At 45.3% G+C, this 71,596-nt stretch overlaps 3 protein-coding genes and 1 long non-coding RNA gene across 4 annotated transcripts; 3 read left to right on the forward strand and 1 right to left on the reverse strand.

The window, feature by feature from the left end:
* Positions 1-4,451: 4,451 nt before the first annotated feature.
* LOC309617425 lies at positions 4,452-10,227 on the reverse strand. The gene is made up of 2 exons (XR_014237999.1): positions 7,028-10,227; positions 4,452-6,108 (listed from the first exon to the last, which is right to left on the reverse strand). It is a non-coding gene; the product is annotated as an uncharacterized lncRNA (long non-coding RNA).
* Positions 10,228-10,411: 184 nt separating this feature from the next.
* On the forward strand, positions 10,412-17,687 carry CD177 (CD177 molecule; the record flags this gene model as incomplete). The annotated part of the gene is made up of 10 exons (XM_082370197.1): positions 10,412-10,526; positions 10,601-10,741; positions 10,985-11,167; positions 11,918-12,037; positions 12,200-12,316; positions 15,825-15,965; positions 16,684-16,869; positions 17,006-17,140; positions 17,407-17,591; positions 17,670-17,687. Exons 1-10 carry the CDS (start codon positions 10,481-10,483, stop codon positions 17,685-17,687), a joined length of 1,272 nt encoding a protein of 423 aa, XP_082226323.1. The 5' UTR covers positions 10,412-10,480.
* Positions 17,688-33,418: 15,731 nt separating this feature from the next.
* TEX101 (testis expressed 101) lies at positions 33,419-37,705 on the forward strand. Its single transcript, XM_082369706.1, has 4 exons — positions 33,419-34,369; positions 34,512-34,697; positions 36,131-36,259; positions 36,420-37,705. The coding sequence occupies exons 1-4, from the start codon at positions 34,114-34,116 to the stop codon at positions 36,638-36,640; spliced, it is 792 nt and encodes a 263-aa protein (XP_082225832.1). The 5' UTR covers positions 33,419-34,113; the 3' UTR covers positions 36,641-37,705.
* Positions 37,706-46,533: 8,828 nt separating this feature from the next.
* On the forward strand, positions 46,534-59,406 carry LOC309617677 (seminal plasma protein pB1-like). The gene is made up of 2 exons (XM_082370198.1): positions 46,534-51,362; positions 52,729-59,406. The coding sequence occupies exons 1-2, from the start codon at positions 51,269-51,271 to the stop codon at positions 52,995-52,997; spliced, it is 363 nt and encodes a 120-aa protein (XP_082226324.1). The 5' UTR covers positions 46,534-51,268; the 3' UTR covers positions 52,998-59,406.
* The last annotated feature ends 12,190 nt before the right edge of the window (positions 59,407-71,596 follow it).

Consider the following 71,596-nt stretch of genomic DNA (forward strand, 5'->3'; position numbering starts at 1 on the left):
GGATACAATGAGAAATCTACCATCTGCAGCCCAGTAGAGGGCCCTCACCAGAACCTGATCACACAAGCACCCTGATCTGGGACTTCCAGCCTCCAAAACTGTGAGAAATAGTTCTGTTCTTTTTTTTTTTTAATCCATGAAGGTTTTTATTTATTTATTTTTATGGCTGTGTTGGGTCTTTGTTTCTGTGCAAGGGCTTTCTCTAGTTGTGGCAAGTGGGGGCCACTCTTCATCGCGGTGCGCGGGCCTCTCACTATCGTGGCCTCTCTTGTTGCGGAGCACAGGCTCCAGACGCGCAGGCTCAGTAATTGTGGCTCACGGGCCTAGTCGCTCCGCCGCATGTGGGATCTTCCCAGACCAGGGCTCGAACCCGTGTCCCCTGCATTGGCAGGCAGATTCTCAACCACTGCGCCACCAGGGAAGCCCCAATAATTCTCTTCTTGATAAGCCATGATATTTTGTTATAGCAGCTCAAACTGACAGTGACACCTGGCCACCAACACCAAGGGCATTGTGACCTGAACTGCACATCACATACTGGATGCAGTCAAGCTACCGAACCATGATGTTGGGCACGCTCAGCAGCGTCCACCATCTGTGGAAAAGGTGTGTTTGAGATCAGGCTCAAGCAGGAATGGAGGGCACAGGTGGACACGCCAGCAAGTGGCTCAGGCACCCATGGCACCCACTCCTCCTGCCTCTTCCCCCACCCACACCTATGAGCTCATGGGGATTCCCTGTGATCTATTTACAGAGGACAGAAAGCACAGACTAGGTGTATGCACAGATCTGGAGCGTGGGCTGGCACCAGGCAGAAGTGGGTAGCTGCTGTGTTAGCACTCGCACATGTGGTCCTGAAAGAGTGATGTAAGGAAATCCTTCAGGGGGCAAAACTTCAGGGGTCCACTTTGTGGGCGGGAGAGAGGTCCTCAAGTCCACTTCTGCATGGACCCCTGGTGAGCCATTTGGTCAAGGACTTGGTAAGAATAAAAGCATCAAATGAAGACACGGAGGATATGTGGATGGTCCTCTGGGGATGGGCACAGAGGGTGAAGATGTTCATGTCCCACACGAATGCCCACCAGAACCCATGCCCTGAGCAGGAGGTTCTTGGTACCCAGTGAGCCGTGTCAGGCGGCTTCTCTCGCATCAGTGCTTGCACACTGGGCCCATGTGCAAAGTGGCTATGTGGGTGGTGGAGGCTCTGATTTTGGATAGACAGCAGCGAGTGATCTTGACACAGGATCTTATTTCCCTGCCCAGAAATTGAACTTGAGTAGCCTGGATGAAAACCAGGAATCCTAGCCCCTAGTCCACCGGGGGGGGCTAGAGACTAGAAGTGAAGTTGCCCTGGCTCTTGCCCTGTGGTAACAAGAATGTTTCAAGGAGGCAAAAACTTCAAAAACAGGTACAAAGTTTGTTATTAGCAACACAGCACAACATGTGGGAGAGCACACAGAGAAACAGTTTATTTATATAAGACAGAAGCTAGGCAGAAATACACACCAGGAGAGAAAGGGTGTGGGCAGACCACAGTAAAAAGGCTGTTAAATCATTTATAGAGGGCAGTTCTTCTGCATCTTTGTTCTCCTCTAGCCAATTATCTCGCTTCTTTTCCCACATCTGACCTGCCCTAGGACCCTTCCCAATAGGCGTGCACATCTTTTTGCCGAGATGGATTCCAGCACAGAGGCTAATGAGAGGTTTGACAACACTTATTTATGGGGTGACGCCCCCTCCCTTTTTGACCCTGAGGAGGCTTCCTGCGCATGTGCAGACAGGGAAGGTTTTCCTGACCTCAGGAGTGATAGATGTGGTCATCTTATCTCTTTACTCCAGCAGAGCTCAGCTCCTGCCACTAACTTTGTCGTTGAAGTGTGTAGGGAAAACAAAGCTCAAATTTACTCCTCTCGACAAACTCTAGCTGCTGTGTCCAGGGCCCATCTACCTCATACCTCAGCTCCCCACAGAGACAACAAATGGGTTAACTCTCCCCAAGGTGACCTGGCTGTTGACTGTACTCAGTGCCCAAACCAACAGAGGCAGAGGCCAACTCTAAGCCTGTTATGGCGTCTTTCTACAGCAGGACTACCCAGGACACACCCCACCCTCGAGGGGACTGAGCTTCCCCCCCACAGGGATAAATACACACTGTGGGTTCTGATTTGCCTTCCTCGGACTCAATGCTTCTGTCAGCCCTGCCATTTGGGAACTTAGAGGATGTCTGTTCTATTGCTACAGTATCCCATGAAGTATTGCTTCCAGCTAGAGGACATATTTTAAGGCAAAGGAAGTGAGGCAATTAACTCCCATCCATGGAGCTCACTGATCTTCCAGGTGCCCCACTACACAGAGACAGCTGACCTATCGGAAGGGTGGAATGGCCGTGATGGTTGATGAGGGCACCGGGTGAGAGAAGGTACCCTGCCGCCCAACAGGAGATGCTGTATGTCTTGAACCGGTGGCCAGTCCATCGTGTCACCTCCCCCAGAGCCAGAATGCAGGGGTCCATGAATCAGGGGAGGATAAGGGAGTGTCCCCTCCCACTAGTACACCTAACAACCCGCTTAAGGAATTTTTGCTCCTGGTCTCTGTGACCTCGGGCTTGGTGTGGGTGAGGAACCCCATCAGAGCTTTAATCAACTGGAAGCCAGGACTGCCCCCTTGCCGTTTTGTGCTCCTTGTGCTGCTGAAACAACAGGCAGAGACGAGGGCCACTCTGCTGATGGCCAGAGGGAACCTGACCACCGGAGGGAGGCTGGGTTGCTGGATCAAGGAGGACCATGTTTGGAAGCCAGGGGATGCGTTGGGGGTAATATCTCCTTGGCCGGTGGCCCTGTTCAGCAGAAAGTGGCCAAGAGCCAATAAAGACAAGACCATTGAACACTAACTTCCCTTAAGAATGAAGATTTGTGTCACACCAGTTGCCCAGAGGAGGTGTTGGCAGGTGGTAAGAGAACACAGAATGGATGGTAGGAGAGGGCAGCTCTGATCACCACCAGCTACACAGTTAGGACCTTCTCATCTTCGTCATAGGCTGTTTTTCCCCATCTTCCTCTCACTGTAGTACATGAAGAACTGGTTGTCTAATGCTGTGGGTGTGTGACCCATTGTCATTAGCACAATATGGTTCTATGATTAAGTAACGGATGGGAATTGTGTCTTCTGTATTGAGCACTCTGATTTTCATCTGGACAAAGGAAAGGGGTGACTGCTGGACACTTTCTGTTTCCTTCTTCAAATTCACTCTCTCCCTTTCTCCCCCTGCCCTGTGCTGTGGGGACTGTCAGTGGGATCTCTTGCCTTCCAGCTGGCTTCAGTCAATGGGGAGACCCAACAGGAGACCAGAGGGAGGACATTGAGTGAGGTTGGGGTATTAATTCCCCAGCTCCCTCCCTGTAGTGTTGCTGTGGGCTGGATGGATTTTTCAGCCTGAAGTTGGAGTTCCTGTCAAGTAGCCCTCTCCAGAGAGGATACTCTCTATGTCTCTGTCTTGCACCTCCTCAGTGTTCCAGTACAGAAACCCAGTGGTATCAGCAGCAGGAAACTGCTGTCACCCTTGTGTCTCCACAACAGTCACACACCCTTGCCAATTATCTCATTTTCAATCTCTTCTCAAGTTGTGCAGGTGGAATGAGTCCCCTTTTGTGCTGGGGCCCTGACTGCTAGGTAGAATCCATATTGGTGTAGTGTACCTTCACCTCCCAGGTCGTGGTGATGGGCAAATACCTTTGACTGCAGCACCCTGAAGGCTCTGCTACCATTGGAGCTGGAATGGAGATGTGCACCCGACCAGTGAAGGACAGCCTTCAGATGGTGACTCTCTCTCTGGTTTCTTTACCTTCGCCTGTGCCAAACCTCTGGGTGTCCTGCCCTATACCTTACATAGAGAAATCCTGTCATTGTGGGAAAAGATGGTGTCTTTATCATCAGACACATATGACCACTCCCTAAAAGTTTCTCCTACAGGGTGAGTTTAGCTGCTCCTCAGTCCTCTCATATAGTTAGTTATGACCTCGTAACTGGGACGCTGACCTAGATGGAAGGACCAGGGAAGACTTTCCTGAAGACAGACATCTAATGGAGAATGACCCAGACAGAGTTAACCTAGAGCTCACAAAGGGGCAGAAATGCATTCCAGGCAGAGGACACAGCATGTGCAAAGGCCAGGGGGTAGGAAAGTTGAGTGAAGTAAATGAGTTCAACTGACTCATTTGGGTGATTAAATGAGCTAAGACGCCTGAAGTGCCCAGTATACAGTGAGTGCCATATAAAGGCCAACAGTTATAATTATTGCACACCAGTGGGCACACATCCAGCGTCTACCTATTTGGAAGTAGCAGTAATAGAGGAACAATATTCTCTCCTCCTGACTACACAGGCAATCCATAACATCAAGCCTCGATTACAGCTCTACTGAGGTATAATGCACAGGCAAGAAACCACACGTATTTAAGGTACACAGTTTAATGAGTTCTGATGTGCATACACACTCCATAAGGTCATCACCACAGTTGAGACGGTGAACGTATCCATTCCACCCAAAAGTTTCCACATGAGCCTTTGTAATCCCTCCCTCTGCACTCGGCCCCACCCCCACAGTACCCAGGCAACCATTTACCTTCTTTCACTTACAGTAGATTAGTTTGCACTTTCTAGAATTTATATAAATGGAATGTTATCGTATGTTCTCTTTTTTCATCTGGCTTCTTGCATTCAGTATAATTTTTTTATTGAGATGAAATTCACATAACATAAAATAAACCATCTTAAAGTGAACAATTCCGTGGCATTTAATGCAGTCGCAATGTTGTATGACCACCACCTCTATCTAGTTCTAAAACATTTTCATCACTTCCAAATAAAACTCTGTACCCATTAAGAGGTTGCTCTCCATTCCCCCATCCCCCAACCCCTGGAAACCACCAATTATGTCTCTATGGATTTACTTATTCTGAATATTTCATATAAATGAATCATACAATATGTGACTTTTTGTGTCTGGCTTCTTCCACTCCTAGGTATATACTCAAAAAAATTGAAAGCTCTTACTCAAACAAATACATGTACACATGTTATAGCAGCACTATTCACAATAGCCAAAACGTGGAAATGGCCCAAATGTCTATCAATGGGTCAATGGATAAACAAATTCTGGTATAAACATACATTGGAATATTATTCAATCACAAAAAAGAATGATGTACGGATACATGCTACAACATGGATGAACCTCATAAATACGCTAGGCAGAATCATTTTGAAGTTCATATTCAAATTTTTGCATGTATCAATAGCTCATTCCTATTTATGGCTGAGTAATATTTCATGGTGTGGTTATATCACAGTTTGGTTGCATTGTTTCCCAGTTTGGGGCTATTACAAATAACGCTACTATTAACATTCATATGTCTTCATGTGTCTTTATTTGGACATATGCCTCATATGCCTTTATTTCTGGGAAAGCTATTGCAAAACATCTATTTAACAAAGGACTTGCAACTAGAATATACAAAGTGCTTACAACTCAATAAGAAGACAATAAAAAAATGGGCAAAATATTTGAACAGGCACTTCACCAACGAAGATACACGGATGGTGAATAAGCACATGGAAAGATGCTCGATAGCATTAGTCACTAGAAGAATACAAAATAAAACTACAATGAAAAAAATACAATGAGATACCACCACGGAACTCTTAGAATGGCTAAAAGGGAAAAGATTGACTATACCAAGTATTGGCAAGTATGTGGAGAAACTGGAACCTCTCACACACTGCTGGTGGGGAATGTAAAATGGCACAACCCCTCTGGAAAACAGTCTGGCAGTTTCTTAAAACCTTAAGCATATGCCTACCATGTGACTCAACAATTCCATTTCTATATTACTTCAATTAAAGTGAGGTCAAGTGGAATTATCTTGAAAGATTTTGGCCTGACAACTGATGTTATTGATGAAGGTGAGTGCATTCTCAGCTCAAACCACTGTGGGTGTACGTTGCTTGGTGGCTTCTAGGAAAGACGGCTTTCTCCACAGTGCTGTAAACGCTAAGATGTTAGTCCTGCCGCTGCAGTGTTGGACTTTTATCCTTCCCTGTTTCTTCTTCCTGTATGGTGAAAAGATTGAAAACCATGCCTCATTTTACTTAGGAGGAGATTGAAGGCAAGAAAGAGGAAGTAAATTGTTCAGATCAGAGTGAAACAATGTCTGGTCTAGAATCTCAGCCTCTTTACTAAAAGCTCACAATTTCCAGGTATTACAGCTCCCCTTCTCCTTACACACTAGGAATATTTTTTTTCCAAAACGGAACTCCAAGTCAAAGGACTTGGAAGGTTTAGTGTGAGATTGACTTCCAAAGGATTAATCTATCCACCGTGCCTCCAGCGCTGGAGGATATTGACCGGAGTCAATGCCAGTAGTTGTATTCGATTTTTACTTGTTTTTGTTCCTTTGGTGAGTACAGAAAGGTCGATAGAGATATTTAAGTGTAACTTTTCATCACACGCTCCGGATCCCCTCCTCTTTATAACATAAGGTCCTATACTGTAATCTGAATGTGAACTGTTTTGCCATACGAGTAATTTTTCTTTGCTGGAGAAAACTGGGTGCTTGGCAGATGAGACTGGAAATGTATCATTCAGATGACTCGACCGTGTTCGGGGAGCTTTGGTGCAGCGGGACAGAGTGCACGTTGCTGGGAAGGCTTGGGCTCCCGGATGCTGCCACCATTTCCTGACTCTGTGACTCAAGGGCTCATTCTCCCTTGTCAGGGCTGTTTCCCACTTCATGAGGTGGGTTAATAGCATCAGCTCTGAGGGATGAGCCACCTGAGTGGAAGGGCTTTGCATAATGGGAAGCGCAGGGCAGGTGGAGAAGCTCGACCCAAGTGTAATCTGTGTCGAAAAGGGAGGATTCTCTGGAAGTGGTGTGTACAAGGAAATAAAAGGGTCTTATTGGTGGAGACTGGGATGTTCACATGGTCACTTATTAATTAGCCAATAACGCGACAAACTGACATTACGAACCTCTGGATGTGACGCACTAGAAAAGACGCAACATCACCCAGGTAGAATATTGTCATCAACAACTAAAATGACTCTCATCCTGCAGAAACAGACAAACCCAGGTTGTAGAGACCCAGAGGCGATGTACTTGTTCCTCCCAGCATTCAGGGTGTCTCGGGGCAAAGAAAGTGTCTTTGTTGGAAATAAACATGGAAGAAGCCCCACGCAAGCGCTAGAGGGTCTGCTTTGTCCTCTATAGGTAAATATCGCAGCACATTCTGGCATGACCCAGGCTTCTCATACCTGCTGAACCCATTGGCCAGTTCTGAAGGAGAAAGCAGAATGAGTCGGCCAAAGTGTGGACTGAGGGGCCCAGAACTGATTTTAGCTCAGCCAGAGCCTGAAACAGAGGTCTTGGCAAGCTCCTTTCCCTCTTTTAGTTTCTGGATCCTTTTCTACAAGAGGCACAAGGAATAGTTGCAATTGTCGCTCCTAACAGGGAGAGGAAAGGAATGGGAAGGGAAGGGAAGGAAAAGGAAGGGTAGGGAAAAGAAAAGAACCAGTACTGGTAATGCTACAAGTGGATGTCTTGGAGCACTTAGCACAAGAAGAATCTCTGTCTCAGGTTCTTCTTCTAGGACATCCATCCCAAGGAAAGCACTTCCTGGCTGTGTGTATTAAAAATTCTAGTAGTTGAAACAGATATATTATCAAACTAAATTTCTGTGGTTTAACATAATAGATGTTTATTTCTCATTTGTATCACATTTACTTAATGGAGTATTTGAGGAAGGAGGTGGCACTCCTGCTTTGTAACCACTCAGGTTCAAAAGTGACACCAGTCATTTCTGCCCACGTTCCATTGGTGGGAACTAGTCACATGGTTCACTTAGAGGCAAGGGAGGCTGGGAAATGTAATTCCTGGCTAGGCAGTTGCCACTTAGTAACATCTTTACACCCTGAAGGGAGCATGGATCTTTGGTGGGCAGTTATCTCTGCCACATTGTGTGACCTTGGGCAAGTTATTTAACTCCTTTGGGGCTCAGTTTCTTTAACTATAAAATCAAGCTATTAATAGAATCTCCCTCAGGGTATGAGTCATGAGTCTATGAGTTGAAACAAAAAGTGCTTGGACTAGGGTTGGAACAGAGTAAAGGCTCCTAATATTAACTATTTTTATCATTTGTTGAGAACCTACTTTGGGTTATATACAGACATTAATCTTCACCACAACCCATGAGGTGCAGGTAATCATTACAACTACTTTACAGAAGAGGAAAGTTCAGAGAGGGGAAGTAAATGACCCAAGGCTACACAATCAGGGAGCAACGGAATCCGGTCTGGTAGCAAACAGTTTTACACACCAAGGACTGTCAGACCTTTTGCTAAACAGCCCCACATCCAGACTTTGCATTAGTCACTTGAAATACACCGGACTCCCAGAAAGATTGCCTTAATAACCCGACTTAGCCCTACATTGCTGGGCCGCTGCCAGCCTTTCCTCCCTCATCTTCTATCACTCTCCCTCTTACCCACCATAGTCTAGCCATTTGCTTTCTTTCTAACCTTCATATAAGCCAAGCTTGATGCCACCTCAGGGCCTTTGTACCTGCTTTTACCTCTGCCTGGAATGCTCTTCCTGCCTGTCTTTCCACGGCAAGCTTTTTCTTTTCATTCTGCTTTCAGCTCAAATGTCACCTCCTCAGGGAGGCCCTCCCTGATCCCAGCTCAGTCACTCACTTTCACATCACCTGGTTTTCACTCTCTGCCCAGCACCCAGCACCATTTGTGGGTTTTTTTTGGTGCTCATGTATTTGTTTAGTGTCTGTCTCTCTCACTAGACTGTGAGTTCAACAAAAGCCATGGCTTCATTCTTATTGGTCTTCCTGATTCCCCAGAAATTAGGACAGTACCAGACACAGACTCCAGCCTGGTAAATATTTGTTGACTAAAATCAGACATTTAATTGACGGCCTAGGATCTTATGTGCTTCTTTGCCCACCCTTCCTTCTCTTCTTCCAGGGACATTGCTTCAGGCCACACACAACTCCAGAGGGCGCCATTCACACAGCAACAATGTGGATCACTGGGGAGGGAGTGATGTTTCTTTAGTGCACAACCTATACAAATGTGGTGATGGCACTGTTGCATCCTTCCTCCCTCCCTCCCTCCCTCCTCTCCCTCCTTTCCTTCCGTCCTTCAATAAATATTTATTGAGCACCTATGCTATTCCATGTTAGTAGTGGAGACACAGTGGGAGATGAGAGGAACGTGCCTCTGTCCATGGAGCAAATTTTAAACTTGCAAATGCGAAGAAAAATACAATGTATAAAGATGTTGAAATAAACATATAATTGCAAGTTTCATGTTCATTTCTCTTTGTCCTCTACTATTGTTCTCACTCTTTTTCTCCCTTTCCCCTCTCTTTCTCACACACCCACATCTGGCCTCTGCAGCCACCGACAGACACCCCTGATTCTTCCCTGTCTCCCTCCTACCCAGCATGCTAGAGCTGGTTTGTGCAGGTTTGCAAAAGCCGATTGTTAAATATTTAGGAATTTTGCGAGCTGGTTGTTAAATGATTGGTAGCTTAAAATCAGACATGGTAGGAGTATTTACACCATAGAAATAGGCCGATGTTACGAAGCAGGGTTTGTTGATGCTGTTTTTCTGAAAAGCTGGTCTTCTAGCACACCACTGTTCCATCTATTTCTGGCAAAGACACTGTGCTTTGCCCAGGAATATCCGAATTCTTTGACAGAGAGTCAGTCTCTACCCCTCCCCGCACCCCACCATTCCTCAGCTCCCTCCTGGGTGGCGGGGAGATGGAGATTCCAGGGCCTGTGTTGTGCTGGGAGGGGAGAGAACAGTAGAAGAAGAGAAAGCATGAGGGAAGTAAGTGAAAAAGAGAATAAGAAGGACGGCAGTATACAAAGGAAAGAGAAAGAAAAGGGAAGTGGGAGGGGGGCAGAGGTTAGGATAGGGAGAGCGTAAGGACCAGCCAAGACTCACCTCACAGTGTCTTCACAGGCACTTGGGCCATTTCCTCACTTGGGGCCAGAAGGTGGCCAAGTTGCTATAAGGTGAGGAAACGGCCTTCACAAACTGCCCTGAAACAGGATGTGCGTGGGGACCCACACAGCTGGGCTCTGGAGGAAAGAGGGCTGGGGATCTGGACCAGTGAGGTCTAGGAGCCAGGATGCCTCAATCTCTAACTGTGGAGGGGCTGGGGGCCCAGACTCCTGGGTCTGGGGAAAGAGGGAGGACCCAGACTCCCCCTCGACCTCACTCACCAACCCTCCAGCCCCCACCCTTCCCCACCCCTGCTGCCTTTAAGGTGTTGAGACTCAGAGGGAGGCCCAGGCCCCATTTAGCAAGTCCCTGCCCTCCCCACCCCTTTCCTGGACTGCCTTGAGTGAGGCGAGATATAAAAAGGAGGAAAGAGCAGGAGGGAGGGTTCCGGCTGCCCTGATCATGAGCCCTGCCCTGCTGCTGGCCCTCCTGGGCATCACCGTGCCCCGTGAGTGAGGACCCCAGACGGGAGGGGAGTCCCCTGGAGGATGCGCTAAGACTGATTGGCTCTTCCCATCTCAGGAGTGCAGGCCCTGACCTGCTACGGGGGGACACTGGTGTCCGTGAGGAGTGCATCAGAACTTCCCCTCCAGTGGACGACTAGCCAGGAGCACTGTGAGGATGGCTGGAGCTGCCAGGAGGTTCTGATGCTGATGGAGAACGGTAAGGAGGGCCCGTGGGCCCCCGCCTGCCTCCCACCCTCCCCTGTGCAGAGACGCTCCCAGCGCCCCCGGTCCTACCGGCATTCTGTGTACAAACTCGAAAGCCTGCTCCCCCCAGGACCAGGAGCTGTCCCCTCCTCAGCTGCCCAGGGGGCCTCCTCTGCAGCCTCTCACCCCAGAGCACGAGGCACATCCGCCCCCTGGTCATGACCTCACCCCGGCCTGTCTCTCTCTCTCGGTCCAGGACCCCACGTGTACGTGGTGCTCATCAAGGGCTGCACCCAGGCGGCCGATCACGAGGCCCTCGTCACCCAGCACAGGGCAGGCCCCGGCCTGTCCATCGCCTCCTACACCCGGGTGTGCCGGGAGAACCTGTGCAACCATCTCTCCACCAGCCTCCCTCTCTGGGCCCCGCCCCTACCCACAGGTGCCGGAGGGAGAGGAGGAGGGTGGTTGGGAGGAGGGAAGCCACGGGGCTGAGGGGCTGGGGTGAGCACACAGGGGATGCTCCTTTAGAATCCCTCCCTGCCCACCTTCCCCAGCACCCCCTCCCCGAGCACAGCTTCTTCCAACAGTCCTGGAGCAGAAAACTGGACCGATTTTCCCACGTTCGACCACCCACCTCCGGCTCTGGCTCTGGCCCTGACCTGGCGCCGGCTCCTTCTTTCCATCCCATTGGATTTGGTTCACGCGTGTTCTAGTGAGGGTTCTGGCATCTCCTCCTCCTAAGTGAAATTGGCCTGTGACTTCCCACTGTCTTTTTCTGTCTGAGACCATAAATCGGGTTTGGGGCTGTGTTTTGCGTTTCTCTACTCTTTGGCATCTTTTGTGGACACGGGCGTCTTGTCTTCTTGGGCTGTTTAGTGGAACTTGTGGATGAAGCCACTGGGTCCTCCCCGGGCACCCCTCCCCGACTTGTACCACCTCCTGTGCTCAGTCCCGGGCGCTCCTTCCCAGATCTCATGTTCCCTCCCCACCTTGCTCTCTCTCTAGCTCATGTTCCAAATGCCCTGCACCCCAGGCCTTCATGAGAAGAACTCGAGGAGGGCACATTTGGGGGAGACTAGGGAATTGATTCTTGGGGACCAGCAAAATGGGGGAGGGGGTGGAGGGAAGGCACGTGGTCTGAATTCAGAGCCCTCTCAGTCCTCCCTCCATTTCCCTGTCATCTCCCCAGCCCTGGGGTCTGTGCGGTGTCCAGTCTGCTTGTCTGCCGAAAGCTGTGGGTCTGCAGCAGAGCTGACCTGTCCCGCCGAGAGCTCACACTGCTACAGTGGGGTCCTCCTGCTCAGTGCTGGTGAGCCGGACCAAGATCTGAGTCTCTGGGGAGGAAAGGGAGCTGAGGTCTGGGACCCGGAGGAGGGTGGGCCTGGCTTCCCAGAGCTGCGCCTCCCCCCATGAGGGTTGGATGGTCCCAGCAGCAGTGTCTCTCTCTCTCCCCTTCTCTCACTTTCCACAGGGAGCCTCACCACCCATCTAAAAGTCCAGGGGTGCATGTCCCAAGCAGGCTGCAACCTGCTTAATGGGACTCAGGAAATCGGGCCCATCAATCTGCGGGAGACCTGTGATCCTAAAGGTGAGTGTCATACCCACAAGACCAAACGCCCTGTGCCGCGGCCTCGGGGCATGATGACCCTGTGAAAGGCGGACATCCAAACACATCCCACCAAAGCCAGCATCACGTCATTCAGATATTTATTACTCACTCAGGCAGGTGTGACGTCAGGGATTCTCCCAGTAGGCGCTTCAGGTGAGGGTGCCAGTAAGATGTCCAGCTCAAGGGGAGACAGAGGGTGCGTGGTCCAGGGGACATTCCTATAGGACAGGAATCCACTGGTGGGTGTTTTAAACGATGCTGGGCCTGGCCAAGTTAGGGCAGCCTGCAGGTGGCAGAGGAGCAGGGCAGCAGGGAGGAAGGTCAGAGGGGCAGGGAGGGTGGGCTGCCTCATGTGCCACTCTATCCATTGGCTGCAGAAGTGAGTGCAGGGGTGCCTGCTGGTTTCCTTGCTGGGAGTGACTGGCTGCTTCCAATTCTACTTCTCCACACCCCTGATCTTGGGTAACCCTGGGTCTTCCACTTCCCCTTGACCACCCTTCACCCATCCCCCACCCATGGTACTGGAGCACCCCAGCAGACATGCTGCAGAGAAAAAAGATCAGGGAGGATATCAAGGGTGCTTCCGGTGTGACAGGGGAAGTAAGAGCCAAACGGGGACACGGAGAGGGTCCCCACTTCCCCATGGTAACCCAGCCAAACTGGGACACCGGTGGATGAGAGTGGCCTAGAGTGTCTTGATGTGAAGCACCTGCCATGGCGAGGTGGGGAGTGGGGTGAGGAGGGGAGAGGGGCGAAGAGGGGAGTGGGGTCTTAGGAAAGTGGGAGAAGGGTCTTCCCTGTCCGAGCTTCAGGGAGAGAGTTGAGTGAGTTCAGCAAACGTTCCTCTTGCTTGGATCTCTGGCTGGACGGGGAGCCTTGAGGACAGGGCCTAGATGTCACTGACACCAGGCTTCCGGCCTCGGGCAGCACAAGGGCTGGCTGAGGATGGGCACCCAGGATGCGTTTGCTGACGTGAGTTTGTACAGGATTCCAAGGGCTCCTGTGGAGACCCCAGAGGACTCAGACCCTGGCCCTGCCCTAAAGGGCTTCCAGGACCGGGAAGGGAGACATCGCAGACACAGATGGTCACAGGGCTGTCATGGAAGTGGGTCTGGGGGGCCTCAGAGGAGGATGATACTAATGTCCTGGGAGGGGCGAATCAGGGAGGGCTTCACAGAGGAAGTGACCTACGAGCCGGGTCTTAAAGATGAGCTGCAGTTTATTCACAGAAGAGGAAAAGGACACGAACAGGCAGAGGAAACAGCATGGACAAAGGCTTGGAGGTGGGGGCAGCCCGCTGGTTTCAAGAGGGGTCCCTCGGCTCTGCCTGAGGAGGGGCTCATCGAGAGGATGGGGTGCAGCTGGGGGTGGTGGGCGATCACAAGTTTTCCAGGTGGACAAGGTGAGTGTGGGCCATGAAGGGAGAGCCGTCCCAAGCAGAAGGAACAGCGGGTGCCAGGCCAAGGAGGCAGCAAATGCCCTGCTGTGTCTTGGGGACGGATATTGTTGGGGGAGCCGAGAGGTAGGCGGGGGGTCCTGGTGGTGGGTCAGGTGTCTGCCCAGCCAGACTGAGGGGCTGGCCTTTCTGCTGAGGGTAGGGGAGCTGTGGAAGGGTGTTGAGCAGAGAAGGACAGTCTGAATCTTTCCTTTTCATTAATGCTGGTTTACTCATCGGGCCTTCATCTCTGGGACTAGGTAACATTCATAATCCAGAAGGCGTTTCCGAAACAGATCAGATGCATGCCACACACACCACGCACCATAACGCACACAACACACAATACACGCGGGAGACACAAACACACACACTGTGCCAAGTACACACCACACGTCACATACCGCACACAGGCCTCCTTAAACCTCACACGTCCCGCACACACCACAGACTTCACACACTACACATAGCACATGCCACGCCCAGCACACAGACCGCATATCACATGCCACGGACAGCACACAGACCGCATATCACATGCCACGCCCAGCACACAGACCGCATATCACATGCCACGCCCAGCACACAGACCGCATATCACATGCCACGGACAGCACACAGACCGCATATCACATGCCACGGACAGCACACAGACCGCATATCACATGCCACGCCCAGCACACAGACCGCATATCACATGCCACGCCCAGCACACAGACCGCATATCACATGCCACGGACAGCACACAGACCGCATATCACATGCCACGCCCAGCACACAGACCGCATATCACATGCCACGGACAGCACACAGACCGCATATCACATGCCACGCCCAGCACACAGACCGCATATCACATGCCACGCCCAGCACACAGACCGCATATCACATGCCACGCCCAGCACACAGACCGCATATCACATGCCACGGACAGCACACAGACCGCATATCACATGCCACGCCCAGCACACAGACCGCATATCACATGCCACGCCCAGCACACAGACCGCATATCACATGCCACGCCCAGCACACAGACCGCATATCACATGCCACGGACAGCACACAGACCGCATATCACATGCCACGGACAGCACACACAAAACACAGGTACACGGGACACACCACGCCACACCCATGCAACAAACATACACCACGTACCTCACCAACACACTGTATCACTGTACACACACGCCACACACCACACACCATACACATTTCACACATTCGCATACTACCCCACACACCCCACATACCCACTACACATCCACACACATCCCACATATGCACGCTCCCAAACCACACACGTCACATAAAACACAGCCATTAGGCCACAAATGGATATCCCTAATATATGTCCATATTCTGTTGGCTTTCAGCATCAGAGCCAGATATTGGGCGGTGCATTTGCCTTCCCTGGTTAAGTTCAGTTCGGTAGTTTAGCAAATATCTATTGAGCATCGGCAAGGCCAGGCATGAGAAGATGGGGTACAGCAAGATGTCAGGGAGTAAGTGGAGGTGCGGAGCGGGGGCCGGGGTGCCAGGAGGAAATGAGGCAATCCAGGTGAGGCAAGCTCGTTGGGAGGCTTAAACGGGTTAATCCGTGGAAACTAGTCATGGCAGTCGGGCACCTCAGTAAGTGTTCAGTGCACACGAAGCATTTGAGTATTTTTGTTTGGAACACAGGGTTTCTCAGTTAAAAGAAATATGTGGTGTCAGGCTACCCTCCTCATTTTCCAGATAAGGAGCCCGAGGCCCAGAGAGGGAAGTAGAGATTGGCTCAGGCTAAGGAAGAGCCATCCATCTCTCTCACACCCAAAGGGAGGAACAGCTGTCCCCAAGGGGGGTTGGGAAAAGTCCCTGCGATGTTCCAGCAAAACAGGGTAAAAAATGGGGGTGGGGCTCGGACTTCCTGTGTCCCTTCTAATCTGAGGTCGAGGGACCCAGTGGCTAGGTGGCTTGGAGGGTGAGTCAAGAATGTGATCATCTTCCCAAGCGCAGGACCAGGCAGGTCCCTGAATCACACAGACCCTGGTAATTCTTTCTCCGCAGCTATTCTGACCTGTCATCGGGGGAACATGTTTCGGACTTCTCAAGACCTGACTCAGAAACCTGTCACATGGTCCGCGAATAGGGAGCAGCTGTGTAATCTTGGGGAGGTGTGTCAGGAGACGCTTCTGCTCATAGATGTAGGTGTGTGGGCTGCGCAAGACGGCAAGACCGCCGCACGGGGTCCTGCGTCTCCCTGCCCTGGATTCTGTGCCCTGAACTTCCTGCCAGGTTCCCCTCATGCTTGCAGTTCTAAACCCAATTCTCCCTCTTTCTGCGCCTTGGTTTCCCCTTCTGAAAACTGGGGGCGAGGTGATGGCAATAATAGTACCTACCCTGCTGGGTAGTTGCTAGGCTGTATCCGGTACTCCAGGCAAAGGGCTGAGAGAGCTGGCACAGAGTAACCTCAGTGACTTCACTCAAGGTCTAATGAGCTGCCCGTTGTGTGCCAGGCACTATTTTAGGTGCTGTAGATCCCATCGCATCTGCCTTCTTGCAACTTTACGTGCCAGTGGGGAAGCAGAAAAAAAAAAAAAGAGTAAGAGATGCGTATGAAGATAAGAGCTATGGAAAGAAATCCAGCAGGGAAAGGAGATCGGGAGAGTGATGTAAAGGTTGTAATTTGCTCTCTGGGGATGCTCTAGTGAGAAGGTGACATTTGAGCAAGAACTGAGAGGTGGCAGAGCTGGAGGAGGACCCAGGCTCTGGCCCCAGTCTTCCCCGCGCCCTCACCAGGACCTGTGCCCCTGTCATCAGAGGACCCACATCCCCCCTCTGCCTGCTGTGTACCGAGGAACCCCTGGCTCTGCCGCCCTCGGAGTCTCCCCTCCCTCCACCCAGCTTTCACTCTGTCACCCCTCAGGAATCAGATCACTCCTGATGGGGAGCAAAGGCTGCAGCAAGGCCAGGACACAGGATTCCCAGGCTATCTCCATACACTCGGGGCCCCCCGGAGTGTTCGTCGCCTCCTTTGCCCGGTTCTGCTCTTCCGACAAGTGCAACTCGGCTACCAGCAGCAGCGTCCTGTTGGACTCCCTCCCTCATCCAGGTGTGGGACCCCGGTGGGCTGGGTGGGACCAGGGGTAGGGAGAGATGGGGCCCCAGAGATACACCCTGGGGCTCAAGGAGGGTGGCTACAGCTAAGAGCAGAGCTGTGTGCCCCCAACCTTCTCTCTGCTCCCCAGCTCCCCCTGCCCCGGGAGACCTGCAATGTCCCACCTGTCTGTCCATCTTTGGATCCTGCACACAAAACTCTGATATTGTGAGGTGTCCTAAGGGCACCAGTCATTGCTACAAGGGTCACATTGCTCTCAGGGGAGGTGAGTGCTGAAGGTCAGGTCCCAAGGATGAAGGGGCTGGGGGCCTGAATTCACTGGTCCTGAGGTGGGAGGCTGCTTGAGATCCTGGCTTATGCATTTGAGGGTGGACAGGGCTGGGGACCCAGATTTTCTAGGTCGGAGGGAGGAGGGGACTGAGAGCCTGGTCTCTTGGTCTGAGGGCGGAGGGGAGGGTCTAGGATTCCTAGGGTTTAGGAATTTAAGCTGAGGAAATCTGAGCCCTCTCTGACTCGATCTTCACTCTCCAGGTGGGCTGACCTCCCCAGTGAACATCCAGGGCTGCTTGGCCCAACCTTCCAGCTCCTTGTTGAACGGTACCAAGAATATTGGGGTCTTTTCCGTGATTGAAGACCATGATAAAGCTATAGTAATTGAGGACCATGATAAAGCTATAGTGCCCAATGGAGCTGCCCCTGCCCCCGACCTGGCTTGGGTGGGAGGGCTGGGACTATCCCTAGCCCTTTGGTGTGGGGCGCCCTCCCTGCTGATTCCATTTCCCCATGATTCTTAGCCCCTGCTGACCCCCTAGCCCCAACCCTCCCTCTGACCTCATAACTAAACAGCCTTGGACACTGAATTATTTCCCAGTCCTCTACACGAGTTATCACCCACACACACCCCCCGCCCCCACATACTGTATGACCTGACGACAGGGCCTCGGAGCAGCTGAGCTTGCCCTGCGGGAGGGTGGACATTCAGGCAGTGGCCCCGTGTGTGCGATAATAAAGACATTGTCCTTTCCCCCAAATGCTGGGGTTTCTCTACGTGAGGGGAGGGTAGGACTCCCAGAGATCTGGCATGAGGGAGGAGAGGAATCCGGATTCACCATCTCAGACTGTCCTTTACTGATCTGGTCCGCATCCCCATTGGACCCCAATGGGTGGCAGCAGAGCCTTCAGGTTGCTGCAAGCAAAAGTATTTGGGCATCACCATGACTTGGGAGGTGAAGGTGCACCGGGACCAATGAGGCTTCTATCCCAGTAGCCAGGGCCTCAGCACCAACAGCGGGCTCACCCCACTTGAATAACTTAAGGGTTTGTGTGAAGCAGAGAAACAAGAGGGTTTGCACAGTTTCCTGAGGCTGATATCATTGGGGCTGTTATCATCCTAGGCCTGAAACACTGAGGAGAAGTCATTACCATTACTAGAATCTGGAGGGGGTGGTGTTTAGAGAACGCTGCCTGACAGGATCTCTGATCCCAGGCTGAAAACCCATCCAGCCCACAGCGACACTACAGGGAGGGAGCTGGGGAATTAATACCCCAACCTCACTCAATGTCCTCCCTCTGGTCTCCTGTTGGGTCTCCCCATTGACTGAACCCAGCTGGAAGGCAAGAGATCCCATTGACGGTCCCCACAGCACAGGGCAGGGGGAGAAAGGGAGAGAGTGAATTTGAAGAAGGAAACAGAAAGTGTCCAGCAGTCACCCTTTTCCTTTGTCCGGATGAAAATCAGAGTGCTCAATACAGAAGACACAATTCCCACCCGTTACTTAATCATAGAACCATATTGTGCTAATGACAATGGGTCACACACCCACAGCATTAGACAACCAGTTCTTCATGTACCACAGTGAGAGGAAGATGGGGAAAAACAGCCTATGACGAAGATGAAAAGGTCCTGACTGTGTAGCTGGTGGTGATCAGAGCTGCCCTCTCCTACCATCCATTCTGTGTTCTCTTACCACCTGCCAACACCTCCTCTGGACAACTGGTGTGACACAAATCTTCATTCTTTTTTTTTTTTTTTTCAAATCTTCATTCTTAAGGGAAGTAAGTGTTCAATGGTCTTGTCTTTATTGGCTCTTGGCCACTTTCTGCTGAACAGGGCCACTGGCCAAGGAGATATTACCCCCAACGCATCCCCTGGCTTCCAAACATGGTCCTCCTTGATCCAGCAACCCAGCCTCCCTCTGGTGGTCAGGTTCCCTCTGGCCATCAGCAGAGTGGCCCTAGTCTCTGCTTGTTGTTTCAGCAGCACGAGGAGCACAGAATGGCAAGGGGGCAGTCCTGGCTTCCAGTTGATTAGAGCTCTGATGGGGTCCCTCACCCACACCAAGCCCGAGGTCACAGAGACCAGGAGCAAAAATTCCTTAAGCGGGTTGTTAGGTGTACTAGTGGGAGGGGACACTCCCTTATCCTCCCCTGATTCATGGACCCCTGCATTCTGGCTCTGGGGGAGGTGACACGATGGACTGGCCACCGGTTCAAGACATACAGCATCTCCTGTTGGGCGGCAGGGTACCTTCTCTCACCCGGTGCCCTCATCAACCATCACGGCCATTCCACCCTTCCGATAGGTCAGCTGTCTCTGTGTAGTGGGGCACCTGGAAGATCAGTGAGCTCCATGGATGGGAGTTAATTGCCTCACTTCCTTTGCCTTAAAATATGTCCTCTAGCTGGAAGCAATACTTCATGGGATACTGTAGCAATAGAACAGACATCCTCTAAGTTCCCAAATGGCAGGGCTGACAGAAGCATTGAGTCCGAGGAAGGCAAATCAGAACCCACAGTGTGTATTTATCCCTGTGGGGGGGAAGCTCAGTCCCCTCGAGGGTGGGGTGTGTCCTGGGTAGTCCTGCTGTAGAAAGACGCCATAACAGGCTTAGAGTTGGCCTCTGCCTCTGTTGGTTTGGGCACTGAGTACAGTCAACAGCCAGGTCACCTTGGGGAGAGTTAACCCATTTGTTGTTACCATGTGGAGCCTCCACCGCCCACGTGGCCACTTTGCACGTGGGCCCCGTGTGCAAGCACTGATGCGAGAGAAGCCGCCTGACACTGTCCACAGGATACCAAGGGTACCCATGCTCAGGGCACGGGTTCTGGTGGGCATTCGTGTGGGACGTGAACATCTTCACACTCTGTGCCCATCCCCAGAGGACCTTACACATATCCCCCCGTCTTCATTCGATACCTTTCTTCTCACCAAGTCCTTGACCAAGTGGCTCACCAGGGGTCCATGTAGAAGTGGACCTGAGGACCCCTCTCCCTCCCACAAAGTGGACCCCTGAAGTTTTGCCGCCTGAAGGATTTCCCTACATCACTCCTTCAGGACCACACGTGCGAGTGCTAACACAGCAGCTACCCACCTCTGCCTGGTGCCAGCCCACGCTCCAGATCTGTGCATACACCTAGTCTGTGCCTTCAGTCCCCCTGTAAACAGATCCCAGGGAATCCTCATGAGCTCATAAGTGTGGGTGGAGGAAGAGGCAGGAGGAGCGGGTGCCCTGGGTGCCTGAGCCACCTGCTGGGGCGTCTACCTGTGCCCTGATCTCATGCACCCCTTCTCCATGGATGGCAGACGCTGCTGTGTGTGCCCAACGTCATGGTTCGGTAGCTTGACTGCAGCCAGTGTGTGATGTGCAGTTCAGGTCACAATGCTCTTGGTGTCCCATGGTCAGGTATTCAAACTTTACTGGGCCCCAGTAATAAGCCAGGAGCTGTTTCCCAGATGGAGGATAGTTATTTGCAGAAGAAGACATACCTTTGCTCCAAAACCCCAAGGTTCTGCACTATGATTACCCTATTATCTCTTTATGTCACAGAAACTTTCAGGGACCTTGGGTCTCTTGGGTCAGATGACCCGAGGTTCAGAGCAGCTAGGTTTCCAGTCTGAACCTGCATCAGAGCCCTTTCCTGCTCTAGGATCCACTCAAAACTGGCAGTCTTATGGGTTCCCTCACAAATGAGTAGGAGTAGTATGTCAAAATGTGCTACATCCCCCCAGCCAACTCCTAAAGGACTGATCTCTTTTGTAAAGGGAGCCACACAAGGTGTAGCAAATTGTCTCTCAGTTTAGAAGGAATATTGAGACCTGCCCCAGACCTATAGTCCCCTAGGACTTACACCAGCGTGATGGGGTGGGGAGTAGATGATGCACAGTTTATCCTCCACCCTGTGGCCACAGGGCATCTTCTGTCTCAGAGGTTCTTCTGCCACCACAGCGCTCTTGATGTCCCCTCCTCTGTGTATTTCTTAATGCCTTCCCACGGGATAGGATAAGGAGGCTGCACAAGATGGACTTTTTCCAGCTTCCCCTGGTCCCCAAACTTGGGACTCTGTTTCTCTCCAATACGCTGGAGAAGTTCTAGCACTGAGTCCAGAGAGTAACTCACTAACCTAGCAGGCTCAAAATGATATTCCCAGATGCTTGAACCAACACCTTCAATCCTGTATCCCATGTGAAAAAATTTGGCCCCATGAAGCCTTTCTCTTGGTTCTATTTGGTCTCACACCCTTAGAATCTGTATCAGCCAGGGTCCAGGCAGCCATCAGGAACCACACACCAATTTTAAAGGGGAAAGTATTTTGGTTTTGGTTTTTGGTTTTTGGGTGTTTTGTTTGGCCACGTGGCATGCGGGATCTTAGTTCCCCGACCAGGGATCGAACCCAGTTAATATAAAGAATCATTAGTGAATTCCCTGGCGGCCCAGTGGTCAGGGGGTCAGGACTCCGTGCTTCCACTGCAGGGGGCACTGGGTTCAGTCCCCAGTCGGGGAACTAAGATCCCGCGGCGCGACCGAAAAAAAAAAAAACAAGAAAGAAAGAAAATCATTAACTAGTAACTGGGGATGAGGATTAAGAGGGGATGGGTTACTAAGGGGTAAAGAAGGGTAAAGAGAACTTTAAAAGATAAGAGAATAGCAAGCAGATCTAGGGAGCAACCTCTATACCTGGGGCTGGAAGACAAGCTCTTCCTCCTGCAGTGTCCGTTTAGCACCCTCTACTGGCAAAGCCTAACATTGTGCCAGGGAGACGATGAAAAATGCTTGCAAGATCCAGCAGGGCAATGAAGAGTGGATCTGGAGCTGAGAGGCAATAAATGGATAACTGGCACAGAGTCTGTTCATACACATGCACCAGGACTCCTGCCACTGCAGACTGGCGAGGTCCTGTAACGCTCTCAGTGTGTGGCATGCATGCCCATGCCGGACCAAGCCCCGTGCTTCTCTGGACTACATTGGAAATTCACTCTTGTGGGTCTGGAGGAGAAGCAGTCCCCTGTAAGGGGACTCTGTCCCATGTATGAGGGTCACACGCTCTTCTCCCCCAGTGCCTTTTTTCCTTAGTACAAAGTGGCAGGGTTGAACATTTACCTGGCAGTGCAACTCTGTAACACTTTCACTCAGACTTTGGGCTTCGTCCTCAGCCATATGTGCCCTGTGACTACAGGAAACAAGGGACGCTCTGCTAAGGGAGCTTTCTGATTGTCCATCACATTTCCGTTTGGACAGTCTCACCTTTCAGTTGCTCCTTTTCCCCACGTTTGCTCTCTAGGGTCATCCGTAGAAACCAGCTGACGCCACAATCAACCGAGGCACCACTGCTGCCGTAGTAACAAAGTGCCACACCCACATCGACTCCCAGTACCTTGCTTTCCACCTGCACTTCTTTCACTGTTACCACCAGTGATAATCTTGTAACAGGGAAGAGCCAATTTTGACTCCAAGTTAGATCTGTTTCTTTGACTTTAGCCTTTGCTTTTCCTTGCTTTTGTTATTATAATCATACATAATGGCCTGCCTCAGGGAACCCTACCCACCTGTAAATGGCTGCCAGAAAGAAGAAATTAACACATCCCCTCCCCAAGGATAGCCATTCCAGGAGATGTTTTGCAAGACTGATGGCCCTTTTTACTTTATTTCCTCCCCGCCTCTCCCTCTCTATTCTGCCTTTTCACTTTACTTCCCTCTTTGATTCTATAAAAGAAACTGGCATCCATGATCTCGGGGAGGCAGCAGTGAGTGGTGGTGTGAAGCGAGATCTTAATTCCCTGACCAGATATTGAACCTGGGCCCAGCAGTGAAAGCCCAGAATCCTAACCACTAGGCCACCAGGGAACTCCCTCATGTACTTTAAACATATCACTGTGACAACATATAACAAAGAGTCAGGACCACCATGACCATTGCACAGGTCATGTTGTGCATTGCACAAATGCTCTACATCTAGGGGGTGCCATGCACTTCATAGATGTATAACTGGTATGAAAAGGCTCAATACTGAAACATGGGGAGAGAGCTCCCTTCTACATAAATCTACACTTGAACACAAGGCCATGCACACTCCTGGTGTGCTGGTAAACGTTGAACAACTGCTTCCCTGAAGGGAGAAATAAAAGCTATGATCTGTAGCATTTGCCAATGCCCATAGTATAAATACTCCCACTGTGGCTGATTTCAAGCTACCACGATGTCCCTGTCCCATGGAGTTGGGAAGAAATGCCCATGCACAACCATTATTTCTACTATACAAATACAATATCTATAAATAGCCTCAAGAACATAGGTAATAGTGAAATGTAGAAAGATAATTTAGGAAGTGATGATTTTTGAGTATTTGTTACCTTTGTTTTAATATAATTTAGTTGTAAGTTGACATGATTTAATTTTTAATAGTGGCTGTGTTTAGCAACTGGCTTGCAAAATTCCTGAAAATGTCAACATTGGCTCTCATGAACTGGGTGGAGTTAGTCCCAGCACAGCACTGCGCACACCGCCGAGAGAGCCAGGGAGTATGCACACGTGGGCTTGGCCATACCCTGCCCTGAGAGCCCTCAAGGGTCCCCTGAGCTCTCGATTCTTAAAGAATAGATTCTTATCCTCCCTTCCAGCTCTGAACCTGTCAGGGTGCCCTCACCTCTGGGTGTGTGAGTAGGGGACCAAGTTTGGTCACTGCCAAAAGCATGTGCACCTCAGTATCCAAGGTGTGTGGTGTGTGAGCATTGACGCCATCGGCACTGTGGGTCTCCCTATTATGGCTCGAGAAGTCACCCAAGATGACCAACACTTACAATTCCCAAGATACAAGAAGGCTGGATTCTCCTGGTGGAAGAACAGTGGTAAAAGAAAAAGCAATGGGTGCAGGCCACTGAAAGCTAATACAAAATAAGAAACTGGAGCCAGGTATACAAAAGACAAAATTTTCCTATGATGTGCACCAGCCAGTGACCAATCAGATGAGACAACTGTAAAACTCAGGTGACCAGAGGCATATATTTGGTCTGACTTTTTGTACCTTTTTTTTTTGGCCAAACGGGCGAGGCTTGCGGGATCTTAGTTCCCCCTCCAGGGATCAAACCCAGGTCCTCAGCAGTGAAAGCACCTAGCCCTAACCACTGGACCACCAGGGAATCCCCTGTACCTCTTAAAAACTTTCCAATGAGAAAGATTAATTAGGAAACTCAAATTTACGTTATGACCCCAGCCAAGAACCAATTGGTAATTTTTAATGCCAAATTTAGGCTTAAATTGAATAGAAGCGCCTACTTGTACTTCCTTTTAAACCATTCTATTTGACTTCTACCCAACCTGTCCAATAGCTCGGCCTCGCTAGCAAGAATAACATTCAGTGGTCACACCTCACGCCTGAGATTTTTCTTTAACACTACTTTCCGCAGGTCTAGCCACGAATGGGTACTTGGGTTTGCGACAACATATTATGTTAGTTATCTACTGATGCCTTCCAAACCATCCCAAATGGTCACTTAAAACAACAGCCATTTGATCTGTTCACAATTCTATGGGTCATCAAGTAGACTGGGCTCAGCGTGTGGTTCTTCTGCTGGTCTCACTTGGAGATGCTCATGTGTCTGCATTTGTCTGACAATTTGATTGAGGCTGGAGGGTCTAAGATGGCATCACTCACACGTCTGACAGTTGGTGCTGGTTGTGAGCTGGGCCTCTCTATGTGGTTTCTCATGCTCAATGTTAATCCCGGTTTCTTTAAGTGATGGTCTCCAGGCAGCAAAATAGGGGAAACCCCAATGTGCAAGTGCTTCGTGTTTGCTAATGTCCCATTGGCCAAAACAAGTCACATGGCCACACCTAGCTTTAAGGGATGGAGAAACAAGACTCTGCCTTTGGATGGGAAGAGCAGCAAAGACACATTACAAAGGGATGGGAGGAATTTGTAGCCATTAAACAACCTACCCCATACACTAACTATAACAGATTTTCAGAGGAAGAGGTGGTCCTATTTTCTGTAGCTGTCTCTTGACACAGAGGCCTGGCATTTTGTAGAATTCTCTTCGGCTCCCTGAGTTTCAGGGACCTGAGAACACTTCACTCAGTCAAAGAACCTCTGACCACTTTGGGATCTTAATTACTTGAGGGCAAAGGTGAATGAATTCATTGACTCCCCTTTCACCTCTTTGTCATTGTCACTATTAAGAATCTCTACTGAGTTACTGATGGCTTTAAAAACTGAACCCAAAGAAAGATTTACTTTATTTACATCAATAATTAACATTTTAAACCCACACTAACTCTCGTTAAAATGCCCGCTTAGGGTTACTTTATTTAGAGGTGGGTTAGGGCCATCTTCACAATGTCAAAAATTAATTTAAAACACACAAATAAAAATGCCATGTCTCCCTGACCAGGGCTAAGTGAGCAGATACAGGCAATTTAGAATAGAGAAAAAAACCCTTTATTTAAGCTTGTGAGTTTGCGTGCAAACAAACTTAAAATAACCTTCCAGGGGGCTATATATGGGACAGTATCCAAAGCTCACACAGAAAGAGAAAACATTCCAATTTCAATAAGTCAGGCAGAGAGACCTTGTTGAACACATAGGACATTCAGTGGAGACCCCAGAAAAGTTATAATTTATGAGTAGAGCTAAACCAGCCCTAGAGTAAAGTCTATTCTATACCCATGTTAAGAAAGCTTAACTATTCTATATTATTCTCTATTCTATACTCTTAAATATTCCTATATATTAGCAATGAACAACTGGAAAGTGAAATATTTAAAAATACCACTTGCAAAGGCATCTACACACATAAAATATCAAATAATAAATTTAACAAAATATGTGGAAGACTTTTACACTAAAATCTAGTGAGTATAGCTAACAGAAGTGAAAGAAGTCTTAAATAAGTGGAAAGAGATATCATGTTCATGGATTGGAGGACTCAATATTGTGAATATATCAATTCTGCCACATTGATGTACACATTCAATGCAATTCAAATCAATTAAAATAAAATTCCAATTCCAATAAAAAGTTTAGCAAGCCTTTTGCAGTGGCTGACAAGCTGATTCTAAAATTTATAATGAAGTGAAAAGGCCCTATAATAGCTAAGACAGTTTTACAAAAGTAGAAGAAAGTTGGAGGATTTACACTATCTGATTTTAAGGCTACTACAAAAATACAGTGATCTGGGACTTCCCTGGTGGCTCAGGGGTTAAGAATCTGCCGGCCAGTGCAGGGGACACGGGTTCGAGCCCTGGTCCGGGAAGATCCCACATGCCGCGGAGCAACTAAGCCCGTGCGCCACAACTACTGAGCCCACGTGCCACAACTACTGAAGCCCGCATGCCCTAGAGCCCACGCTCCGCAACAAGAGAAGCCACCACAATGAGAAGCATGCACACTGCAACAAAATGTAGCCCCTGCTCACCGCAACTAGAGAAAGCCCGGGCGCAGCAACAAAGACCGAACACAGCCAAAAATAAACAAAGAAATTAACTAATTAATTTTAAAAAATACAGTGATCAACAGAGTGTGGTATTATCTAGATGTATATGTTAAATAGAACAGAGTAGAGTCCAGAAATGTATATGCATATGATCAACTGATTTTCAACTAAGGGTATGAAAGTAATTTAATGAGAAAGGACAATCTTTTCTACAAAGGATTCTAGAACTGGTGGATTTAGGGAGAAAATGGACCTCAATCCTTATCTCACACCATTCACAAAAATGAACTCAAAATGGATCATAAACCTAAATGCAAAGGCAAAATGATAAATCTTCTAGAAAAAAACATAGCAAAAAAATTTTTTGTGACCTTAGGGTAAATGAAATTTTTATATTGAACACCAAAAAACATGAATCATGAAAAAAACTGATAAATTGGGCTTTCTCAAAATGAAAAACTTCTTCTCTTCAAAAGATACCATTTTCTTAACAGTAAAAAGACAAGTCCCAGACTGAAAGAAAATACTTGCAACACATATATTGAAAACATGAAGCACTCTTATAATGCAATAATAAGATGGCAAATAACCCAGTTTTTTTTTTTAACACCTTTATTGGAGTATAATTGCTTTACAGTGTTGTGTTAGTTTCTGCTGTAAACAAAATGAATCAGCTATATGTATACATATAGCCCCCTATCCCCTCCCTCTTGCGTCTCCCTCCCACCCTCCCTATCCCACCCGTCTAGGTGGTCACAAAGCACCAAGCTGATCTCCCTGTGAGATGCAGTTGCTTCCCACTAGCTATCTATTTTACATTTGGTAGTATATATATGTCAATGCTACTCTCTCACTTCGTCCCAGCTTACCCTTCCCCCTCCCCATGTCCTCAAGTCCATTCTCTATGTCTGTACCTTTATTCCTGTCCTGCCCCTAGGTTCATCAGAGCCTTTTTTTTTTTTTTAGATTCCATATATATGTGTTAGCATACGGTATTTGTTCTTCTCTTTCTGACTTACTTCACTCTGTATGACAGATTCTAGGTCCATCCACCTCACTACAAATAACTCAATTTCATTTCTTTTTATGGCTGAGTAATATTGCATTGTATATATGTGCCACATCTTCTTTATCCATTCATCTATCGATGGACACTTAGGTTGCTTCCATGTCCTGGCTATTGTAAATAGTGCTGCAGTGAACACTGTGGTACATGACTCTTTTTGAATTCTGGTTTTCTCAGGGTATATGCCCAGTAGTGGGATTGCTGGGTCATATGGTAGTTCTATTTTTAGGTTTTTTTTTTTTTTTTTAATAAATTTATTTATTTATTTTTGGCTGAGTTGGGTCTTTGTTGCTGCGCGCAGGCTTTCTCTAGTTGTGTCGAGTGGGGGCTACTCTTCGTTGTGGTGCATGGGCTTCTCATTGCTGTGGCTTCTCTTGTTGCAGAGCATGGGCTCTAGGCGTGCGGGCTTCAGTAGTTGAGGCTCGCGGGCTCTTGAGTGCAGGCTCAGTAGTTGTGGCTCACGGGCTTAGTTGCTCCGCAGCATGTGGGATCTTCCCAGACCAGGGATTGAACCTGTGTCCCCTGCATTGGCAGGTGGATTCTTAACCACTGCGCCACCAGGGAAGCCCCTATTTTTAGTTTTTTAAGGAACCTCCATACTGTTCTCCATAGTGGCTGTATCAATTTACATTCCCACCAACAGTGCAAGAGGGTTCCCTTTTCTCCACACCCTCTCCAGCATTTATAGTTTGTAGATTTTTTGGTGATGGCCATTCTGACTGGTGTGAGGTGATACCTCATTGTAGTTTTGATTTGCATTTTCCTAATGATTAGTGATGTTGAGCAACCTTTCATGCCAAATAACCCAGTTTTAAATGGGCCAGTGATTTGAACTGACACTTTGCTAATAAAGGTATACAAATAGTTAATTAGCACATGAAAAGTTGCTCAACATTTTTCATTATCAGAGAAATGCCAATTAAAAGCATAATGAGATACTACTACACACCCTCTAGAATGGTTAAATTTAAAAGTCTGACAAAACCATGGGTTAGCAAGAATGTGGAGCAACAGGAATACTTCTACATTGTTGGTGAGAATGTAAAACTGTGGGACCACTTTGGCAGAAGGTCTGGGAATTCCTTATAAAACCTACTATGCACTTACCCTATGCCCCAGCAGTTCCACATTTACCCTAGAAAATGAGAATATATGTCCAAACAAGGTCTTTTTATATGAATGTTTACAGGAGCTTTATATAGTAGCAAGCATTTACTGGATGCCTACACTGTAATCATGTGCTGGGTTCACAGGGATGGATCGGACACAGTTGGAAGGAACCAGACACACATATAAGTACACCCAGACATGGTCTACACATACAGCCATACATGTACACATAACATACACATAGACACAGGCATGTACACACAGAGAAACATGCACAGACACACACACGTGCACACAGAGACACGGACATGTACATGTACAGAAGCGCACACACAAACTCACATGAACACACAGACACACAAGTACACACACAGCCGTTGTACCGTAAAGCAAAAAGTCCTAATACAAAGGCATAGACAAAAGACTCTGGACATCAACAGTTTAGCAAATATTTACTGAGCATCAGGAAGACCAGGCGACAGAGGGGGAGGAGCGCACGACGTCAGGGAATAAGTAGAGGACAGAAGGGCATCCCCGGGTGACGGAACAGCTCCTGTGAAGGCCTGGGGGTCAGAGAGGGCTGGGTGCAAGCACATAGATTGCTCAAAATAGGCCACAGCAAGAGCCCATATTGAAGTAGAACTGAAGGGCTGAAACAGGAGTGGCCTTGACTGTCCCCATCAGGGGTGGTGGTCCCAGTGAGAACGGTGGGTCGGCACAGTCCGGAAGAGCCCAGCAGTTGAAAGCCTAGTGTCTGAATCGGAGACATGGGTGCTAGTCCCAGCTTTTGAGTGTCACCATCTCCTTGAGCCTCATTCCCCAATGTGATGTGTATTTATTTAACAAGCCCCTTCTATTACCAGGCTCCGTCGTAGATGCTGGGGATACACCAGGGAATAAACAAATCAAAACCAAACCCCCTGCCTTTGTGGAGCTTACCTTCTTGTTGAGGAAAGTAGTCATTGAACATAGAAATAAATAGAGACAAATAATATGTCAGGGAATGATAAGTGCTCAGAAGAAACTCAAGCAGAGTAAGGGGTCAGAGATTGACACAGCTGCTGTCCTTCTGAACAAGAGTCAGCAAAGAGTGCTGTTATAACAGAGACATGAGTGAAGGCAGGAGGTGGGAGTAAGGAGGATGGTTTCAGAGAGCTGGAGGAGCATATGCAAAGGCCCCTGAGGTCAGCGTGTGCCTGCCATGTGTTCCTGGAACAGCCTGGAGGCCAGTGTGGGTGCAGAAGGAGCGAGAGAGGGCAGAACAGGACATGGGGACAGAGTAGGGCATTATAGACCATTTTAAGGACTTAGACTCTCTCTTGGGGTAAAATGGGAATCCACTGGAAGGCTTTACACAGATGTGACACAATCTGACTTATATTTAACAGATCACTCTGATACCAAGAGGGGAATAGACTGAAGTGGGGCAAGGGCAGCACGTATTGCAATAATCCAGGTGAACAATGATGGTCCTGTTAGTGTTTAAAAAAGATGTCCTCACTATACGTTAGCCATTCGATTCATTTTGTTTTCATTTTATTTTCCATATAATGTCACAAATAATTTGCCAACCATTGCTCTAGACTAACCTTCTCATTTTCCAGATGAGGAAACTGAGGCTCAGAAAGGAAAAGAGATCAGCTCAGGCTAAGAAAGATCCAGGGATTTCTCTCAAACCAAAACGGCAGAGCCACTTCTCCCACAGGGGTGGTGGTGAAAGGCCCCTACAGGTGTATAAACAGAGATGGGGTGAAGAATAGAGGAGGGGGTGTTACACTTCCAAGGTTCCTTCTAAACCTGAGATGGAGCGACCCTATGGCCAGGTCACCTGGAGTGTGACTTAAGAATGTGATCATCTTCCCAAGCCTGTGACTTGGAGGGACAGACATAGGCTGAGAAAGGGGGCACTTTCTTCCCAGATCCTTTGATGAGGAATCACTCAAAGATGTCAAAGACAGGGCAAGCCTGAAGGCAGGAGAAATCCTACATCCCCCCTAAGAATTGAACCTATATCTGATCCTTACTCTCCTCATAATAGAATCAGATGGGTAGGCTTGGGTAGAAAGGGCTGTTTCCCCTACAAACTCACCCACTGGGATGCACTACATATACCTTCTGTTAACAGGGAACCCAGAATTCAGCTCACTGTTCTGGCCTATTTGGAATCCCTGAGTGAGCCTCTGAGCCCCTGACTCGCTCCAGGGATACCCCCTCAGTCTTGCATCTTCACACCCTCCTTCACCAGCCATCAAGGTAGCCTCTGTGGGAAGCAAAGGCTGCATCAGGAATGACGTTAACACAGAAGAAATTACAAAATGGTAGCAGGATGCCCCTGGAGCGCTATTCAGCACTCACTGCTTCACCTGTAACACAAGTCTCTCTAACAGGCTGTTATGGGTGGTAGTGCCCCCAAATTCACATGTTGAAGCCCTAACCTCCATTACCTTAGAAAGTGACCTTATTTAGAAATAGGATCCTCACAGGCGTAATGAAGTTAATACAAGGACATTAGGGTGGGACCTAATCCAACTGGTATCCTCATACTAAGGGAAAATCTGGACACAGACATGCATAGAAGGGGACTTCCCTGGGGGTCCAGTGGTTAAGAATCCACCTTCCAGTGCAGGGGACGTGGGTTCCATCTCTGGTAGGGGAACTAAGATCCCACATGCCATGGGGCAACTAAGCCCATGCGCCGCAACTACTGAGCATGTGAGCCACAACTAGAGGGCCTGTGTGCCACAACTACAGAGCCCACGTGCTCTGGAGCCCACATGCCACAACTAGAGAGCTGCAACTACTAAGCCCGAGCACCACAACTAGAAGGGAAGCCCACAGGCTGCAATGAAGAGCCCAGGCGCCACTACTAAGACCTGACGCAGCCAAAAATAAAATAAGTAAGTAAATAAATAAATAAATAAATATTTTTTAAAAAGACATGCATAGAGGGAAGATGATGTGAACACACAAGAGGAAGACAGCCATTTACAAGCCAAGGAGAAAGGCCTGGAAGAGATCTTTCCCTCACAGCCCTCAGGAGGAACCAACCCTGCTGGTACCTTTATTTTGGACTTCCAGCCTCTCAATCTGTGGTACTTAGTTACGGCAACCTCAGCAAACTAATTAACAGGCCAAGAGATAATTTAAGATGACCTTCACTACAGGTGCTAGAAGCCAGCTTTGGGGTTAGGACAGAAGAGGAAGGGTGAGTGCCAGTCAGAGGCATAGGGAAGGGATGAGGGCCCTGAGACAAGATTCTGGAGCTTGAAGCAGGTGTCTGTGCAGCTCCCAACCACCCTCTCTGCCCTCCAGTTTCCCCTAACCCATTAGTCCTGCATTGGCAATTGTGGCCAAGATCCGAGACCTTGCACCACACCTATAGGTACACAATGACCCAGGAAAACCACATACTGTTACAGCTCAAAGGAGGTGAGTGCTAGAGGCCTGAGTCCCAAGAAGAAGGGAGGGTGGCTCAGAGTCCTGGGTCCTGAGAGACAGGGTCTTTGGGACCAGAACTCTCTCTTACTGTATATATGAACTGTTCCTAATATTTATGTTAATAACCATATTAATAATAATATTCTTAATATTAACAGTCCCCAATTGAAAACTCTTAATATATTTTTACATAAAATTTAGAGTTTTACCAACACCATTCTTATTGCGGCATTTTTCTCTATTAAAAATAAATATTCATTTATACCATAGAACTCACAGAAACAGTACCAAGTCTGAAAGAACACAAAGGGCATCTCTACTTCATGTTACATCAGAAAGCTTATATATATATATATATACATATATATACACATATATATGTGTATATATATGTATATATATGTATATACATATGAAATAGGATATTCCAGCCATGAACAAGAAATCTGAATGACACAACGTGTTCATGATACTGACACACGTGGGTTAGATACGATGGCAATCTGTCATTCAGGGGTGCCGGAAGTAACACTGAAGCCCGCATTACCCTATTCAGCCTTCCAGAAGGTCACGGAGGAGGCTGGTGCCATGACGTGTTCAGATCATGAGGTGTGGGCTGAGCAGGGACCACTGCAAGCGATGGGTGAGAAGGCCAAGTTGACTCCCAGCGGCTATGGCCACTGGATGGGTGCTGGGGCAGGGGCCAGGCTGGAAACATGCGAGGCAATTTGGACAGGGAGAAAAGTTCAGTGGGTGAAAGCCAAGGGTTTAACTTCCTAGTGTGGCTGGAGAAGTAAGGACTCCATAACCCAAAGAGAGAAAAGTGTAAGCAAGGCCATTTGGTGATGCACCGCCCGCCCCGCACTGCCGACCTAGCGCGGCAAAGACCAGCGAGCTCTAGGTCCGCCGGCTTGCCGGCCCCTCGGCGTCCTGCGCATGCGTACCTGGCAAGGCAGCCAGGGATAGGCCAATGGGGTGTGGCGTTCCTCCAGGCTCATCCAATGAGCTCATCAGATGCTTTCGTATCAACCAACGGGGCTTCGAGTGATCTGTCCCGTGAAGCAGGCCCCGCCTTCCGTGCCTCGGAGCGACCAGAAGGAGAAGGCCCGGCTGGGCGAGTGGAGCGTTCCAGGGCGTTTCTTCGGCACAAGGAGATTCTTGTGAGATCATATAGAAGCCAGGAGGAATTCTGGTCCCTTAAAGAGTAAAAGGGTGTCTGGGGGCCCAGATTCCTGGGTCCTGAGGAAAGAGAAGGCGGGGGGCGGGGCGGGGCGTGCGGGACTCCTGGAGCTGAGGGGGGCGAGGGCCGGGGCCCTGCGCTCTTGGGTCGGAGAGGGGGAGAGGCTGGGTCCCCAGAATCATGCGTCCTGACAGAAAAGGTGACTGAACCCAAACTCCTGGATCCCTAGGTAGGACAGGGCTGAGATCTCAGAATCCTGGGTTCGGATGAAGTTGGGGCTGGGGACTGAGGTTCTTGCGCCTCGAAAGAGTGTAGGTTTGAACCTGGACTCCGGAGTCTGAGGTAGAAGGGGCCTCTGGGCCAGATTACGGATCCAGAGATTGGAGGGTAGGGGGCTGTTGAGCTTGGTATAGGTGGCTGAGTCTGACAAGTACAGCTAGGGAAACTGAGGCTTGTTAACTAGTTAACTTGCCCAAACTCACAAGCTAGATCGGGACAGACTGACTTTAGAGATCATCGTTTTATATACCCGTAAACTCTGCCCTGAAGTCAGCACTTGTTGCCAGAACTTAGATCTAATCTCGTTCCATGTGGTTGAAAAGCTTCTTCTCCATCAAATCACAGACCTGATCAGTTCTTCCAAACGTCTCTAAAAGAAGCCATGGGAGCCTGTCGTTTCCAGGTTTTACTGTTCCTCTTTCTCCTAGGAGCTCCGACCTTGATCTGTATGTATTGGGGATGTGGGGGGAGAGCGGCTGGGACACGGAGGATGGATTTCTGGTGAAAAAGGAGTGGTTTGGGGCCCCACGGAGAAGGGCAAGCGCTTATCTTTATCTCATTTTCTCCCCAGTGGCACAAAAACTGCGTTGTCAAAAGAGTACATTCGTGGGTTTAGAAGCGGATCCAGTAGAGACATTTAACTGGACCACAGACAAAGTTGAGACTTGTGACAATGGGGCATTGTGCCAGGAAACCGTGCTGATGATTAAAGCTGGTAAAATGAGAAAGAGGCAATTGGGCTGGCGGGACGGGGCAGGGAGGAAGGGGATTATGTCCATGTTAGTGCGGTTCCCCCCTCCCCAGGCCAAACGTTAGGCCCCGCCCCCCATCCACTTTCTTCCCCTCTTGTCTCACAGCAGGGACCAAGACAGCAATTTTGGCCACTAAGAGCTGCAGCTCAGACGGGGCACCGGCAATAACGTTTATCCAGCACACGCCAGCCCCTGGCCTAGTCGCAATCTCCTACAGTAACTACTGTGAAGATTCCTTCTGCAACAACAAAGAGGACTTATATGAGTTATGGAGGACAGAAGAGATTGATGGTACCCTGGGAGGGGAGAGATGGGTGCTGAGAGAAGCTCTATACACCCCTGAAAAAACGGGAGGTCTTCCTTGTTTGTGTTCTTACTCAGCTTAGGTCCAAGTGGGCCATACACAAAAGGACCTCAGACCTTTGGCTTGTCTTTCTTTTTCTTTTTGTTTTTTTTAATTTTTTTATTTCATTATTATTATTTTTTAAAGAAACTGCAACCTATTTTATTTATTTATTTATTTTTGGCTGTGTTGGGTCCTCGTTTCTGTGCGAGGGCTTCCCCCAGCTGCAGCAAGCGGGGGCCACTCTTCATCGTGGTGCACGGGCCTCTCACTATCGCGGCCTCTCTTGTTGCGGAGCACAGGCTCCAGACGCGCAGGCTCAGTAATTGTGGCTCACGGGCCCAGTTGCTCTGCGGCATGTGGGATCCTCCCAGACCAGGGCTCAAACCCGTGTCCCCTGCATTGGCAGGCAGACTCCCAACCACTGCGCCACCAGGGAAGCCCCCTTTTCTTTCTTTTTCTGAATTGTTTCCTCGAGGTCTGGAAACACTGCTCTGAGCAGAGGGACATCAGTGAAGGCTGGAGTGTAAATGGGGTTCATTAAGCAATACAGTGTCAGTGGAGGTTTCTGAGCAGGGTGGCGGTATCATCAATCTAACAAGCATTGCTTCCCCCTTGCCGCATGGCCACAGCCCAGTTCCCCCGTTGGTCCTCAAGGCCTATAGAAATCTGGCCCCGCCTATCTTTTCAGCTCATTTCCTTCTCTTCCTTCTCTCATTTATTGTATTCTGGTTGGGGCTAGGATTCAAAATATTTAACAGTGGAGATGGTACTGACCAATCAGAATAGACGCTGGCTATAAAAAACAGTCCAGTCCCACCTGTGCCTACCAGCTGCGTATCAACACCACAGTTTCGCACAATTCTCCATCCACCAAGCCGCCTCACACCTCCAGCCCTCTGTCCTCGCTGTTTCCCTTGCTCCCCTCCCCCTCTCCCCCTCCCCCATTTCCACATAGCTAATCTCTGTTCTTCCTCCATCTCGACTCAGGCGTCTGCTCTGGGAAAATACGTAACCAAATTATTTTAGGTACTTAGGTCCTCCTCCATTTCTTTGCCACTAGACCTTGGACACAATGCCTACAATTCAGTATGGTAGTTAATTACTTACATGTCTGTCTCCTGCAAGGCAGTGATCCTAGATGGCAGGAACTGTGTCCTTTTTATATCTGTATCTCCACACCTGAGCACAGAGTTTGGAAGTCATGTTGGATGGGGTTCTGACAGCACAGAGATCAGTCGGAGAGGGGTGGGGAGGTGGTAGTAATAGTCCTTGAGTAGAGAGGCATCAGCAGGAAAGACTTGAGGAAGAGAAGGCAGCAAGGGGAGGCAACTCGAGAGGCGGGACGCGCCCTTACTTGTCCCTCTCTCTCCCCCTTCAGCTCCCAGAGAGTCAACAGCCCTCCGCTGCCCAACCTGTCTGGCTTTGGGGTCCTGTTTGAATGCTCCTTCTCTTCCCTGCCCCAACGATACAAATCGATGCTATCAAGGAAAACTTCAGGTCACTGGAGGTAAACTGAACATCTGATGGTTTCAGAGGCTGGAAAACCAGACATCTGAGTGTAGCCCAAGAGGTTCTGACACTCAGGGTTCCAGGAATGAGGGAGGACTGGACTCCTCTCTGATTTCCTAAAACATCTATGTGTCTCCCCATCCTTCCTTGTTCCACAGGAGACCTCAGCGCACCTTTGGAGATCAAAGGCTGTACATCCGCAGATGGTTGCAGGCTGATGTCTGGGATCTTTACAATAGGGCCCCTGTGGGTGAAGGAAACGTGTCCACTCAGGTCTGTCTCTCCCCGAAAGGTTGAAAGTGGGGCCACATGGCTTCACACTTCAGCTTGGAGGTTAGAGCTACTGCTGCCGCTGTTGCTGCAACCGCTTGTCCGTTGAGTAGGTGCTTCTGGTCCCGGGTCACTGGACATCTCTTTTGAGTGGTCATCAGCAAGTTGAGGAGCAGGTGGAAGTTTGAAGAACAGTTCCAGTGGATGTATTTGACATTTCTAATAAAGTTTCTGCTGTGATCTGTGTATGCCTCAAAACTAGAAGTGGCATTATTGAGCTAAAAGGGCCCTTAAAATTCATCTTCTCCAATCTACACATTTTGCAGAAAGGGAATCAAAGATCTTGAAAACTTTAAGGAATTTCTCACACTTACATAGCTATGGGCAGAGTCAGGACCAGAACTCTGATGTTTTGACCTAAAGTCTTGTTTTCCTTTCACTCTAATAGGTGTCCTTCTCTTGCTAGCTGGACAAGAGGCTAATGTTGTCCTCCTCCAGAACGCTCCCAACCCAGTTGTAAGGCCAACATCACCTGCTTTGGGGTTCTAATATTTCCCTGGGAGGTGGGGCAGAATGAGAAAAATCAGACTCTAAATTCTTCAATTATAGTGGCCCCATCTCCCTCTATCCTGTTTGTCCCTTGCCCAATTTACATCATTCCTTCCCATCTCTGCTGACTACTTAATGCCTCCTCAGTGGACAGAAGGAACTTAGGAGGGACCTGGGGCTCAGTAGGGTCTGATGAATGTTGGTGTAAAACTATTGGGTGGGGAGATTCTTTTTTCACATTCTTATGCTTATTTATTTAACTTATTACTCAAGAATACATAAAGCCTATGTTATTGTAAAAGACTCCAGTGATATAGCAGCTGTATAGAGCAAAGTAAAAGGTAGAGTAAAGGGGAACAGACTTTCTTTCATTTTTTTAAAAAACAGCCTTATTGAGGCTTAATTGACATACAATAAACTGCACTGGGAGTGGGAGGAGAGACTTTTAATACAAACTGTTGACCCCTCCCACAAAGGACAGGGGAGTCTGATCATAGTATAGTCCAGCCAAGTTCCTTCTAGAAAGTTCTCTAGTTCTTACTATTTGAGTTAAAGGCCCACTCCAGCTACTACGTTATCTTTGTTCCCAGGCATCCAGTTCTCCATTGTGTCAGTTTGGTGAATCTCTCTAAAGAGGGAAACACCAACAAATAAAACTTTAACTTAATGAGGGGACATATAAATTTGGGAAATTACAAGCATTCAGAGCCTTGACTGGTAAGTACTATTTGGGGTAAAACACAAAATCAAAAACAAAAAACGAACCGAAAAAGCCAAGTAGCTGTTTCCCATAGGACACTGGCTTCTTAATGGCACTGAAGACAGTTGCAGAAGACACTCCTGAGTAAATGGAGGAGAGCCACAATTTTCAAAAATTTGGCCTGTGAATTGTTTTGGTATTTTTAAAATTATATCTATCATATGCCAGAGAGCTTTATGCAGCATGTACAAATTTCTCAGTCCACAAACTCAAGTGTGCCAACTTTCTTAATTTTTAAATATATAATATAAACTATTTAAATATATTATTTCTTTTTATGATAATTTTGTTTTTAAATATATTATTTCTTTTTATGATAATTTTGTTTATAACAATCCCCCATTCTACCTAGTGGTAGGTAGAAACTTAACCAGTCTGAGTAAACTCGGTCATGTCAGGGTTTTCTCAGTCATTTCAGATCTAAGTTCAGTCAATTCAGGGCTTGTTTTCCTTTCCACTCTCCTCACCCAGGGCTTTGCTATAGTGCTGGTGGGCAGGAGGTGACTGTCTAGTTCTCACCTCTCATGCTGCTCATGTCCAGGTTCTTACTGATGCATGGTTCTCAGCTTCCATTCCTGCTGGCTTCCACTGGGAAATCTTCAACCCTGTCTGGGGATTCATGGGCTCCACGCAGGCCCTGTTAAGCTCTGCCATCCCTCTTAGCGACTTCGGGGCCTCTTCCAACTGCTCTCAAATAATCTAAAGCAGCCTAGGAATCCCATATAGGTGATGAAATTCCTGAAGATCTGGAGAGAAGATCCTTTCATAGAGACTTGCTTTCTCCCAAGGTACTTGAGAACGAGATGCGGCCTAGACCCTGCAATTTATCACCCAGCATACACAGACCACTATCACACATTCTTCTCAAATCTACTTTTTTTTTCCCCAACAATCATGCCATAGGAATTCCCTGGTGGTCCAGTGATTGGGACTCTGCACTCTCAATGCCAAGGGCCCAGGGCTGGGGTTCAATCCCTGGTCAGGGAACTGAGATCCCACAACAAACAAAACAATCATGCCATAAAGCCTTCATTCTTAGACTGAAACTTAAAAATTCCAAGTCTAAAAGTCAAAAGTTGGGCCTTTGGAATTACATCAACTTCAATTTACATAGCCTACTCTGAAATTTCAGGGCTGAACATGAAGGTATTTCTGGCTCTTTGCATTTCTAGGGTAATAGGCCTACTGACTGACTGGAGGAGAAGGGGCAAGAGAATTAGTACAAAGAATGGGGGCGTGGGGAGATAACAGTAATAGCATAATATCACCCTGCCGTACATGTGCTTCACCCACCCGGATTTAGTCTCCATCATCACACATGATATTCATTGCTCCCTCCAGGGCTGTGTTCATGTCCTTTCCTCCCTGAAATTCCATTTCCTCTTCCCACCTACCCACCCCAGAGGGCCCCACTAGACATCTCACTAGACATCTCACTGCCAACTCCAGCAGACCTTTCCGGACTTCTCTGGCACCCACTGATCTCCCTCAGCATAGCCCCAGCACATCTGCCAGCCTTCCTTCAATATTTTACAGTTTCCCACACAATGTATAATCTCCCCTGTCAAGGTAGCAGCACTTCAGGGACAGGCATTATTTCCAACAGCTTTACAACTTAACAGCACCCATAAGATGTGACTGGCAACTTGAGGTTATGAGTCTTCTGCTTATTGAAGTGACCCAAACTCCACTACACATGCACACACACCCCTCTCCAACAACAAAACTAACCACCATCAACTGCAGCCAATTACCTGAAACTTGATGCTGATGTGAAAAAAAAAAGTAAGCTCTAGAGAGTAGACAAGAAAAGAGGTAGAAGTCTAAGAAGGATGGGCACTGCAGAAAGTAAGAATCTGAAAATTCTTCTCTTTTGTCAACGATGTTATAGTGGCCAGGTGGGCACATCCTCGTTTGGGGCAGCGATGTCAGAGTGGGAGATGAGGTTTTTTTGGTTTTTTTGTTTATTTATTTATTTTGGCTGCATTGGGTCTTCATTGCTGCACGCGGGCTTTGTCTAGTTGCGGCGAGCAGGGGCTATTCTTCGTTGCGGTACATGGGCTTCTCATTGCAGTGGCTTCTCTTGTTGTGGAGCACGGGCTCTAGGCGCGTAGGCTTCAGTAGTTGTGGCACGTGGGCTCAGTAGTTGTGGCACATGGGCTTAGTTGCTCCGCGGCTTGTGGGATCTTCCCGGACCAGGGCTTGAACCCGCGTCCCCTGCATTGGCAGGCGGATTCTTAACCACTGCGCCATCAGGGAAGCCCTGCATTATGTTTTTATAAAAAGTAAGAAATTTCCTTTGCAGCGAAATATCACTTGTATAAATTAAACAAGGCACAGAGTTCCCTGGTGGCCTAGTGGTTAGAATTCGGGGCCTTCAGTGCCGTGGCCGAGTTCAATCCCTGGTCGAGGAACTGAGATCCTGCAAGCCACGTGCGGCCAAAAACAATTTTGGCATGGCCAAAAAAATTAATTAATTAATTAATTGAACAACGCTACAGTCAGAATACAGAACAGTTTCTTCATCTCAAAAACTCTCTTGTTCTACTCCTTTGTAATCACATCCTCCCTCATCCAAGTCCTTGACAACCACTGATCTGTTCTCTGATCACTATAGATTTGTCTTTCCAAAAAAAGTCATAGAAATGGAATCATACAGAATGAAACTTTTTGAAACCAACTACTTTCACTCAGCATGATGGCTCTGAGATTCATCCATGTTGTGTATATCAACAGCTGTTCCTTTTAATTGAGAAATATTATTATATTGTATGGACATACCACTGTTTGTTTATCCATTAACTCATTGAAGACGTCTGGGTTGTTTCTAGTTTGGGGCAGTTATAAAGTAAACATTTGTGTACAAGTGTTTGCTGTAAACATTTGGGTACAAGTTTTTATGTAAACATAAAATTGTATTTCTCTAGGGTAAATACTTAGGAGTAGGATTGCTGGGTCATATGGCGAGAGTGTGTTTAACTTTACAAGAAACTGAGAAACTGTTTTCCAGAGTGCTTGTATCATTTTCTTATTCCCACTAGCAATGGATGAGAATTCTAGTTTTGCAGTTTTCAGGATACAGGTCCTGAACATCTGTTGTTAGAGTCATAGTTATTTCACCTTTATGGGGCTATTGTAAATGATACTTTTAAATTTCAGTTTTCAATTTTTCATTGCTGGTATAGAAAATAAGTGCAATTGATTTTTGTGTGTTGAATCTGGCTAAACTCATTTATTAGTTCTAGGAGCTTTTTTGTGGGCTCCATGAGATTTTCTAAGTAGACAATCATGTCATGTGCAAATAGGGACAGTTTTTTTTTTTCTTTCCAGCATGTCGACCTTTTATTTCTTTTCTTTTCTTATTGTAGTGGTTAGGACTTCTAGTACAACGAATAAAAGTAGTGAGAGTGGACACTTTGCTTTGTTCCCAGTGTTAGGAAATTTCTTAAAAAATTAAACATACACTTGGCATAGGATTCTGCCATTCCTTTCCCAGGTACTACCCAAAAGAAACAAAAGCATATGTCCATACAAAGATTTTTATACAAATATTCATAACAGCTTTATTTATAATAGCCAAAAACTGGAAACAACTCAAATGCCCATCAACAGTGTAAAAATAAATTATGACATGTCTTCATGATGTAAAACTACTCAGTAAAAAAAGGAATGGGGGCTTCCCTGGTGGAGCAGGGGTTGAGAATCCGCTTGCCAATGCAGGGGACACGGGTTCGAGCCCTGGTCTGGGAAGATCCCACATGCCGCGGAGCAACTAGGCCCGTGAGCCACAACTACTGAGCCTGCGCGTCTGGAGCCTGTGCTCCGCAACAAGAGAGGCCACGATAGTGAGAAGCCTGCGCATCGAGATGAAGAGTGGCCCCCGCTTGCCGCGACTAGAGAAAGCCCTCGCACAGAAACAAAGACCCAACAGAGCCAAAAATAAATAATAAATAAATAATAATAATTAAAAAAAAAAAAAGGAATGAACTATTGATGCATACAGCCACGTGGATGAATCTTAAAATAATTATCCTGAATGAAAGAAGCTAGACAAAAAGGAGTCCATACTGTATGACTGCACTTATATTAAACTTCAGAGAATGAAAGTTAAATCTACAGTGACAGAAAGCAGATCTGTGGTTATCTAGAATGGAGAAGTAGGGGGGAATAGATTACAAAGGAGAACAAAGAAACTTTTGGAGTGATGGATACATTCATTATCTTGACTGTGGTAATGGTGAGGTTTCTGGGGTGGTCACATATGTCAAAAATCATCAAATTGTACCCTTTAAATATGTGCAGTGTACTATATGTCAATTATACCTCAATGAAGCTGTAAAAAAAAAAGCACAAACTGATTAACACTTTTTCTGTTTTTCAGTATTACCTTAAATTACCTTTTCTTGATAAAATTGGAGTAGAGGTGGAGGAGAGAATTATTATACTGAGAAAACTAATTTTGTGTTTGGTGGCCTGCCAGACTCCAAACCATCCCATCTGTTCCTGCTGTCACCAGTAAATCAACTGGCTTCTTGTGGACACAGTAAAATCTCTCTGTCTTTGACAGATATCCTCCTCCACCTCCCAACTCCCTGACCCAGGATTTGCCTCAGGAAGCTGCCATGGCTTGCCAGTCACCTATGAAGGGCTCCCTTCTATGGTAACCAGCGGGGCTCTCTTGTATCCATTTCCATTTCTCTGTTTTTGGGGGGTTTGTTTGTTTATTTGTTCGTTTTGCCACACCCTGAGGCTTGTAGGATCTTTGTTCCCTGACCAGGGATCAAACTCGTGCCCCCTATAGTGGAAGTGCAGAGTCCTAACCACTGGACCGCGAGGGAATTCCCTTTCCATTTCTCTTTAATTTTCCAATGTGTGACATTTTATAATGTCCAGATATTTCTTGGTGTTATTGCAGAAGTTAAGGTCTTCCATGTTCTCCCACATCCTAAGCCAAAATCAAAATCTCAATATGTGTGGTTTTTAAAAATAAATTTATTTATTTTTATTTTTATTTATTTTTGGCAGCATTGGGTCTTCATTGTGTGCAGGCTTTCTCTAGTTGCGGCGAGCGGGGGCTACTCTTCATTGCGGTGCATGGGCTTCTCATTGCGGTGGCTTCTCTTGTTGCGGAGCACGGGCTCTAGGCATGCAGGCTTCAGTAGTTGTGGCTCGCAGGCTCAGTAGTTGTGGCTTGTGGGCTCTAGAGCACAGGCTCAGTAGTTGTGGTGCACGGGCTTAGTTGCTCTGCGGCATGTGGGATCTTCCCGGACCAGGGCTCGAACCCGTGTCCCCTGCATTGGCAGGAGGATTCTTAACCACTGCGTCACCAGGGAAGCCTTCAATGTGTGTTTTTATCACGAGGAAGCTGAGTCTCTGGTCCTAGTCCAATATTACTCCCAACTGCTTTGATTTTATGCCTTCAGAATCAGACTCTATCACATGGTACCCTTCCTTGTTGTTAGCATCAACCAGTCCCTGTAAAAAGTCCCGTCCTCAGTTGATAACTTCACCCTTGTCACTGCCTCCTCTCCATCCTTTCTCTTACTACCCAGTAACTGGGTCTCCACCCTTAACCTTCTTGCCTCTAATGACTTTTTCTTTCTGTCTCCCTCCTTGTTGTCACAATGCCACTGAAATACTGTACCAACCGTGAAATCTCAATTAAATGCCTCTCCCATTAACAACTATAACATAAAGGAAGAGGGTAAAGGAATCTATACGATCATAAAGTTTCTACATTTCACTTGAAGTGGCAAAATATTGATTATAAGTAGATAGTGAAGAGTTAAGTATGAGTATTATACTCCCTAGAACAACCCCTAAAAACACCATGGAAGACCAATTATTAAATTGTTAAAGACTAATCATCAGAAGAGATTAAAAATAGGGACTTCCCTGGTGGTCCTGTGGGTAAGACTCTGCGTTCCCAATGCAGGGGGCCCGGGGTCAATCCCTGGTCGGGCAACTAAGGAGGCCGCATGCCACAACTGAGAAATCTACATGCCATAACTAAAGATTCTGAGTGCCACAACTAAGACCCAGAGCAGCCAAAATACATAAATAAATAATATTTTTAAAAAATAAAAATAAAAAAATAAAAACATGAACCAACTATATGGTGTCTACAAGATAATCACTGCAAATACAATGATACAGGTAGGTTAAAAATAAAATGATACACTTCCACTTCTGCTCCAAATGGAGTAACAGGGACTAAATTTATCCTCCTACATGAAACAAACAAAAACTAGACAAAATACATTGTTTTCAAGACACCTGACATTAAGCAACAAAGGGCAGTAATTCCTGAGAGATGGGAAAGGAATCAAGGCAAACCCTGTGATGACACCAGCTTTTTTTTTTTGGTTTTTATTTATTTATTTATTTATTTATTTATTTATTTATTTATGGCTGTGTTGGGTCTTCGTTTCTGTGCGAGGGCTTTCTCCAGTTGCGGCAAGCGGGGGCCACTCTTCATCGCGGTGCGCGGGCCTCTCACTATCGCGGCCTCTCTTGTTGCGGAGCACAGGCTCCAGACACGCAGGCTCAGTGATTGTGGCTCACGGGCCCAGTTGCCCTACGGCATGTGGGATCTTCCCAGACCAGGGCTCGAACCTGTGTCCCCTGCATTGGCAGGCAGACTCTCAACCACTGCGCCACCAGGGAAGCCCCCGACACCAGCTTTTTATCTTGAGAGAATTTCTAGTCCATAGCACAGGGAAAGAGAACTCAGGTGGAGTCTGGCACCCTGTCTGAGCCAAGGATAATCCAGATCTCAGAGTCTGAGGAAATCAAGGCAGCTTGAGTTCACAGGCCAGAACACCAGCGAGAGGAGGGCAGCACAGAGAGAGAACTCTGGAGATCTGCAGAAGAGTGTTGACCATCACATATGGGTGAGGAAACTACCAGGACTGGGGTAAAAACAATCTGAAAGGACTAGAGGTCAGGCTTGGCCCTCACATCAGGCAGGGAATAATGACTGTTCCCATCAGCCAGAATGGAAATATTCATAACTTACAGGGCGCTGGACACAGGAAGGTCTTGCCTCGGTAGTGGCAATAATTAGCCCCAGATGAGCACTGTTCCAGACCTGCCTAACAAAACATAAAGGCAAGACCAAAAGGATCCAACTGTTTCCAAAAAGCTAAACTGAATTTGATAACAAAACTCAATAATATGTATAGGTAGACAAAAAATATCCAGCACCAAACAAGGTAAAACTCACCATGTCCATGCTATTAGTTCAAAGAAAGTTAGAATGGCTATTTTAATATAAGACAAAGCGTAATTCACATCAAAGAACACTATCAAGGATAAAGATCATCTCATATGAACAACAAGTCAGTTCATCAAGAGGATACAACTATTAAACATGGATGCTCTCGATAATAGAATTTCAAATCTGTGAAACAAAAACTGAAGGAATTGCAGAGTGAAACATTAATCCTCAATTATAGTTCAGGATTTCAATTCTCTGCTCTTGGTAACTGATAGAACAAGCAGAGAGAAGATCAGCAAGTATATAATAGAACTGGATAACACTATCAACCAATGTGACATAATTGATACGTGTAGAACATTGCACTCTACAAGAGCAGAATACAAATTCTTTTCAAGTGTACTTGGAACATTTATCAAGATAGGCCATATTCTGGACCAAAAATTTAGTCACAGTAAATTTGGCAGGACTCAGGTCATAGAAATTATGTTCTCATACCACGATGGAATTATATTAAAAATCAATAACAGGGACTTCCCTGGTGGTGAGTGGTTAGGACTCTGCACTTCTGCTGCAGGGGGCATGAGTTCGATCCCTGGTCAGGGAACTAAGATCCCAGAAGCTGCTCAGCAAAGCAAAAAAATAAAATACAATAGAAAAGAAGAAAAAATCAATAACAGGTCCAATCCAGTTCCATCCGGTTCTCCCACCACCCTCCCACCACCCTACTTGGCCAAGGGTCCCAGCAGCTTGGGTGGTGGGAGGAGCACAGGGGCCAGGCAGCCCATCTTGGGAAGGATCTCAGCGTGCCCTTCAGGTAGGCACGGGGCACCCACCCTCCCCACAGCCATGATGTCCAAGACTATGAAGGAGGAGCCCAGGAGGAGATGGGAGGGCTGGTCTGCTAAACCTGCTGCTGCAAAAGTGGAAAGGAAGTCAAAAAGGTGGCAGGAAAAAAAAAAAAAAAGTGCAAACAAAAGGGAAAAGGGGAACAGAGAGAAAACAGGCTGAAGTACCTAACCAAGAAACTAAAGATTTACCTGCAGAAAGTGGAGAAACTAAAAACAAGGAGAATCCAGGCTCTGATGAAGAAGGAGAAAAAGAAGTCTGATTAATATCCTACACCATGCCTTATCAGTGGTCCCTGTTTCCCTTCTTGTACAGTCCAGAGGAATACTTTTTTCAACTCCTTTGTAAATGCAAGTTTTTAGTAGCTCTAGAAACATTTTTAAGAAAGAGGAATCCGGGATTCCCTGGTGGCGCAGTGGTTAAGAATCCGCCTGCCAATGTGGGGGACACAGGTTCGAGCCCGGGTCCGGGAAGATCCCACATGCCGCGGAGCAAATAAACCCGTAAGCCACAACTACTGAAGCCCGCGCGCCTAGAGCCCGAGCTCTGCAACAAGAGAAGCCACGGCAATGAGAAGCCCGCGCACCGGTAGCTCCCACCCGCTGCAACCAGAGAAAAGCCCGCACGCAGCAACCAGAGAAAAGCCCGCACGCAGCAACAAAGACCCAACGCAGCCAAAAAAAGAAAAGGAATCCTACCTCATCCCATTTGTTAAGTGTAGTTTTTTTAAAAGTGTACAATCATTTGCTAGTTGTTTTTTGTTTGCTTGTTTGTTTGGTTTTGGTACAACCAGAAAATAGTGGGATATGGAATACAGGAGATTTAACTGTCTTGGGTGTACTTTTTCCATCCTTTAATACAAACCATACTAAATGCAATTTGGAGTCATAGTCATGCATTTAATATGACTTGAACATTTTAAATTACTTCTATCCCTGTGTTGGCACCTGTGAATTTAATTTTGCCTCATTCAAGCCCAGCTAGTAACTTATATATTACTTTTCTAGAATATCTGGGTTTTTTTAAAGGGCAACATGCCTTTTGAAAAACATCAGAGGGCCAAGTATGTGCCAGATTCTGCCCTCAGGACTGATGCCAGGGCAAAGAGCCCGGTCCAACTTGTCCTTCCAAAGATTACATTCCCCTGGGGAAGATGGACAATTTAAGTGCAAGTAGGGAGCGAAAAAACTGGCAGGACGTGACCAGAGAGCCTCATATTGAGGAGTCAGAATATATCTCCAGAAAGAAATAATCAGGAAAGACAAATAATTACTTTTTTAATATTTTAATTTTATTGAAGTATAATTGATTTACAATGTTGTGTTAGTTTCTGATGCACAGCAAAGTGATTCATATATATATATATATATATTCTTTTTCATATTCTTTTCCATCGTGGTTTATTACAGGATATTGAATATCGTTCCCTGTGCTATGCAGTGGGACCTTGTTGTTCATCTATTTTATATATAGTAATTTGTATCTGCTAATCCCAAACTCCTAATGTATCCCTCCCCCACCCCCTTTCCCCTTTGGTAACCCGAAGTTTGTTTTCTATGTTTGTGACTCTGTTTCTGTTTCCCAAAGTGGGTGTGAGTGGGTCTTGATCAAAGAAATGTTCACATATTGAGGGCTGGGGAAGTCCTTCTGGCTTACACATGAGTTAACCTGAATTTTTCGCTAACTACAACAGCCTGTTTGTGGCCTATCAAACATACATTGTACATCTGCTTTAATTATTAAAGAAAAGGGTGCATTGACCAGAAGTGAAGACTGTCCATGTTAAAAATAAAGATGAAATGCCTCCATTCCTGGGACGCCAATGCTGATACTCCTTCTACAAGACTCCCTTCCCAGGGGCCCAGACCATACTGACTCGCTGTGTATGTGCTGACTGGTTTTTCTTGAAACCTTGAAGAAATGTACCCCTAACTTGTTTCATATTCTTCTGACACTATATAAAACTGTGCTGAAAACTGTGCTTCTCCAGAGAGGTTCCTCAGAGTTATCTGAGAGAGGCTGTCTCCTGGGCTATAGTCCTCAGTTTGGCTCGAATAAAACTCTTTTCTATTCCTATTGCAGATTGTTTACTGATTATTTTCATTGGCAGTCTTAAATAACAAATCCACTCTAACAGTCCAGTCTCCCTAAGCCTCTGAATTCCTTCCTCTGCATTAAACCAAGGGAACTAGGGCATTTCCAATTTGTTCACAATGGGCCATTTATTGGTCCATGTTTCAGCCAATCAACCAACTAAACTGTTCGAGCCCTTTCTAACTCCCTGAGCTGCAATATTAAAAGCAGAATCTCTGCGTAGAGAGCCTGTACCAATAAATTTTACCTGATCCAACTTTAGCTTCCTTCCACCACTATCCGCCACACTTAGTATCCATTCCCACATGCTTCCCAGATTCCTATCTGAGTAAATGATAAAAGTCAAGGAGTTCCTTTGGAGTACCGTGCATCTCCTCATTTCCCACACCTTCAGGGGCCTGCTGGGACTTGAGTCTAGTAACAATAGGTCTAGAAGCAAAGAGGGGTGGTGGGAGTGGGCCCTGAGGAGAATCAGCATCGTCTTGCAGGGTTGCCGTGTGCTCAGGCGATGCAGGCTTAATCCCTTCAGACCAGCTGGAAAGGCCTACATCACTGTGGGTGGAAGGACCGCTCTGTCTTGGGAGGTCACCACCACTGGGGGTTGGAAGGCCACTTCTGCTGGACTGGAGCGGGGGAAGCTTCCACCGGGGGTGGGAAAACCTCATCCAATGGCAAAGAAGACATATCACAACTTAGGGGCTCAATGCTTCCACCTTCATCAGAGTCTTCCCACAGGTCCCCATTCCAACTTACAGGATCCCAGCTTCCTCAATCAGTGCCCTCATTTAACAGTAGACAGGGACTTTCCTGGCAGTCCAGGGGTTAAGACTCTGCGCTCCCGCTGAAGGGGGGCCTGGGTTTGATCCCTGGTCGGCGAACTAAGATCCCGCATGCCGCGGGGCGAGGCCAAAAACAAAACAAAAAACAGTAGACACCCTGAGAATCTGAGGGTTCAACTTGCATTGCGATCAAGTTGCCAAATTAGCCAATGGCAGGATGGGGTTCTATGTTTGATTTTTAGCAATTTCAGCCCTGCAGCTATAGGAGATCAGGGTCAAGAAACTCAGGTCATTTAGGCAGCAGTTGGACTAAAAGTTTGAATTCCTGAGCTCATCTTTTATGACTGGGAAGTCATTGGTGTCTTTTTTTTACCACCACGCCCCCTCTCCCCGCACCGCAGGGCTTGTGGGATCTTAGTTCCCCGACCAGGCATTGAACCCGTGCCCCCTGCAGTGGAAGCACGGAATCCCAACTGGACCGCCAAGGAATTCCCCATTCGTGTCTTTAAATCTAATCAGATCAGAGAGCCAGTTCCAAGAACCTCAGAACCAATTCAGAAAACTCATCCTTAACATGTTGTTCATTTAGAACCATTCTCAGCACAAAAATCTGTATTAGCCAGGGTTCTCTAGAAACAGTAGGATATATAGAGAGATATAAGAAAAGATTTTTATAGGAATTGGAGGTGGAGAAGTCCCACAATCTGCTATCTGCAAATTGGAGAACCAGGAAAGCCAGTGGTGTAAGTCTTGTTCTGAATTTGAAATCTGGAGCACCAAGACCAATGATGACCAAGGGCAGGAGAAGAGGGATGTCTCAGCTCAAGCAGAGAGTGAACTCACCCTTCTTCTGCCTTTTTATTCTATGCAGACCCTCAGGGGATTGAACGACGCCCATTCATACTGGAGAGGGCCATCTTCCTTCCTCAGTCTACTGACTCATATGCTAATATCTTCTGGAGACATCCTCAGAGACAAACCCCGAAATAATGTTTTACTGGCTCTCTTGGCATCCCTTGCCCCAGTCCAGTTAACACATAAAATTTAAAATCACACAGGCCTAGAAAGGTGGGGTAAGGGATAAATTAGGAGTTTGGGATGAACGTATACACACTTCTATACATAAAATAGATAATCAACACAGACCTACTGTATAGCCCAGGAAACTTTACTCAATATTCTGTAATAACCTGTAAGGGAAAAGAATCTGAAAAAGAATGGTTATATGTATATGTATAACCGAATCACTTTGCTGTACACCTGAAACTAACACAACATTGTAAATCAACTATACTCCAATATAAAATAAAAATTTTTTAAATTAACAAAAATAAACTCATACAGGCCTAAAAGGCAGCCATCAAGGCTTCATTTTAAGGAGTGTTCTGGGATAGATGGTGAGAACCTTGAAATGCCTATTCCCTCAACAGACCCAAAGATTCCTCAAGGACCCCATTCAGTGAAGGCATGATGGCTGGTTATCTCCTCGGGGAAAAACATTACTGCATAGCTTTCCAAGACCCAGGATGTGTTCATCAGAGAACTAGAAGGGAGGAGACTTATAAATGGACCCATAGATTTGCACCGATGGTGAGCTGGTGTTCTCAGAGCACCTACTGTGTAAAGAGTCCCCACACCAGCGTAAAGCTCCTCAGAGACACAACTCACATTGCCCTGTAAGGAACGGAGTGTGATGTGCATTTTGCAAGTGAGGAAATGGAGGCTCAGAGCAAGGGAAGCATTCGGTGGGGAAGCCATGTGGGGCAGATAAATATCGTTGAGTGTGAAACATGGCAGGGGATCTTCCTCTCTGAAAAGGTCCACTAGGCTGAGTGGCTTCAACAGCCGGCTCTGCCCTAACTCACCCTGTGCCTTGAGGAGCTCTCTGAGCTTGGGTTTCCTCCTCCTTCACATGGAGACCCACACGGCTGCCTTATGGGGTTGCTCTGAGGCTCCAACAGGCCAGCTGGTTGGGCCTTGAGCCTGGTGCTGAGTCTGCAGTCAGGAAACCAGGTGAGACAGATGCTGGGGAAAACCCCATGAGAGAAGATGGTCCTTTTCATCTTTCCCTCTCCTCTTTGCCTTGTCATAGGAGGCTGAAACTGACAAGAATCTTGCAAACGTTTTGGCCTCATCTTACTTTATTATTTATTTATTTGGCCACTGCCACCCAGTTTGCAGGATCTTAGTTCCTCAACCAGGGATCGAACCCATGCCCCCTGCAGTGGAAGTGCAGAGCCCTAACCAGGGGACCTTGATCTCATTTTAAATGCATTTCAAACTATTGAGGCTCGGAGACATTAAACTGCCAGCCAATGTCCTGTACATTCCATCTGAGAGATAAACTTGAACTGCATGCTCTCAGGCTGAGGAATGCACAAGCACCATCCCGGCGAGGTTGATCCTTACCAGCTTGAAGGGGTGTCAGGGTAATGGGCTATATAAGAAACAGACTGACGTTTGTCAGTCACAGGAAAGCAAGCTGCCATGGCACCGCGTTTGGGGATCTTTCTGATTTGGGCTGGCGCGTCTGTATTTCTACAACTGGACCCTGTGAATGGAGGTGAGAGAGGGGAGATGGGCTAGAACTGGTGTGAAACAGCCTGCCCCAGACATGGATTGATGTGTAAAAATAATGATAATAATAATAGCGGTGACAAATAACGTTTGACATTTCTTGAGTATATCCCAAGGGCTTCACATTTTATTTAATTTTCATGCAACTTCTATGAAATTTAAAGCCAGGTGAGTTTGGCACCAAAGCCAAAGGCCTTATTGACTAACAACCCTCATGACCCCTGCCTCATTGTTAAATATCCATTCCAATCTCCCAGACATGGGCAGCCTACACCCAGGGTTGGTTACGTTGTTCAAATTAAGAGTTTTTGATGTATGTAGAGTTTCCTGTTTGAAATGACAGTGTGGTCTCAGGGCAGGTCCTGTGAACAGTGTGCTATAGCCGAGTCTCAGCTTTATTGTTGAATTCACGTGTGTCAGTAGGAGAGCAATGAGAACGTGTCAGGTTCTCCACTCATCTGTTCTGTTTAGCCCTCTAGTCATTGAGTCTATCTGTTCAGGGTATAAACAATGACTTCAAAATATAATAGAAAATAAAAGTTAGAGATGCAGGGCAGGTCCTACTGCAGCTTGTATTCTGGTTGTGCCCCTGCCTTGTTCTCACTCCCCCTGTATCCATCTCCTCTGCTCCTGCTTTTCTTCCTGATCAGCAGCTGTCTGAGAACACCACCGTTCCTACCGCAGTTACCCCAGGTAATCAACATTGGAAGAGAATGACAACAAAACAGCAATCAAATGCAACAAACTAACATGTGCGGCGTGGTAACTGTGACCGTGATTCTCCAAAGGTACTTTACACGCATGAGGTAACTTCACCCTCTCAGGAGAAGGAATGTGTGCACATTCCCCAAGGTGGCACCCCTACAGAGCATCAAGGGTGAGCATTCTGTAGATGGTGGGGCTGGAATCTGAACCCAGGGTCAGAGCTTCGGAGCTGGTGCCACAGGCTGAGGTAGAAACTGCCCAAAGTTAAAGAACCCTTCCTAGTCCCTGAGGGAGGGACCACACCATATTTACCTTGACATCCCTGATGCTTAGCAGGGGGTCTGTACAGGGCAGGCCCTTGGGGATGATGGGCTAGCTTGAACAGAGACTTGTGTCAGAGTTACTGCAGAGATCATGAAACCCTGAGAGCCAAAGAAGCGAACAATGCCTTTCTTCTTTCAGGTAATGGATGTGTTTTCCCATTCATCTATGGAGGGAAAACGTATTTTGATTGCGCTATCCGTGGTTCCATATTTCGTTGCTGTGCTCTAAATGCGGATTATATAGGAAGATGGAAATACTGTACTAGGAAAGGCAGGTGTGCAGTTTATCCTCATGTGAGGCACACGTGGCTTCCCAGATGAAGGGGGAATGTCCGTAACTGTCTTCTAGACGGAAGCCTCAGGCATCTCCTCACCCAGCTCCGTGTGTTCCATTCATGTCCATTTCTCTTGATAAGACTAAAAATAACCCTCCCACAATTAATGTTTTCATCCATTTCTTCTATCTTTCAGACCATGCCAAACGTACCTTTCCCTTTATCTATCGAGGCAAAATATACGAAAGTTGCACAAAAACTGGGAGTATTTTTTGGAGGCGTTGGTGCTCACTCTCTCTAAACTTTGACCAGGATAGAGCTTGGAGGTATTGCTAGCAATAAAAAAGGTAAGAGTGGGGCTTCCCTGGTGGCGCAATGGTTGAGAATCTGCCTGCCAATGCAGGGGACACGGGTTCGAGCCCTGGTCTGGGAAGATCCCACATGCTGCAGAGCAACTAAGCCCGTGCGCCACAACTACTGAGCCTGCGCATCTGGATCCTGTGCTCCGCAACAAGAGAGGCCTTGATAGTGAGAGGCCCGCGCACCGTGACGAAGAGTGGTCCCCGCTTGCTGCAACTAGAGAAAGCCCTCGCACAGAAACGAAGACCCAACACAGCCAAAAATAAATAAATAAAATAAAAATAAAGGAATTCCTTTTTTAAAAAAAATGCAAAATACTCCATTATATTAAAAAAAAAAAAAAAAAGGTAAGAGCGTCCAGGGAGGATGGGAAGAGACAGAGCTGGATAAAGAGGTGGGGTCAGGTGCCACAGTGAGAAGGAAGGATGAGGCAGGTGGAGAGATGGGATGAGGTAGAAATGTACAGGAGGAAGAGTGAGGGGCAGAGGCCCAGAGAGGAAGAAGAGGAGGGAGGGGAGAAAATACGTAAAGAGAAGAAGCGACGAAGGCAAAAGGCAAAAGATGGAGAGATGAGAGTCCGAGGAGGAAGAAGCAAGAGAGTTTGCAGGATGAGAAATGGAAGAGGATCTGGGAAGGATTAGTGGCAAGAGAAGGTGAGAGAGGGGCAGAGAGAGGACAGCACAGTCTTTGGAGCAGGCATGAGAGGGCAGGAGTCGACATGGGAAGAGCAGAAAGCAAAGGAGAAACAGACCCCTGCCCTCCATGGGACTGACTGGAAAAACAAATAGACTCATTAACACTGACCCCAAGACTGTGTTCAATTCCTGTCCAGTGCATCCACGCGTGGCCTTGGATGCAATCAAGCCTTTGAAACCTCAGTGAAGAAAATCAAGAAATCTCAAGCGTGAAGGTGATGCTCTGAGTGACAGAGGTGAAATCCTTTCCCTGCATCTCCACCATCTTCCCGCTGTGTGGGGATCCAGTCGATAAACCACTTTCTCTGCAGGTGTGGTCTTTTTTTTTTTTCCCCTACAAAGAAACCTATGTATCAAATGGGAGGGTCTCAGCGTGCTCAGGTTAATCAGTCAGGATGTTCTTGTCTTCCCTTCCCTTCCTCGGGGTCCTGATGGAACATCAATACACATCACACTAATAAAGATGTTAAAAAATTAAAAAAAAAAAAAACACATCACAATTGTCCTTCCTGGGGGCTTGATTGACAGCTGAAGGCTCGGTGGTGGGACTTGAGGTGAGGGTGGGAGGAGGGTCCCAGAGGGTATAGAGGGCTTGGTCCTTGTCATAAAAGATTTGTCTTGTCCCGACTTAGCTGAGATTTTATTTCTTCCTGGAGCTATTCTCTGACTCCCCAGTATAAGGAGTCCCGATCGTGTCTTTCCAGTCCGTCCTTTCTTTACTTACAATTAAACTGTCCATTTTCCCTGGGGGACTGTAATTGGGGAGGACAGGACGGACTACGTTTGCCCTGGCCTCAGTCCTAAGTACGGAATCCGACACATCCTTGGCATTTTTCAAAAGGACTACTCTCCTTTTTTTTTTTTTAATTTTTATTTATTATTTATTTATTATTTATTTTTCGCTGTGTTGGGTCTTCGTTTCTGTGCGAGGGCTTTCTCTAGTTGCGGCGGGTGGGGGCCACTCTTCGTCACGATGGGCGGGCCTCTCACTATCGCGGCCTCTCTTGTTACGGAGCACAGGCTCCAGACGCGCAGGCTCAGTAGTTGTGGCTCACGGGCCCAGCTGCTCCGCGGCATGTGGGATCTTCCCAGACCAGGGCTCGAACCCGTGTCCCCTGCGTTGGCAGGCGAATTCTTAACCACTGAGTCACCAGGGAAGCCCCCACATACTTGTTCATGGCACTGAATTTACACAACTGAAAAAGGGCAAGATTACACACACACACACACACACATGCCCGTGCACACTGCACACACATATGCATTCCTAGTTGAAGAATGCTGAAAAGTCTAAAGCATTAGCAGAGAAATGGAGGAGGAAGTGGGAGAAATGGCAGGTTCTCAGACTGTATAAATCTTTAGCCTTTTACTAAAGCATTGGCAGAAAAAGATTTAAAACCAATCTCTAGAGATGCTTCTACCAAAAAACAAACAAAAAAATTAGCACATTTCAGACAATACATGCTAAATAACTGACATATTCGATATCACCTGCTATGACAAAGAAAAAATAGAAAATAATTTATAGAAAAAAATGAACCTTAGATGAATTGGGGGATTGGGATTGACATATATACACTACTATGTATAAAATAAATAACTAATGAGAACCTACTGTATAGCACAGGGAACTCTACTCAATGATCTGTGGTGACCTAAATGGGAAGGAAATCTAAAAAAGAGGGGATATATGTATACGTATGGCTGATTCACTTTGCTGTACAGCAGAAACTAACACAACATTGTAAAGAAACAATACTCCAATTAAAAAAAAAGGAAAAAAATGAACTTTATCATTATTCTTTATTTTTTAGATCAATGGACTCTAATTGAAAGTCCAGAACTAATCCTTCACATTTGCAGTTGATCTTCAACAACATGTCAAGATAGTTCAATGGGGCAAGAATAATCTTTGCAACAAGTGGTGCTGAAACAAGCATATCTGCATGCAAAATAAAGAAGTTGGATACCTCCTTTCACACATATGCAAAAGTTAAGTCAAAATGGGTCATAGAATTAATTTTAAGAGCTGATATTATAAAATTCTTAGAAGAAAATATGAGTAAATCTGTAAGACCTTGGGTTAAGAAATTAGTTCTTATTTATAACACTAAAAGGACAAATGACAAAAGAAAAAGTTTACAGATTGGACCTTATCAAAATTTATGCTTTAATTTTCAGAAAATAAAAACTGCCAGAATGGGAGAAAAGTATTTGCAGGTCAGGTGTCAGATAAGGAACTTGTATCTAGAACACATAAAGAACTTTTACACCTCAATAATAAAATGACAAATAACTCAATTTAAAAGTGAGCTAAGGGACTTCCCTGGTGGCACAGTGGTTAAGATTCTGCGCTACCAATGCAGGGGGCCCCGGTTTGATCCCTGCTCAGGGAACTAGATCGCACATGCATGCCGCAACTAAGGAGACCGCCTGCTGCAACTAAGAGCCGGCGCAACCAAATAAATAAATAAATAAACAAAACATATTAAAATATATTAACAACTCCACCATCCCAGGAGTCCCCATTACCTTTAAAAAAAGTGAGCTAAGAGGGAATTCCCTGGCAGTCCAGTGGTTGGGACTTGGCACTTCCACTGCAGGGGGCAAGAGTTCGATCCTTGGTCAGGAAACTAAGATCCCACATGACGCCAAAATAAATAAATAAATAATTTTAAAAATAAAAAATAAAGCACACTACTGAATATCTCAAAGAAGAAGCAGATTCACAGATACAGAGAACAAATTAGTGTTACCAGTGGGGAGAGGGAAGGACAAAATGGGGGCAGGGGATTAAGAGGCACAAACTACTATGTATACACAGGGAATATAGCCACTAGTTTATAATAACTATGAATGAAGTATAGCTTTTAAAAATTGTAAATCACTATGTTGTATACATGAAACTCATATAATATTGTACATCAACTATACCTCAATATTTTTTTTTTAAATGTGTCTTTTTTTTTTTTTAATTTATTTATTTATTTTTATTTTTGACTGTGTTGGGTCTTCGTCCCTGTGCGAGGGCTTTCCCTAGTCGCGGCAAGCGGGGGCCACTCTTCATCGCGGTGCGCGGGCCTCTCACTACCGCGGCCTCTCTCGTTGCAGAGCACAGGCTCCAGACGCGCAGGCTCAGTAATTGTGGCTCACGGGCCCAGTTGCTCCGCGGCATGTGGGATCTTCCCAGACCAGGGCTCGAACCCGTGTCCCCTGCATTGGCAGGCAGACTCTCAACCACTGCGCCACCAGGGAAGCCCCTACCTCAATATTTTTAAAAGCTAAAAATAAAATGTCCAATTTCAACAAAAAGTTATGAGATATGCCAAGAAACAGAAAAGGGTACTTTACACAGGAAAAAAAGCAATCAGTAGAAACTCTCTTTCAGAGGAAAGTTTAGATGGTAGACTTATCAGACAAAGACTCCAAAGAGTATATTATGAATATGTTCAAAGAACTAAAAACAAGCCATGCCATAGATTTAAAAGAAAGTTTGATGATATTGATCCATCAAATAGAGAATATCAATAGAGAGTTAGAAATTGTTTTTTTCACAAGGACCAAATGGAAATTCTGGAGTTTGAAAGTATAATAACAAAAATTTAAAAAACTCACTAGAGGGGCCCAACAGCAGATTTGAGCTAGCAAAAGAATCAATGAACTCGGTGATAGATCAATAGAGTTTAACCAATCTGAAGAAAAGAAAGAAAAAGAATGAAGAAAATGCAACGGGGCATCAGGGACCTGTGGGACACTGTCAGGTTTAGCAACGTACAAACATGGGACTACCAGAAGGAGAAGAGAGAAAGCAGCAGAAATAATAACAAGATCAACTTGGGGAGTATTGTCATCTTAACAATGTTAAGTCTCCTCATTCATGAACATGGAATGCCTTTCCATTGATTTAGTTCTTCTTAATTTCTTTCTGCAATGCTCTGTATACACCAAACAGGTGGATTTTTGAGCAGTACGCAAACGATACTTCAGTAAAGCTCTTTTAAAAAACAAGAATAAAAGGAAGTTTCTTGGGTGCTTACACTGTGTCCCACGGCCTGGACTATCATTCAGTCAGCAGGAGAAGTAGACAATGAGTTCTTCTCTTCTAGAGATTGAATGTTCTTGATACTAATCAGAAAGTCCTAGACATCTCCCAGGGATTAATCTATACACATATTACCCCCCCTGCATCAACCTCATGAATTTTCATGATTGGATTTTTCCATCAAACTAAGAGAACCAGGTCACGCCTCCTCCTCCTCATTACTACAAAGCCTGCTTCCTACAGCCCCTGCTTATTCACTCTGCACCTAAGTGCAACCCCTGGGTGGCCCTGTATGGTGTGCAATGTCCTCCTCCCCCAGTCTGTGAATATATGTGGCTTACATACTGCTATCAATCTCATCTGGCAGTGCTGGGTGTTGTTTATTTGGTCCTCTCATACTGTTTAAGGTGGGCTGAATAGAAGATGATCAGAACAGTATGGCTATTTCCCTGATGATCTTACCGGTACTACTGAACTGTAAGGGACAGAATCAATGGTCCACTTCTTTCGCAACCTGCAGACCTCCATCCTCCTCCTAACATTGGGAATCTGCTATGACTCTCACTGTTTCTGTTCTCACACCCCACACTAAAAAAAGAAAGAAAAAAACCACCTTATCTCTCCTTTTTCTTTCTCCGCCCCCCCAACACCCCACCTTCATCTCTATCTCTCTCTACATCTATTTCTGTCTCTCAGACCTGGCATAAATTTCTCAGTGAGCCCAGGCTTTCACAGAAAACAAGAGGTGGTGTTTTTTTGTTTTGTTTTTGTTTTTGTTTTTGGCCACACCTCACAGCTTGTGGGATCTTAGTTCCCTGACCAGGAATTGAACCTGGGCCCTCCACAGTGAAAGTACGGTGTCTTAACCACTGGACCACCAGGGAATTCCACAAGAGGCTATTTTTAACACTCAAAGATTCTAGGAAAAGATTCATTGGGGATCTCAGGTTAATGGAATTTCAATGTTTGATTTTTTTTTTAGGAGGGGAATACAGTAGAAATGTTTTAGTGTGACAACGCAAATATTATGGGTTGTATGTGAGTTTCAAAACTGAATGATCGGGACTTCCCTGGTGGTGCAGTGGTTAAGAATCAGCCTGCCAGGGCTTCCCTGGTGGCGCAGTGGTTGAGAATCTGCCTGCTAATGCAGGGGACACGGGTTCGAGCCCTGGTCTGGGAAGATCCCACATGCCACGGAGCAGCTGGGCCCGTGAGCCACAACTACTGAGCCTGCGCGTCTGGAGCCTGTGCCCCCCCAACGGGAGGGGCCGCGATAGTGAAAGGCCCGCGCACCGCGATGAGGAGCGGTCCCCGCACCGCGATGAAGAGTGGCCCCCACTTGCCGTAACTAGAGAAAGCCCTCGCACGAACCGAAGACCCAACACAGCGAAAAATAAATAAATAAGTAAATAAAGTAGCTATTAAAAAAAAAAAAAAAAAAGAATCAGCCTGCCAATGCAGGGTACACGGGCTCCATCCCTGGTCCGGGAAGATCCCACATGCCGCGGAGCAACTAAGCCCGTGCGCCACTACTACTGAAGCCCGGGTGCTTAGAGCCCATACCCCGCAACAAGAGAAGCCAAGCAATGAGAAGCCCGCGCACCGCAATGAAGACCAACGCAGCCAAAAAATTTTTAATTAATTAATTTTTTTAAAAATTGAATGATCAAAGTTCACTGTGTTTATTGTGGGATTTCCACATTAGTTCTCTCATTATAGGAGTAAAAAGTTACTTCTATAAAAAAGTTATAAATATAAAATATGCAAAACTGGAAAGTTAATTCTATAGCATTATCCCTATTTCCTTTTTGCCATTTTCCCTTGGCAAATGCATGGGATCCTGACACATTCCTATCTTCAAGGAAAAGCCATGTTTGTTTGTTAATTATTACCCCTATCCTAACACAAGAAATAGATATCCTTGTTGCTTGCCTTAACTTGAGTCAATTCTGTCACTGATACTTTCACTGGATGTAGGATCTGTTTCAGCTGATCATATTCTCTCCCTTGCACCACGTTACTCCTTTCTACTCAACATCAACCACACCTAATCCTCCCAGGAATGCACCTCTTAACTATTTCTCCTATTCAAGGAAACTAGCAGCCTCACAAAATAAAAGAAGTGAAAAGGGGCTTCTCTGGTGGCACAGCAGTTAAGAATCTGCCTGCCAATGCAGCGGACACGGGTTCGAGCCCTGGTCTGGGAAGATGCCACATGCCGCGGAGCAACTAAGCCTGTGCGCCACAACTACTGAGCCTGCGCTCTAGAACTCGCGAGCCTCAAGTACTGAAGCCCGCATGCCTAGAGCCCGTGCTCTGCAGCAAGAGAAGCCCCCGCAGTGAGAAGCCTGCGCACCGCAACGAAGAGTAGCCCCAGGTCTCCGCAACTAGAGAAAGCCCGCGCACAGCAACAAAGACTCAATGCAGCCAAAAATAAATAAATAAATAAATAAATAAATTTTTTTAAAAAGTGAAAAGGGGGTTAGTGATGAGGAATAAAAGGAGAAGAGGAGGTGATGGAAGGAGAGAAGGGAGAGGAGATGGAAAGGAAAGAGGAGGGTGAGAGCAAGGAAAGTGGGGAGATGGAGAAAAGGGGAAAGAGGAAGGGGAGAGGGAGAGGGAAGAGGAAGGAAAAGGGAGAGAGAGAAGAGCTGTAATATTAACTATGTACCCAAGACTGTGGTGAGAACTTTACATTGAATCACCTAATGGAGTCTCACCAAGTTTTAGTGGAAGGACTAAAAACAGCACCGTTTTATACATGAGAGCAAAAGTTCAGAAAAAGTTAAATAAATTTCCTAGGATGTAACAGCTACTGAAGGTGAAAATGAAGATCAGACTCCAAATCCTAAATCTATACTATGCTACCCTTCAGGATGGATTCAAGCCATGTAGATGCCAACCACTAAAGAGATAATGTGATGTAATGGTAAGAATATCTGTTCCAAACTCAATCCTGCCCCCCAAAAATTATCCTTTATGAGTCTCAGGTTTTCTCTTCTGTAAATGGGAGCAGCCAACTCCCCTTGCAAGATTTTGATGGGGATTCTACAAGCTCATAAGGTGCTCAATAAATAAATCCTTTCTTCTCCAGTGGTATTTATTTGACCTGTGGTCAAACAGGCTTGGGATGGGTGGGGGAGAGCGAATTTGGATCTTCAAGTCACAGGACAGCGACCCTAAGCGAGGGAAAGAAAAGAGACACGTCAAAGATGATTTCTTCTGGTGCAGAGAATTCTAACCAGATTAAAGGTAAAGACACGCTCTTGAAATCAAGAAATATCAGCTAATAAAAGAATGAAACAAAGCGACACAAAAGAGAATATGCAGAGAAGGAAGCAATAAGCATTTCAGGATGTCTAATTCTGTTAAATTAGTGAGAAGCCTTTGATGTAGAGAAAGACAATAAACCAAGAAACAAAATGCAGAGAAATACCCAGATTCAGACAAAAGAGCTGAAGGAAGTTCACTTTCTTTTGTTTCCAAAAGAGAGAAAAGCCACCTTCACAAATTCTCTCATTCCACCTCCCTTTACAAACAATAACAGTCTATTGGATTTTCTGCATAACTAATTACATCATCAGGAAAAGGAGAATGCCACAGTATGTTAAAAGATGACTATACCATATCCAAGTTGAATTTTTCTAGGGAAAGAAATGTGGGCTCAGAATTAGAAAACCTAGCAATTACATCAACAGATTAAACACAAATATCACACAAAATCAGGAGCAGGAGAGAACATGATTCAGTTTTTCCTCCACCAGCTGGGGGAACTTCTAATTTGGTGTCACTGACTCACAGAACTAAAAGTGACAGCAATAACAGCTAACATTTACAGAACACTTACAATGAGCCAAGAATATGCCAAGAGCTTTATAGGCATTATGCATTTAATACTTAGCCTTTAATTCCCACTGCAATCCTCTGAGCAAGATATTATTTATTAACTTTTTTATACAAAAGGAAATGAAGCCTCAGAGAGTTGATATAACTTGCCCACGGTCACACAGTAAGGTAGCTGAGTGAGTTTTTTGTTGTTGTTCTTGTTCTTGTTTGTAGAAGTAGAATTGTTTTTTAAAAAATAGAATCTTATGTCAAAACCCTCTGTATAAAATAAAGCAGAACTGTGGGTGAAGGCCCTTAAGGCAGTGCAAAAACACTGATAGTTATCATTAAGAAACATACCTTGAATTCTTCTGCTAAAAGTACCTCTACCAGTTAGGCTGCTTTGATTATTCCTGTGCCCCAGTGCTCAGAACAACACCTGGCACATATGAGGCATTCAATAAGTATTCCTGAGTGGGGGGGGGGGGGAAATATATATATATACACACACATACACACATACACATAATCTCAATAGTTATTAAAATATATTTAATAAGCTTTAAATAACTCCTCATTATTAAATAAAGCATCTTAAAATAGAAACAAAATATTCCTTTAACTTGCTAAGAAATATCTTTTCCAAATCAACATCCAACATCATAAGTCATGGTGAAACACAAGAGAAACACAAGTAAAGCAAAAAGCAACAAAAGATAAAGCTCCTAAAACAAGGGCACCACCTTTAGGAAATCTGACGTAATTCACTAGGACAGAATAAAGAAGCATAATACATAAACATTCAAAAAGAAGATAAAATATTAATACTACTTTTTGTTGGTGGAGTTTTTAGCTTTTAACATTATGTTCAGAGGGGTGTGATTTCATCATCACTATATTTCTTTTTCCTTGTAACTTCTATCTTCAATCTATCCTAAGTATACCTTTAATATACTCACCTGCCTTGTTTTTGTTAGCTGGCTATAAGCTCCTGGAGAGGAAAGACTGCTGGATTGGTACCTGGGTATTCAGGGTGTATAGCAGGGAAATTTACACCTAATAAACAAGTGAATGAGTGCTACATTTGGGGGTGCTGTGGAGGCAATAAACACCATTTTCATAGGTACTGAAACCAAGCGCAACCCTTTGGGACTCTCCCCATGTCCCCTGTCTCTTGAAGTAAAAGACCTTGCTTCAGGCCTCCCCTGAGTCTCAAAAGGCTGGCTCAAGAGTTAATGATTAGGAAAATGTGAACACGTAGTAACAAAGAAAAACTGTTGGGCCAGGAAACTGGTAACAATTTAAACAATAGATCAGCCATATAGCAGAGTCACAGGAGTTTTAGTTCCCCCCTAAAGGACATAGATAACAATGTCTGATGCACATTACTGGTTTTTACAGAAACCAGACTTTCACCAGATGGAAACTGCTAACTACAAGCACATGGACCCCAGACTAATTGAGACCAGAAGGTTGATGATGTTGATGCCCCAAATATCCTGTTACCTCACTACCAACCAATCAGAAGAATGTCCACCAGCTGATCAGGCACCCTGCAACCCACACCCCTAAAGCTGCCTTTCAAAACCCTTGCCTAATCAAAACTACAATGAGGTACCTCCTCACGCCAGTCAGAATGGCCAGCATTAGAAAGTCTACAAATAACAAATGCTGGAGAGGGTGTGGAGAGAAGCGAACCCTCTTACACTGTTGGTGGGAACGTAAATTGTTGCAGCCACTATGGAAAACAGCATGGAGGTTCCTTAAAAAAAATAAAAATAGAGTTGCCATATGATCCAGCAATCCCACTCCTGGGCATATACCCACAAGAAACTATAATTTGAAAAGATACATGCACCCATATGTTTATAGCAGCACTATTTACCATAGCCAAGACACGGAAACAACCTAAATGTCCATCAAAGTTGAATGGATAAAGAAGATGTGGTATGTGTATATATATATATATATATATATATATATATATATATATATATATATATATACACACACACACACACACAGTGGAATACTACTCAGCCATTAAAAAGAATGAAATAATGCCATTTGAAGCAACGTGGGTGGACCTAGAGATTATCGTACTAAGTGAAGTAAGTCAGAAAGAGAAAGACAAATACCATATCACTTATATATGGAATCTAAAATAAGATACAAATCAACATATCTAGGAAACAGGAACAGACTCACAGATATAAAGAACAGACTTCTGGTTGCTAAGGGGGAGGGGGTTTGGGAAGGGATGGATTAGGAGTTGGGATTAGCAGATGCAAACTATTATATATAGGATGGATAAACAACAGGGTCCTACTGTATAGCACAAGGAACTATATTCAGTATTCTGTGACAAACCATAATGGAAAAGTAAATATAATATTATATGTATGTATGTATGTATAACTGAGTCAATTTGCTGTACAGAAGAAATTAACAAAACATTGTAAATCAACTATACTTCAATAAAATAAAAAATTTAAAAATTTTAAAAAACAAAACAAACCTTGCCTGAAAGCCATCAGGGAGTTCAGGTCTTTTGAGCACTAGCTGCCCATTCTCCTTGCTTGGTGCCCTGCAAATAAACACTGTACTTTCCTTCACCACAACCTGGTGTCAGTACCTTGGCTTTGCTGTGCATCGGGTGAGTAGACCCAAATCCAAGTTCAGTAACAATGTACAACACATTTTAACAAATTCTAAAAGCACAAACCTTTACATTCTCAAGGTGTTTCTTTTCTATTATTAATGTATGAGGGATGTTTCCCACCTCAACCCCCATCCTCAGGCCTGGGAGGGCAGGCATCAGTGCCCACTACATAAAATCAGGAGGTGTATGGTGCCCACATGTGCTCATCTCATAAACGGTGATTGGTCATTCCAATCAAAACTCTGTTCACTCTCTGAGAACTCATCAAGTCCTCAAAAATTCTAAATCTTTTGCTACTTTTCCCCTTAAAAATTTTAATAGACTTTATTTTTTTCAGAGCAGTTTTAGGTTCACAGCCCGAGTTCAATCCCTGATCGGGGAACTAAGATCCCACAAGCTGCATGTCAAAAAAAAAATTCCATACACATAGAAAAGTTTAATGAATAGAACAACACATACCCATATACTCTCCACCCAGGTCAAACAATTATTAACTTTTTGCCATATTTGCTTGCTCTCTCTTCCTCCCCGCCCTGCCACTTGTACTGTTGTTGAATCCTTGAAAGTAAATTTAGACATCATGACTTTTTACCCCTACACATTTCAATGTGCATCTTCCAAGAATAAGGACAATCTTCTATAGAGACACAATACCATTATCACATATAAGAAAATTAAGTCTCTGGAAACCCAAATCTCTACACGTTTCATTAAAATGTACATCTCACTTTCATTACTTTAAAAACAATACATCTGTTACTTGCAATAAATTTTCCATCCCTGGTAGCAGAAACCATTTTCAATAAGCATTATAAAAATAAAATGGCAAGAGAGGACAAAATTATCATAATCATCAAATTAAAATAACAAAAAGTTAACAATAGTTTCATAATATCATTGAATATATATCTTTGTTTGAACATTCCCAAATGTTCCAAGAATGTCTTCTGAAGCTTATTTGTGTTTTAACTAAAAGGCAATCTAGGTCCATGCACTGCATTTGGTTGTTATGCCTCTTTAGCTTTTTAAATTTAGAATAGCATTCACAATTTTCTTGGGCAAGACTTAGGCAAGAGGGCACATTTTAGAGTGCCCCACACATCACACACATCACACACACACACACACACACACACACTGATCTGGCACTCGGCAATGGTTCAGTACAATCCAAAACCCTAAACATCAGCTCTTGTGTCTAACACCAGTCAGGCCTCAGAAAAATACTTCTCCACAGCCCTTGCCCTGTGTTCTTGAAACAAATATCATAAAGTCCTGTGAGCTGCACCATTATCAAAGCCAGAGATAAACACTCTGTCAAGCTTTGGAGGATGGGAAGGAGTTGAGTGACAGAAGCACTTAAGTAAGAGAAAAGAGGAATTTTCCTCTCAGATGAAAGAACACCAAAAGTTATTGCATAATGAAATATTTCCCAGCAGTGAAAAGCATTCTCTCTCTCTCTTTTTCAAATAGTCCAAGTGGTGATTCTGGAGGGATTCATAACTGAGTCTGATATTAGTAGTTGCTCAAGGTAGCTGTGTGGGGTTGAATAGTGTCCCCCCAAAGTTCTTGTCTACTCAGAACCTCAAAATCTCAAAATGTGACCTTATTTAGAAATAAGGTCTTTGCAGACATAATCGGTTAAGATAAGGTCATACTGAATATTACAGTGGGCCCTAAATCCAATGATTGGTATCTTTATAAGGAGAGGAGAGGACACACACAGAAGAAAGCCATGTGAAGATGGAGGCAGAGACTGGAGTGGTGCAGCTATAAGCCAAGGAATGCCACGAGCATTCTTTAATTTCTTTCAGCAATGTTCTGTAATTTTCATTGTACAAATCCTTCACTTTCTTGATTAATTCCTAAGTATTTTATTCTTTTTGATGCTATTATAAATAGAATTGTTTTTGTAATTTCTTTTTCAGATTGTTCACTGTTCACATATAGAAATGCAACTGATTTTTGTGTGTTGAATTTGTATCCTGCTACTTTGCTGAATTCATTTGTTAGCTCTGAAAGGTTTTTTTGTGTGTAATCTTTAGGGTGTTCTACATACAAGATCATATGCAAATAGAGATAATTTTACTTCTTCCTTTCCAATTTGGATGTCTTTTATTTCTTTTTCTTGCCTAACTGGTCTGCTAGAACTTCCCTAGTACCATGTTGAATAGAAGCAGTGAAAACAGACATTCTTGCCTTGTTCCTGATCTTAGAGGAAATGCTTTCAGTCTTTCACCATTGACTATGGCACTGTGGATTTTTCATACATGACTTTAATTATGTTCAGATAGTTTCCTTCTATTCCTAGTTTGTTGAGTGTTTTATCATGAAAGGATGTTGAATTTTGTCAAATGCTTTTCCTGTATTAATTAAGATGATCATGTGTGTTTTTTTTTTCTTTCATTCTGTTGATGTGGTATATTACATTGATCGATTTTCATTTGGTGAACCATCCTTACATTCTAGGAATAAATCTCCTACTTGACCTTGGTTTATAGTCCTTTTAATATGCTGATAAATTCTGTTGCTAGCATTTTGTTGAGGATTTTTGAATCAATGTTCATAAGGATATTGGCCTGTAGTCTTCTTTTCTTATAGTATCTTTGTCTGGCTTTGGTATCTGATTAAGGCTGGTCTCACAGAATGTGTTAGAAAGTGTTCCCTCCTCTTCAATTTTTTGGGAAAAGTTTGAGAAGAATTGGTATTAGTTCTTTTTTAAATGTTTGGTAGAATTGACCAGTGAAGCCATCAGGTCAAGGCTTTTCTTTGTTGAGAGATTTTTCTTATTGCTGATTCAATCTCCTTACTAGTTACAGGTCTTTTCAAATTTTCTATTTCTTTATGATTTAGTCTCAGTAGGTTTTGTGTTTATAGGAATTTGTCCGTTTCATCTAGGTTACCCAATTTGTTAGAGTACAATTGTTCACAATACTCTCTTATAATCCTTTCTGTAGAATCGGTAGTAATACCCCCAGTTTCATTTCTGATTTTAATAAATTAAGTCTCTTTTTTCTTAGTCCATCTAGGTAAAGGTTTGTTAATTTTGTTGACCTTTTAGAAGAACCAACTTTTGGTTTCATTGGTCTCCTCTATTGTTTTCTATTCTCTATTTTGTTTATCTCTGCTCTAATATTTATTATTTCCTTCCTTCTGTTAGCTTTGGGCTTGTCTGCTCTTCTTTTTCTAGTTCCTTAAGTTGTAAAGTTCGATTGTTGATTTAGTATCTTTCTTATTTTTTTTTCTTTTAAATTTATTTATTTATTTATTTTGGGCTGTGTTGGGTCTTTGTTTCTGTGCGAGGGCTTTCTCTAGTTGCAGCAAGCGGGGGCCACTCCTCATCGTGGTGCGCGGGCCTCTCACTATCATGGCCTCTCTTGTTGTGGAGCACAGGCTCCAGACGCGCAGGCTCAGTAGTTGTGGCTCACGGGCCTAGTTGCTCCACGGCATGTGGGATCCTCCCAGACCAGGGCCCGAACCCACGTCCCCTGCATTAGCAGGCAGACTCTCAACCACTGCGCCACCAGGGAAGCCCTTATTTTTTAATGTAAGCATTTATAGCTATAAATTTCCCCCTTAGCATTGCTTCCACTACTTCTAATTTCCCCCATGATTTCTTCTTTGATCTATTGCTTGTTTAAAAGTGTTGTTTAATTTCCACAACTTGGTGAATTTTCCAGTTTTCCTTTTGTGATTAATTTCTAACTTCATCCCATTATGGTCAGATAAGATAAATACTTTGTACCTATCTTTCTTTTAAATCTGTTGAGACTTCATTTGCCACCTAACTTATGGTCTATCCTGGAAAATGTCCCATGTACACTTGAGAATAATGTGTATTCTATTGTTTTTGGGTAGAGCGTTCTGTATACGTCTGTTAGAGTTAGTTGTTTTTTTGTGTTAAGTCCTCTATTTCCTTACTTATCCACTGTCTAGTTGTTCTATCCATTAGCATGAATGGAGTATTGAAATCTCCAACTATTACTATTTCTCCTTTCAATTTCAGTTTTTGCTTTATATATTTTGACAATTGGTCATTAGGTGTGCATATGTTATAATTTTATATCTTCTTGCTGTAGTAAACCTTTTATTAATATATAATGTCCTTCTTTGTCTCTTGTAAACTTTTGATTTAAAGTCTATTTTGTCTGATACCATATAGCCACCCCCATTCCCTTTTGTTTACTGTTTGCATGAAATATCTTTTTCCATCCTTTCACTTTCAACCTGCTTGTGTCTTTGGATCTCAAGTAAGTGTCCTGTAGACAGCATACAGTTGGATCATATGTTTTTACCCACTCTACCAATCTCTATCTTTTGATTGGAGAGTTTAATCATTTACAATTAAAGTAATTACTGATAAGGAGAGACATACTTCCGTCATTGTGCTATTTGTTTTCTGTATGTTCTTTAGCTTTTTTGTCCCTCATTTCCTGCATTACTGTCCTCTTTTGTGTTTAGTTGATTTTTTGTAGTAAAATGTTAAATTCCTTTCACATTTCCTTTTGTGTATATTCCATAGCTGTTTTCTTTGTGGTTACCATGGGATTACACTTAACTCCCTAATGTTATAACACTCTAATTTGCATTTATACCACCTTATCTTCAATAACACACAAAACTCTGTTCATTTACAGCTCCATCCCCACCCCCTTTAGGTTATTAACATCACAATATTACATCTTTAAATATTGTGTGCCCCCCAAATAAACGAATAATTATTTGTAATGGATTAGTCTCTTCAATAAGGTAGAAAACAAGATTTAAAGTTACAAACCAAAGTTACAGTTATACTAGCTTTTACTAATAATTTGGGTTTTTCTCTTTAAATGTATTAGTCCCTTAAATCATGTAGAAAACAAAAAGCACAGTTACAAACCATTGTTACAATACTAGATTTTATAATTGCCCATGTATTTACCTTTATTGAGATCTTTATTTCTCCATACAGCTTCAAGTTACGATCTAGTGTCTTAATTTTACTCTGCAGGACTCACTTGAGCATTTCTTGCAAGGCAGGTCTAGTGGTCAGGAACTCCCTCAGCTTTCATTTATGTGGGCATGTCTTAACTTCTCTCTCACTTTTGAAGGACAATTTTGCTGGGTATAGAATTCTTAGTTGACAGGTTTTTTTGCTTTCAGCCCTTTGACCCTCTGTCTTCTGGCCTCCAAAGTTTCTGATGAGTAATTTTCTGGATATCTTATTGAGCATCCTTTTTACGTGATGATTTGCTTCTCTCTTGCTGCTTTCAAGATTCTCTCTTTGTCTTTGTCTTTTGAAATTTTGATTATAATGTGTCTCAGGGCAGCTCTTTCTGAGTTCATGTTACCTGGAGTTTGTTGAGCTTTCTGGATATTTATATTCATGTCTTTCATGAAATCTGGGGACTTTTCAACCACTATTTCTTCAAATATTCTCTCACTGTGCTCTCTCTCTCTCTCTCCTTTTTCTAGGACACCCATGATTCGTGTGTTGGTTTCCTTGATGGTATCCCACAGGACCCTTAGGTTGTGTTCACTTTTCTTCAATATTTTTTTTTCTGTGTCTCATACATGATAATTTCCACTATTTATATTCATGCCCACTAATTCTTTCTTTTGCCTGCTCAAGTCTGCCTTTGAATCCCTCAACTGAATTTTTCATTTCAGTTATTGGTCCTTTCAGCTCCAGAATTTCTTTTTGGTTCTTTTTAGGTTTTCTATCCCTTTATTGATATTTTCATTTTGTTCACACATTGTTTTCTTGACTTTCTCCACATCTTCCTTTAGTTCTTTGAGAAATTTAAGACAGTTGTTCTAAAGTCTTTGTCTAATATATCTGCCATTAGGTCTTTTTCAAGGACAGTTTCTGTTAATTTTTTTTTTTTCCTTTGAATGGCCATACTTTCCTGTTTCTTTGTATGCCTTGTGATTTTTTTTTGTTGAACACTGGACATTTGAATCTAAGAAAGTGGTAATTCTGGACATCAGATTCTTCCCCTCCCCCAGGGTTTGTTGTTTTTATTGTTTTCATGGAAGTTTCAGGTTTTTTTTTTTTTTTTTTTAAATTGTTGTAGGCTGTCTCTGTGCAGAGGATCAGCCTGAGGTGTAAACTTAAGTTCTTCTCAGGTCTTTTCTGAGCCTTTTCTTGGATATGCACTGTCGCTTCCTAATCTTCCCCATATACATAGCTGTTTTTCAATGTCCTTGTTTTTAATGTCTGGCTCTCAAAAGAGGAAAAAGTAAAAATGAAGGGGGGAGAAAAGGTACGAGCCAGGTAAGTTGCCTGGAAGTCAGTTTAGCTGGAGAGAGAGGGGCTCACAACCATGGGGGAAGGTGCAACAACCTCAGCTGCCCACCTCTTTGTCTGTGATCAAAAGCGGCAATCAGTGATCAGAGCACAGATCCCTGATATTTGGAGGACAGGGTCCTTGCTGCCCTCTGGCTCCCACAAGCTGCATGCAGATTGCTCCTGGAACACAAGCATAGCAGCCTGTCACACGGCTGGGGGTGTTGGATGGGTAGCTGCTACTGTGCTGAGAGATGAGACTGACTGAAATGAACCGCAATTTACCATCAAGCCTTCCTCTGGCAGTTGTTAAGCCTTCAACAGACTCCAGAGTTCCAAAACAGTTATATCAGACAGTAACTGCCAGTGCAACTGTCATCTAGGTGGGGAGACAGACTCCTAGTGCTTCTTACTCTGCCATCTTCCCACTGTTTGCCATAGTTATTTAGGCTGAACAGCTCAGATCAGTAGTTCTAACTACAAAGTAAAAGGGAATTTGTGGGGCAAAGGAGCATGTTAAATGACACCACAGGGATACGATCAGTGAAATCCAGACTGCAGGAACTCTGAAAGACAGTGACCTAGCTTTGTCAAAAGTTAATTTTAGTGGAATAAAAAGAGACAGGAAGGAAGCTTCAGCTTAAAAGAGACTTAAACACACAAAACCAAGTGCAATGTGTAAACCTCACTTGGATCCTGACTTGAAAAAACAAGAAAAGATATTTTTATGAGACAGGTAGGGAAATCTATTCATTGATTGGCTATTTAACCATACGAGGTATATTAAATTCTATTAGACATGAGAACTGAAACTATGCACTTCAACATGACTTAATGGTGTGTTCCAAGAAAGTCTTGCCTAGAAGGATAAGTCTGTAAAACAATAAATAATTCATTATTTACCCCCGGAAATTCATGCAAACCAATTTATCTAAGCAAACAGTTTATTCACCTGGGCAAACAGCTCCCCTTTCAGGATTACAGATTGCTCACGTAGGCAAAGAGCTCACTTATTACACAACAGTTCGCTTATCAAGGCTTGTTTCAAGACTATTGTTTTGTTGGGTTCACCAACCCTACATT

This window comes from Balaenoptera borealis (assembly GCF_965194805.1).
Source record: "Balaenoptera borealis genome assembly, chromosome: 19".
NCBI classification, from domain to species: Eukaryota; Metazoa; Chordata; class Mammalia; order Artiodactyla; family Balaenopteridae; genus Balaenoptera; species Balaenoptera borealis.

Excerpts from the sequence above, each read along its gene's own strand:
- TEX101 (XM_082369706.1), top strand. The coding sequence starts at position 34,114 with ATGTGGGGGGAGAGCGGCTGGGACACGGAGGATGGATTTCTGGTGAAA. Across the intron at positions 34,370-34,511 it reads CGTGCTGATGATTAAAGCTG|CAGGGACCAAGACAGCAATT; the intron begins GTAAAATGAGAA and ends CTTGTCTCACAG. Across the intron at positions 34,698-36,130 it reads GAGGACAGAAGAGATTGATG|CTCCCAGAGAGTCAACAGCC; the intron begins GTACCCTGGGAG and ends CTCCCCCTTCAG.
- LOC309617677 (XM_082370198.1), top strand. The coding sequence starts at position 51,269 with ATGGCACCGCGTTTGGGGATCTTTCTGATTTGGGCTGGCGCGTCTGTA. Across the intron at positions 51,363-52,728 it reads AGGTGAGAGAGGGGAGATGG|CTTCTAGACGGAAGCCTCAG; the intron begins GCTAGAACTGGT and ends GTCCGTAACTGT.